We start from the raw sequence: 72,089 nt of genomic DNA, 5'->3' as shown, positions 1-72,089 counted from the left end.
AAAGACTACATAAAATTCATCAAGCATTGATTTGGTTAAATTGTGATCGATTTGAAAGTTTTGGGTTTATGGATTAAATTGAATAAAATGTAAAAAATTAGAGAAAAAGTGTAAAATATTGATTAAGGGTCAAATATGTGAATTTAAGTGCTTTAAGATATTTTAATTGATTAATTGAATGAAATTATTATATTTAGATCAAGAAATGGATCAATCAGTTGATAATCACGAGAAAGGAAAAATCGTTAAATAGTCGTCGTCGAGGTGTTGATAGCTACTGTGTTTTGGTAAGTTCGTATTATGTTATTATGTTTGATGATAGCTTAATTAATTATGTGATTAACTGAAGTAAGTTTGAAATGAAAAAGTATTGGATTGAAATGTAAAGTATTGCATGGTATACGGTTACGTTGATATAAGTTAGTATACTGAATGTATGTATCTAGGGTGTGTCGCCTCCCTCTCTCCTAGTTGGATTAGGGGATGTTTTCTATTAAATAAATTTTATTTGTGTAAGTCTTATTCAACCAAGATTCTCCTATCTCTCCCTATAAATAGATGACACTAGTAGAGCTATTAACATAAGTTTTACATTCAAGTTTCATATATTGTTATTCTGCAAGAAAGTAATGAGAATTTATTTTCTTAGAATAAATTCTATTTTCTGGGAATTACGATTTCTATCGGTTTCTATTGAGAGAATTACTTTCCTACTGAAAGTAATAAAATCATTTTTAGTTCTATGTTAGGTTTGTGTTTCTCGAGCTCACAACCGACGCAATTTGTGGTACAATGATAGCGGAAAAGGTTGTTTAGTTGAAAGTCGAGAATGATTCAAATTCGACTCATACAAAGAAGAGGTACTTTTCCATAAAATTTTATTACTATAAATATCATAAATCGGCTCGGTTTAAAAAAAATTCTAAACTTCCATTGTTACAATAAACCATTTCTTAATCAGATTTTTTCGACAGATTTCACAATTGTGTTGACCAAAAGGGAGTCAAAGTCAAAGTCAAAGTAGTAGTGGTGCTGATGAAGAGGAGGTGCATGTGCCAAGGGAGAGTTTCCACCTTTGCTTTTCTGCTAATGATATTTTATTAGTTTTTTGAAACTTTTATGACTCTTTTGGATTTTGGAGGACTGTACTTAATTTTGCTACTTTTGGTTTGATGGATATTGTTGATGATTTTGTGGATGATGTTTATTACTGTTGTTGCATATTTTTCTTTATTCATTAGCTTGCTTGATTATAACTATGGTTGATTGATTATTTATGTAAATTTCAAACTCGATATTAATGGTTGAATCTCTTAATTATTTTCTAAGTTTTTAATTTAAGGGAAAATACTATGGGGGAGCGATAATTCTTTGATGTTCAAGCTTCCTAAATTGAATGAGTTTTGTTCAACAAATTGGCAAAGGAGGAGATTGTTGAAAACTACAAAATGACTGAGATGTTCTTGAGAAAATGCCCACTTTGTTCACTACTACGACAAATAACAACTTTCCATATTTAGGGGATTGACAATTGATTGAACTATATCTTTGGCTAAGCTGAGATCACATATTATATCTAACCTATCAATGAAGATCATTTCACTTGGAGAAACATGTTTGGAGAATCGGATCAAGTATATCTAATCCCTAATATCAAAGAAGTTGGATCGGATTGGAATGTTGAAGTCTCAATTGCTAATACTCCATGTTTACCTTTATTGTTATTATTATTTGTATTTAGCTATTTTAGCTGCTTTATAGAAGGGATTGTGGTCATCTCCATTATGTTAGTGAGTTTCGAAAACTCTATATATTTGGGAGACTTGTATAGGTTGATGTACTAATTTTGAGAGCACTTAATCTGTTCAAGGGAGGAAGATTATATGTGTGAGTGTATTTGATTGTAAAACTTTTGTGCCGTGGTTCTACAATCTAAGTTCTCAAAGGGAGAATTTAGTAGTAAGAGTTTTAGTCTTCAAAGATATAAAAGTGAAGAGTTTTAGTCTTCAAAAATTTAGGTTCACAGGTTGTAAGTGTTTGAAAATAGTAAATACTTCTCACTAACCTAGGTTCCGCAAATATAAGAAAACTAAACTGCGTAAATAAATTTTAATTTTTTGATTGTATTTTTGTAGTGTTTGAAGAAGTACCAATTGTTGTAAGCACTTTTACGAATACTTAACTTGTTACTTAGCAACTGTTTATATAAATACGGTACATAACCTATTTAGTTTAGTGGCGTACTATTGTTGTTGTTTTAATTTTTTGATTTTTTTAACAATGCATGTTTAAGAGGACAAAATGTTTTGAATAAAAATATTTGAGAAAACTTATTTGCATTTAAAATATGCAAATCTATTAAAATATATTATGGATTAAGTGGGTTTCTTGACAGTAGATTTTCGTTTTCAATTAGGTCAATTAACTATAATTACCTCACGACCCGTTTGGAGAATGTAAAAGAAAGACAGACTTGTGGGGCCGACCATGTTTCATGAAAATATGTTACTTCATTATATGCGATTTCTAAGTTGAATGGATGATGATTTGATGTTTGCTGAATGCCTCTTTCCAAGACTCCTATAGCATGATTTAAACCTTCATTGCATTCTCATTTTCTCAACACTATTCAGTCATTTAGGCTTAAGGTAAGTAGTATTTCACATTTTTTTCTATCACCTTATTTTTAGGGGTAAAGTTAGAAAAATTTTTAGGGGGCCGAAATTAAATTATATATATTTACGATAGTAAAAATATAATTTCACTATTTTAACATTTATAGATTTATAATTTTTAAAGAATTAAATCAAATTTTTATCATTTTTTAGAGGACCAAAGTACAATTTTACTTTTACTAATTTAAATTTTTATAAATATTAAAAGGGCCTAAATGGAAACTTTTTTATTTTAAGGGGCTCGGGGCCTCTGCTAGCCCCCTAGCTACGCCCTTTACTTATTGCCATATCAATTCCTTGCTTATAGAAGATCCTATAGACTATCCAATTATACATATTCAGAAATGACTGCGAAGGATTCCTGTAACACTTCACGCCTGACCCGATCACCGGGTCTGAACTACAAGATGCTACATTCATTTTCCGGAGCAACTACCGTCAAATTCACATTAATTAAACTTTTGCACATGCAATTCATTGACAATCATATTCATTTCAGGTTAAACAAACAAATTCGAGCCTTAATCGAACTTACGAAAGCTCTTTTATCAACTCAAGTACTAAATAGGACCAAATTGTAAAGTTTTTAAAATGTATGAATAGACATCGCGACTTCATCTAGTGCTCATCATGATGTGGGCATTTCAGAATGTCACATTGTGATGACAAGCCATAGCTTGTCACAACGTCACTCACTGTAATGACAACGTTGCAACGTCCAAAAATCCGAGGATGCGACGTGACCCCTATATTTGGTAAAAAAGAACCATTTGGTACCTATTTCATACTATCCAACCAAACCTATCAATTTATGCACCAAGTAAAAAATTCAATACTCTCCAACCAAACCTATCAATTTATGCACCAAGTACAAAATTCATTGCTAAAAACATGCCAAACAAGCTCAACATCTATATTTAACATCTCCTTAAAACAATTACTATTTATGCATCAAGTAAACTTAACATTTCATGCCATGAATCAAAACACAAACCAAGTCATTCAATTACCAAAGTTTACTTATGCTAAGGATCCTTAAAACATACCAATTCACTTTCGTTTCAAACACTTTTATACACTTATGTACATCTAGGCTTATAAGCATTAACCATAATCAACAACTATCAAGATTTGGCCACATTTTCAAGCATGTTACCATTCCTACCTCATTTCATTCCAATTCATATGCCATATACATCTTAAACATGTAAATCAAGATAATCCATTTCAACTAGGCATCACCAGTGCCAGATTATCCATAATATACTCAATTACCATAAGCAATATAACATACCAAGCTTTTCAATTCACTGCAACTTATATACATTAAGATAACATCAAGAAATTTTACATATACATTTACAATCCTAGACTCAAAATGACCTAAAAGACACAGATTTGGTGATAGAATAGTGTGAGCTTTAGAACGATCAGACTTGATGTGTTCCGTAAGGCGATGACCTGTAACACTTTTCACTCAGTCCGGTCGTTGGACCCGAGTTATAGGATGCTACAACAGTTAACAAAGCATATTACATACAAATATGACTTTAAACATTCAATTAAACAATAAAACATTTCATAATTCAAGCAAAACATGATTTACAAACAAGTCTAAGTCTCAATCGAGCTTACGGAAGCTCTTAAACCAACTCGGGAACAAATAAGAATTTAATTGAAAACTTACAAAAAAGTAAGAAAATTTCATCAAACAAGGGTCACACGGCTGTGTGGCAAGCTGTAATCGTGTGGAAAATGAGTCACACGATTTTGTATCTAGGTCGTGTAACTCACTGAAGTCGTGTAGACCTAAATGCAAAAATTTATTAGAAAATCACATGGCCATGTAAAATTTCAGTGGCAAAAAAACTACGAAATTCACACAGGCATATGACCAGCTCGTGTGATATTCAGAAACCATGTGCTATATATATGCATTCTACAATTCAGTGGCACAGGATTGTGTCACTAACCCGTGTGTGACACACGGCCATGTGGCCAGACCATGTGGTACAAAAAGTGTCTTTGAATTATCAAATTTCATGCCAAACAACTACCAATTCAATTGGTGTACATTTGATCATTTGAACATGCATATAATCAATCTAAACACATCCTAATGCATCCATTTAAACAACTAAAATGCCATACAAGCTACTCATGAAAAGAATACTTTACTAGATATAATAACCTATGTTTTTATCAATCATTTAACAAAACCTACCAATAATCTTAACATTCCCAAAATTCAACTAGAGCATATAATGTGAGAATCTCGTAACCAACTAACAAATATGCCTCATTGGCACCATTTCACAAACAAAACATGACATGCTATTTCTCAATCTATACATTCAACTCCTATCACACATACCATAATATTATGCGAACATCTTACCATTTTCAATTTTCAAATAATCTCAATACCACATATATACATATATATACAATCAACATCCTTTAAAAACTCACAACAACATACCCTACGAAGTATACATAACAGCAAGAACTAGATGTTAATAATTTACTAAAGCATATAATCATAATTCCAAACATTTACCAACCATCTAAAATTCAAAATGATAACTCTAGGTACATGCCAAATTTACATAACCAAAAAGGAGTAAAAACTTTAAGGAGTCTAGGGTCTTGGTTAGATGTTGAAGTGAGATCTAAAACATAGTTATAAACCTAACCTATGCACAAAGAGTAAATTTCATGATGAGTAGATAATTCAATATATCTTTCTAAATCGAGATAGTATAGCAAAATCAACTTAATCCACATTCATTTAGATTAACATTAAAAATCATGCCATTGAGTTTCAGTATGAATTTGGTCATTGTTTCTTTTCTTTTTCACTTCAATATTCAATAACACAAATTTGTATTATGCTTCCACTGACATCTGAAATCGTAAGCCCATTTTGGTTCACTTCAAAATGTCATTTTGGATTGCCTGGAAATGATGACTTGCTATCCCGAATTTTTTGAAAACGATGTTTCCTTAATTCATTTACCTGGGTTACCCGAAAATGATGGTTTGCCATCCCGAATTGCTCAACAATAATGGTTTATCACCCCGAATTACCCAACAATGATGGTTTCTTAACTCATTTATGTCATCCTGGGTTGTTTGGTGATGATGACCTGCCATCCCGGATTGTCCGACAACAATGGCTTACTATAATTCTAGTCCATTGCTGCATTAACTACCTATGCCACTTACCGTATGGCCAATAATTAATACATATTCAAATATCTACTAGTATACTCAAAATGTTTTTGCACAACTTCATATCCAATTTCGCTCCAATAATTATAATTCTAATCACTTTGGTACTTATCTTAGTACTCAAGTTCAAAATTCCATATCTTTTCAATTTACCCCAAAAGTTCACTTTAGCAATGTACAAGGAATAATAACATGAAATTATGAAAACAAAATAGATAAGTGTTAATTTGTAGAAACACTTATGAAACTTGAACTACTCATCACTGATTTTCGCCTTCCCCGTTCCTTAATACATCAATGCACAACATTATTCTCTAACTCAATTCAAAATCAATTTTAAAGTCTTACATATTTTGGCATTTATTCAATTTAGTCCTAAAACCTAAGACTAATATATCTTTCAAATTAAAATTCAGATTTAAATTTTGATTTCCTTATAGTCCATTTAAGACCTCCTATTTCTCATTTCTATATCAAAATTCACACTTTATGCATTTTAGTCTCTATTGCACAAAACTACCAATTAACTTCAAAATTTAGTCATTTTTCATCACTAAGCTTAAAATCTATAAATTTAATACCTATAACTTTCAATTCTCAACTATTGAAACTTTCAAATTCAACAGTTTAACAAATGAATACATGGGTTAGCTAGATTAAGCTCCCACAATCTCAAAAAAATAAAATTTACAAGAAAAATGACTAAATTGAATTAATCAATTTGTTGCATAAAACTCAAAGTCACTAGGCTAAAAGCTTCTTTTTTTCTCCTATGGTGGTTCGAGTGTATAAAGAAGATGAGAAATTATGTTTCTCTTTTCTTCCACCACACTTTTAACATATGTTTTTCCATTTCACTTTTTATTATTTAATTCATATAATTAATTAAAATTTTATAACATAATGCTTCATAATTTATGAAGCAACTGTCCACCTTAAAAACTTAAATGGTATTATAACAGCCCGTTTTCAGTAAAATTAGAATAGTGATTTCGGGCCCACAAATTTGAAGCCAGAAAAATTTATTATTATTATTTTATGTTCTACTGTATGATAGAAATACAATATAAAAATTTCGTTAAGAAATTTTACATTTTACATACCTAATTTGATGAAAAGGACTAAATTGTATTAAGTGTAAAAGTTGAGTTCTAATAGCTATTTGTATTAAATAGCTATAGAATTTGAAATTGAAGATCCTTATATAGTAAATAGACCATTAAAATGCTTAGTGGATAAGTATGAATAGTCATTATTGGAAATTTCATGAAACATTAAGGTTAATTTTGGAAATTATTAGTTAAAATTATAATAAATAAAATAAAATAATTTATTATCATCATCTACCACCAAAAAAAAATAGAAAACCTAGCCATGGAAGCTTGAGATGTTAACAAGCTTGTTTTGCTATGTATTATTGTCCCATTTTTTGATAATTTTTATGTTACTGAGATCGTAGTACCTTAATCTAGCTACCTCGGGAAATAATTTGCAAAATCGATAAAGTATTAGGGTTTTTCTATTGATGAGTATGCTTGAATTTTTAAGCTTTATGATAAAAAAAATGAAAAGTTGTTGTTAGATAAACAAATTTTGTAAAGAGAATTTTGATGAAATTATCAATTAGAGATTAAATTGAAAAAAGATGATAAATTTATGGTAAAATTGTAAAATTGTGAATTATGTGGGCTACTATTAATATGTATAAAAATTGACTAGGCTTGAGTAAGGATTAAATTGCATGAAAGTCATTTTCTAAGTCTATGGACTAAATTGTAATAAATTAAAAGTATACTATTTTTCCAAAAATATGTGTTGGACTAAATTTAATATGAATTATATTGAATTGAGTTAAATTCATTTGTATAGATCCGGTTAGACCTAGTACGGAGTTAGATCGAGGCAAAAGAAAAATATCGGATAAGTCGCTTTCGTATCTACATAAAATCATTGAGGTAAGTTCATGTAATTAAATTGAGTATTTGTATATTTTAATTAAATAATATGTATGTGATTTGTATAATTTCCATGTATAAATGACGATCACATATTTGATGATTACTGAGTCCTGTTTCAACCTTAGAAATTCGTAGGATACAAATGACATGTCATTAGGGTTACTAATTTGGTTTGGTTCCTGCATGTGTTGCGGACACACCATTGCTCGAATGAGCTTCCCGTTATTCAGCTCGTATGAGCTTCCCGTTATTCAACTCGGAAGAGCTTACTATTTACAGCTCGTATGAGCATACATGAGTATGAATTGACAGATTACAGTTCAGTACATCTCGTGTGTACTACCCATGTATCGACGATATTTTAAATGGTTAGCTCGAATGAGCTTCCCGTTATTCAACTCGTATGAGCTTCCCGTTATTCAACTGGGAAGAGCTTACTATTTACAGCTCGTATGAGCATACATGAGTATGAATTGACAGATTACAGTTTAGTACATCTCGTGTGTACTACCCATGTATCAACAATATTTTAAATGGTTCAATGGGTACAGTTCTGTTACGAGATTATATGAGTTCGATATGAACTATTACTGATATTTACATGAAATACTGGAAATGTGATTACTTGATGAAGTCATCCATGTGTGTTGGATTTTATATGTGATTTTCATGGCTAATATGTTGGTGATCATGTGTTTATGCTTTTGGCCAAATTGGTTGAGATATGCTATGTTTGCTTACCTATTTTATGGAAATATGGTAAGTTAAATTCTATATTATACGAACTTACTAAGCTTAAATGCTTATTTTGTGTTATTTTCCATGTTTTATAGTAATTCAGAAGCTCATTTGGGTTGGAAGCTAGTCAGAGCTATTTCACACTATCCATCGGCTCTTTTGGTACTTTCAGTAAATTAATTCCGATTATAATGGCATGTATAAGATATTTTGGCCAATGTTGTTATATAAATGTTTTTTTTGAGATAAACCATTTGAATGGCTTGTTTTTGATATATTTTGATGTGTTTATATATGTGGCCTTAACATATTTAATACGTTTGATATGGTTAAATGATGGAAAACTTATAGATATATTGATTATTGGTTTGAAATAGTATATTTGGTACAATTATGCATATATGCATTTGGTTATCTAGGTAATTATGGATATTTGGTTGACATGTTATTAATTTGTCATTTGAGGCGCCTAAGGGCATATTGGTTGTATGTTGTGATAATACATGTTTAAGACTTGATTTTAACTTGATTTGAATGCCTTGTTATGGCTTGTTGATATGCAAATTGTTGTGTTTAGGTTGGTACCAAATTGGGTGAGAAATGTGGCTTGAAAATAGCCTATTTTTGTCCACACGGGCGTGTGTCTCAGCTGTGTGTGACACACTGCCAGGTGACATGGCCGTGTGTGACACACGGCCAAGTGACATGGCCGTGTGTCCTATGTATTTTTAAAATTGGTGCAAGTCAGTATGCTCAACACGACCTAGCACATAGGCATGTGACTTGGCTGTGTGACCCAAGTTAGAGAGTTACACGGGCACGGGCACGGACTGGGACACGGTCGTGTGTCCCTATTTCGAATGCCCACATGGCCTAAGACACAGGCCTATCCCCTGACTGTGTGAGTCACATAGCCTGGCCACATGGCCTTGTGTCCCCTGCATCTTTGAAAAATTTCAATGTTTTTCGAAACTTTTTTGAGTATCCGATTTAGTCCCAGCTTGTTTCTAATGCATCTTTTGGGCCTCGAAGGCTTATATAAGAGACAATATGTTTGTTTTTGGTTTGTAATACCCCGAAAATTTTTACAGTAAATTATTATCCGTGATATAGTAAAATAAGGAAATAAAGTGACAAAAAGGGAAATTTTGAGTTATGTCAATATTGGGAAGTATATTATGATATATTAATTCAAGAAAGGACTAAATTGAAAAAGTGAGAAATTTTTTGTTGCACAAGAGTAAATACTCAAAATTTGAGGGGTTAAAGTGTAAATATAAAAAAGTTGAAAGACCAATAGTGTAAATATTTTAAGGGTGGAATGATCTAGGAACTAAGAAAAATGGATGGATTAGGGCCAAATTGTATAGGTGAAGAACTATGAGGGACTAAATTATAATTTTACCAAATTAAATGATGACTCAAGGATGGAATTTTAAAAGATAAATAATGTAATAACCCGAATTTTACGGTTATCCGAAAAGTGTATTTTCGAGTTTCTGTTACTGAAAAACGGATCCGTAAATATTTATAAAAAATATTTAAAAATTTAATTGAGTGGTTAATTAGAGTTTAATTAAGTGAATTTAGCTTAATTAAGAATAATTAGATAAAATGATTAAATTGAATAAAGTGTGAAAGTTTAATTATAGATTAAAAGAAAATAAAAAGGACCAAAATGACAATTATGTCATTTAGTATAAGTGAGGCGGCATAAAAAGTAAAAATCCAAGATTTTACTTAGATTTTAATTATAATATATATATTTATTAGTACTAAATGATATTAAATTAATTTATTATAATTATATTATAAGATATTTATATGATAAATAAATTAGTATAAACACAAATGTATAGTAAATAAAATATACAAGTGTATGGATAAAAATACATACATTTGTAATATAAGTATTTAATTATTAATGGATATTTATTAATTATAAAAGATATTTATTAATTAAATAATTATATTATAAGATTTTATATGATAAATATATTAAATATTGACAAATGTATGGTTATAAATAGATACAAATGTACTAATAATATACACATGAATAAATAAATAATACTTATTATTTAAATATAAATACATGTGTGTATATATATAAAAGGAAATAAAGAAAGAAAAAGAATAGAAAATGAAGAAAAAGCAAACGAAACAGAGAGCAGGGGAAGGAAAGAAAGAAAAAGAGAAAAGAAAGAAGAAAAGGGAAAATTCAAGGTGTGAAGCTTGGAAGTTTAATAGGTAAGTCAATTAAGTCTTTTTCTTTTAATTTTGATGTTTTAGAAGTTTTGGAATAACGTTTTGATAAAGTCAAGTTGATATTTTGAAAGTTATTAGATTTCTAGATACTGTTTATCTTGAATGAAATGATTGAATTAGGGATTAAATTGATAGAATTTTCAAGTTAGAACTGAAATAAGGACTGAATTGTATGACTGTGAAATTTGAGACAAAATGAAAATTAACATTTTACACTAAAACAGTTTTGAACAGCAGCAGTAGTCTAACTTTGAAAATTCACCAAAAATTGTAGAAATAGAATTATAGGATGAATAAAATATGAAATTAAATATTATTGAGTCTAGTTTCTTATAAAAGAAACGGTGTAAACAATGAAATTATAAATCATGAGATATAATAAATTTTGTGAGATAAGATCAGAATAATTTCGGTTTCCCCTATTCTGACTTTAAAAAATCATCAAAAATTAGATAAAAATAATTATGGGCTTAAATTTATATGTTTAGAATCTTGAATGAGTCTATTTTTAATAGAAATAAACAGAAACATCATTAGAATTCTGTACGAGGAGATAATTAATTTTTAGTGAAGAAGGGTCACAACTGTTAGACAGCAGAACACGAGTAACTTTAAAGAATAAACTGTATTTATTGAATAAACCAAAAATTCTGAAAATTTTATGGTAAGAATATATATGAGTCTAGTTTCAGGGAAAATTAGCAGATCTTAATTTAGAGTTCTAGAGCTCCATATATAAATAATTTAGTGACTATGACACAAATGGACAACTTGAATATTCATAAAAGTAAATAATAAAAATTATAGATAATGGTACTTACAAGTGTGTTATATACATTAAGGATGTGGAATGGAGAGGAGGAGGAAAATATATATGAATATTCAGCTAGCATGGCTAATTTGCATGTTTTAGGCTTAAGGACTAAATTGAATAAAAGTAAAACTTCAGGGGGCAATTTTGTAAAAATGTCAAAAATGATCAAATTGAAGGAACGAATTGTTTTATTATCTAAATTAATAAATTGAGTGAAATTTTCAATTTATGATCGGGTGAAAATTGAGAAAATAGTAAATTACCAAAATGTCCCTAAATCTTGATATTTCTGCAATTTCGCTAGGTAAGTTCGTATAACTTGAATTATATTCTTAAATGCTTAAAATGTATGTTTTTGATATGAATATGATTTGAATCTTCATTGTATGAAAATTGATGAAACATTAACATATTTGATAAAAGGGGAAGAAATCTCGGTTGAATAAAAAGAAAATTCGATGGATCTCTGAAAATGAATTGACGGTAAAAAGGATCTAGCCTGGACGAGTGATCCTATCCTGATATAGCCCTCTCGAAGAATACGTGTAAATGGATTTAGCCCAGACGAGTAATCCAAATTAGGGTCTGAATTTAGCCTGGACTGGTAATTCAGATCCAAGCTCATTAGAGTAATTGTCGTTGCAGGGGATTTAGCCTGGACTGGTAATCCTGACAATACTCTATGAGTTTATATTACAGGGGATTTAGCCTGGACTGGTAATCCCGCTGTAAGGATGAGGTTCGCGGGAGTGTGCTCTTTGAAATGAAATGTGTAAGACCATGGTTGAAAGATACCATGGCAACGTGACATGAAATGAATAAGACCATGGCTGAAAGATACCATAGCAACATGATATGAAATGTGTAAGACCATGGTTGAAAGATACCATGGCAACATGACGGAAAATGAATAAGACCATGGTTGAAAGATACCATGGCAGCGTGACATGAAATGAATAAGACCATAGTTGAAAGATACCATGACAACATGACAGAAAATGAATAAGACCATAGTTGAAAGACACTATGGCATCATGTCAAAGATAAATAAGACCGTGGATGGGAGACGCTATGACATCTATTGAACAATTGATATTCAGGTAATATGTATCAGATGACGAATGGTTATATGCAATGGTTGTGTGAAATGTTTACAAGAACTGGTCATATGGAAATATATGTATAAAATAGTTGTATGAAATAATTATGAAGATAGATAAACGAAATAAGTATAAGTACATGAAATATAATTTATGTTAAGTTTGATATAAACTATTACCGAAATAAATATACATAAAATATATGGAAATGATGGAGCATGAAATATTGATATAATGAAATAAATGATATATACTTATGAAGAAACGGTAAGAGAATGATATGTTTCATGACATGTACATATATGATTATCTTTGATATGTTGATACAAGGAAATTATGTAAGTAAAGACAATTATTAAACTCAAGTGTGACATGTCGAGAAAATAAGTATATCAATGTTGAATTTATATGAAATATGTACTAGTGTACTAACAATGTTGTTGTTTGATGCCTATACAAGTGCCAAGCTATTGATTGAGTGATAATATATTTATTTATATGATGCATTGAATCGGTAAGTATTTAATTGAATTTTTTTAGTGATCTGCAAATTTTAGTAATGCTCTGAAACCCTATTTTGACGGCGGATACAAGTTAGGGTGTTACATGGTTGGTTTATGATATGAATATTATATGATGTGAAATGTTTGAAATTTCTGTCTATTTAATCTGTAAACTCTGGTAATACTCCATAAACTTGTTCTGACGACGGATTCGGGTTAGGGGTGTTATAGGTATAATTACCAATTTAGTCCTTAACCCATGATTTAAAAACTAATTCAACAAAAATTAGTCTATGAGTCTTAATTAAAAACTAATTCAACAAAAATTATCTATCCAAAATTTAATTCACTTGTATAATAATTCCATAAATAATAAATAATATTTATGAGCTTGATTTACGAAAATGGGGTCTCGAAATTGTAATTTCTGAAACGACTTTTTAGGTCGTTACATGACCTATAAGGGAAAAGGGAAAATGGAAAACAAACGGAGTAAGTGTATAGAATGTTTAGTAAGTTCGTAAACATTAAACAAAAGCTTATCTTAGTTTTCAATTAAGTTGTAACAATCCTCTTTTCAATGGTGTCAGAAATAGTGGTTTTAAGACCACAAATTTGACGAGTAAGATAGTATTAATTATTATTTAATTCATATGAGTCGATTATAGTTTTATATTGAGTTTTTATTAGATAAATTTTATCTAATTGAATAAATGGTTAACTATAGGTGATTTCCCTGAAAGTCAAGTGGTTTTGAAAAAAGAGGTATCGGGACCTCATTTCTATATATCGAGATTGTGAATATTTTTATTAATTATTTTAGGAGCAATTATCTTAGTATGTGAATGTTCAGTTTTTAAGTTTTAAATGTTTGATTGGTCAATTAAGGAAAAAAGGACTAAATCATAAAAGCTGTAAAAATTAATCGATATTAGTTACTATTTTTTAAAAGGCATAATTAACAATTATTTAAGGATCTATATGGAAATTATGCCATTTTTATCTTAGTGGGCGGTTGATGTATGTGATAAATGAATATTTATAATTATACATTAATTAAATTAAGTTAAACTAAATGAATTAAAAGATAAAAAGCATTAAAAAAGGAAGTTATCTTCTTCATTTCTTTTTCTCTACACCGAACAACCATGGTTGAGAGCTTCTTACTTTCGGCAAAACCATTTTTCTTGCATCGTAACGTTTTCAAAGCTCATTTTTAATAATTTTTATATTTTTGAGATTGTTGCAATTAGGTCCAGTTAACCTGTATTTCTATTAATGATTTTGGATTTTACCATTGATGAATATTTTTTATTTGTGATATTAAATAATGAATTTGAAGTGTTGGTTGTTGATTAGGATTATTTTGTATAGTGATTTTAGTTGATTTTAAATTTTAAAGACTAAATTGATAAAATAAAAAATTTAGCATGAAATTCTTGAGAAATTTCAATAATTATGGATTTTTTATGTATGAGAGAGAATTCAGTTATCTTGAATTTGATTTAATTGTGATAAATGTTAGAGTTTCGGGGTTAGGGACTAAATTGAACAAAATGCAAAACTTTAAGAAATTGTGAAAAATGTCAATTAAGAAATCATATGTATTAAATGGAATTTTATAATGTATTTGGGACTGATATTTGAAATAAAAATTATTGTATAGATCAAGGATCGGTAGATAATTGTAGAAAAGAGAAAATTACTGATGTTGCCATCTTCGCTGTTTAGCCCTGATAACTTCGTATGATTTAAATTAGAATAAATTATAATATTATATTGACTTGTGAGTTATTATTTGTTGAATATTCATATATATATTTATATAATGCCATAATCATAAAGTTAATTTAAGGTGAGAAATGTAATTGATTTGTAAAATATTATGTGATTATTTGTCTCAAGCTCAGATGAACATAGGATAGGACACAATTGGCATGCCAATAAGTTATATTGTGTGCTGTATGAGATTGACTTGTGATGAGATGATGATTCCTTATTTATTCCTGTCCACTGAATATATTGGAGTCCAGCATTTGTTGCGGACTATCGTGTTATATTTACAGTGTTTTTGGCGTGTTACTAGGGGCGAATGTAAAGCCTTTGGGCTTGGAACTTGGTGCCGAGGAGTGTTTCTGGAGGGATGTTAGCCTATAGGCTAGGCACTTGGTGCCAAGACGTGTTCTCAGTTGGATTGGCTCATTGGAGTGTTTTGGCATGTTATAGTGGATAACCGCGTATCCATATCTGTGATATCGTTCATCGGGCAGATTTTAAATGGTTAAATGACTTGTGTATTAAATTGTATAAATTTTTGCTTGATTTTCGATAGTATATCGTGAATTGATATTGATTGAATTCGTATTATTGAACGGATTATGCAACTTGTATATTTGAATAACTCACCATTGATTGATTGTGGTTGACATGACTAATGTTTGTTAAGATTGTTATTAAATGATTTATTATGTTTATTCGGTAAATTTTATTATTTTAACTTGTGAACTTATTAGGCTTATTAAAGCTTATTCATGTCATGTTCCTATTTCCTTGTAGATAACATTTTGCAGAATTGAGCAATTGGATCAACGCGAATATCACACTATCCAAATTCTTTTTTTGTACATTTTGAAAACGTTTAATTTTAGGATATGTGACATGTACTAGGAGTATCTCATAAATGTTTTAAATAATTACTACAAGTGGTATGTTTTATACTTGTGCAATGAATATATGCTTTTAGTTAATAATGTGCCTTTGATTTTGGTATATGTTTTAAATATGTTACTTGTAAACTTGATTTTGGTTATTTAGTATAAGTCTCAATAAAATTTTTGAAATATGGTATATTGGTTGCGAGTGGTTTGAATGGTAATGGTAGATTTCACATGAGATTTGCGAACTTTGAATGAAATCTAAATTGGTATGAAATGTGAAATTGATTTGAATATTGAATTGTGGTGTCAATGAGGGCGCATTGGTTAGGCACTTAGGTTGGATGAATTTGGCATGTTTTGGGTTTGTTTAAGTGTGGTTTGAATAGGTTTAATTGGTGGTTAATGAGTTGTTGATGTTCAAGTAAGCATGTTTTGGTAAACTTGCATTTGAAGGAAAAATTAGTGGTACACGGCCTGGGACACGAGCTGTCACACGGCCGTGTGCTTCACACGGTCTCTTGACATGGTCGTGTATTTCAAGTTAGTATGTCACACGGTCTGGGACACAGCCTGCGACATGGCCATGTGAGGGTATTTTGATTGTTACACGGTTTGGCACACGGCCGGTGACACGGCCATGTGAAATTATTTCGAAAGTTACATAATTTATTACACGGTTGGCCACATGGGATGTCCCTTTGCCGCACAGCCTGGCCACACAGCCGTTTGACCCTTGTTTTAAATTTGTTTTGAATTTTTCTAAAACTTTCTGTTATATTTCAAACTAGTCCCTGTTTGTTCCTAAGTTATTTTTTAAGGCCCTGTAAGCCTGATTTAAGGTCAATAATGGTATTCTTTCTATGAATGACATTTGAATTTCATTATTTGATATTTAATTTGATATTTGAATGATTAAATGTTAGTAATTGTTATGATCTATGTCGTAATACTCCGTAACCCCAATCTGGAGACGAAGATGGGTTAGGGGTGTTACATAACCACAATAAGCTACTAGCTTGACATAGATTGTGTAGACATGACAAATAAAAAAAACAACAAGGTGAGCTTTAACATGTAATCAAACCATATAAAATCTCAATCACTTATCGTACCAATTCATGTCATTTTGTACAATATTTTTTCAGTCTTATTCAATCAAGGGATAATGTAATCACATATATGTTCATGACATTAATCTAACACAATATTCAAATTGCATTCAACATTTCTATCCATGACATCAAGATCATTATATCTCATTTCCATTTCTCATTTCATATGAATTGGATCGCCCAATGAACTCTAGTAAACGGATTTAGATACACAGGCATCTCCATTACACTAGTTGCCTGTTCGAGCTAAATATATTTGCGTAAGGTTACCCATCTAAACTAAGCCTTTATAACACATTTGATTGCTTGTCCAAGCTAAACCTTCAAAACATCAGGTTACTCGTTCGAGCTAAACCTATGTCACATGTATCTTCGAGTCCGCTACAAATGTTGAATCTTGGTAACATCTGTAACCAATCCCGTACCAGTGTGCACAAAACCCTATTAACATGTCAACTGTATTCTAACCTTTACTAAGTTTAAATGAGCATTTATGACACAATTTAACATTTCTTTACAATTTAGTCTAAATCTATACTTTTGAACCAATTCACAACCAATCACATATAAATACAAACCAAGAACACAATCATCAATATAAATAAGTATCATATAAACTTATCTGGTCAAAATAGCAAACAAGTTGAACCTCCAAGGACTAATCGAAAATTTTAGCTTTTCCTCGACTATCTCTGGTTTGATCTAATTCTTAATCTATTAAATTATTTCATTCAATCCATCAATACCAAACATCTATACATTATATCATAATATGAATGAACCTACGGAACTTCATTTTTTGATACCATTAAAGTTTTACATTTTATTCAATTTAGTTCCTAAAATTGGAATAGTCATAACTTTCAATTTCGGGCTTCGGTTTGAAAATCGACCTCAATTATATTCATTATAGACCTTCTACTATCTATTATTATTTTACATCAATTTCACATTTTAATCATTTTAGTCATTATGTAAAAAACTAACAATAAAACGTTACAATTTAGTAATTTTTCATATCTAAGCTTAAAATCTATCAATTTAATATCAATTTCTTCAAGAAATCAACAATTAAAAATTTTAAAAAACTTTAACAGTTTTTCAAGTTGATACATGTGCTAGCTAAATCAAGCTCTCATTATCTAAAAAATATAAAAATTATAAGAAAAGGACTTGGAAATACCTTAAAATTGAGGATAAAAAGTTTAAAGCTTTGAAATCATTTTCTCCCTTTTTTGTTTTTTTAGGTTGGATGGCTGAAAAAAAGATGAACACCTCCACTCAAATTTTTTTATTTATACTTTAATTAAAATTTAACATTCTTTAATTAATTAAAATATGATTTACTTAATTTAATGAACATATTAATCTAACATAATGGAATTCTCATTCTCAAGCACTAATTTATGATATAAAATGGGTTAATTACCATTTTAAACCTTTAGCTAAATAACAGTCTATAGTGATTGAACTTTTATAATTTAGTCCCTGTATTCTAATTAAGCAATTAATAGATAAAATTGATAGACTAAACTTTCATATTTTATTTACTAACTCTGTAAATATTCATATTTAATACTTACAAACCCGATTTAGGGAAATGGCATTCCAAAACTACCTTTTTTGGCACCATTAAAAATCAGACTGTTATAATGCCCACCATGTATCAAATGTAGTCTAAACCATTTTCATGCTTCAAACTGAACATGTAACACCCCTAACCCATCTCTACCGTCGAATTAGAGTTACAAAGTATTATGACACTTATTGAATCAAATGACAACATAAAACCATTCAATTATTAATTTAAATATCAAATATTCAAAATCAATCTCATTTATAGCATATATACGGTTTCAGGCCTTATTTCGAGCTTATGGAACCTAAAAATCAATTTGGAAACAATTAGGGATTAATTTGAGATAAAACAGAAAATGTAGAAAATTTGCAAATAGGGGTCACACAGCTATGTGGCTAGGCCATGTGACAGGGTCTAGGTCGTGTGGCTTAGGAACATGGCCGTGTGGCCAAACCGTTCATGGTTCAAAAATAAGGTCACATGACTGTATGCCCGTCCGTGTGTGATTCGAAATAAGGTCACATGACTGTGTGTCTAGGTCATGTAACAATCTCTGACCGTGTGGGATAAAATCTGCACCAAAATTGAATAGGCCACATGGCCGTGTGTGGCACACAACCGTGTGACAACCTGTGTGCACCTAAAATGACTTCTAAAATGAGCCAAAACATTACCAATTTCTTAGATGCCAATCCAAACCAATATCAACCATTTTCATACCTTCAAAACACATTCAAACAAGCTTAAAACATACCAAAATCATTCAACCTATGTGCCTAACCAATATGCCCTTATTGATACCACAAATCAAATATAAAACTAAATTCATATTCAAGAATCACAAGTTCAACTAGTTTATAATCTTATCAAACATACCATTCCATCCATCAAGCTAATAACCTATCAAAGCAATTTCAACCATATCATTCTATGAACAAGTCCGTACCACGTTGATATCTCAAACACCTTTATAAACACATAACTCCTACTACATGACAAGATCAACACCACATTATTAACTATAAGCATACAAAACATCACAGAAATATAAAACATACCACTTGTAGAAAATACTTATAACATTCACAAGTTACTCCTATTACATGCCACATATCCCAAAATAAACATTTTCAAAATCTATTGAAAGATAGCTGGATAGTGTGATTTTCAAGTTGATCCAATCACTCGATTCATAAAACGATATCTACAAGGAAACAGAAAAACAACATGAGTAAGCTTTAATAAAGCTTAGTAAGTTCACAGGTCAAAACAATAAAACTTACCGTATAAACATAACATAACATTTAACAACTTTGTTAATAAACATTAATCCGGTCAACTATAATCATTCAACAGGTAAGTTATATATATAATTTAAACAATATAATCAACTATACAAGGTCATTCAATACCAAGTCACGTTATAATATCGAAAATCATGTAAACATTTATATAATTCATTAGCAAGACATTTAACCATTTAAAATCTACTCGACGAATGATATAAATAGATACAACTACTTGGTTATCCACCTAAGACATGTTAGAATGCTCAGCCAACCAATCCAACCAAGAACACTTATGGGCATCAAGTGCCTAGCCTGTAGGCTAACATCCCTCTAGAAACACGCCTGAACACTATGTGCCAAGCCTGTAGGCTTTACATCTGCCCCTAGAACACTCCAGAATCACTATTGATATAGCTCGGTAATCCGCAACAAATGCTGGACTTCGGTATATCCAGTGTATATAAAAGGTTAAGAATTATCATCTTATCACAAGTCAACCCCGTACAACGCACAAAACTTTCTAATTGTATCCTATCCTATACTCATCCAACTCAATACATAAAATCACGTAACACTTTACATTTCTCACCTTGAATTCATTTAAGACAACTTAATTATACATACATATTCAACAACACATAAATCATAAGTCGAAATAGTATTATAAATTATATTAAATTAAACCTTTTGAACTTACCACGGCCAAATTGCAGAAATAGCAAATCATGGACTAGTTAGCAATTTTCTCTTTTCCATGATTTATTACCGGTTCTTGATCTATACGATAATTTATTTCAATTATCAACCCTAAATACTTTAAAAAATTATTTAATATAGATGACTACTTATTGACATTTTACACAATTATCCTAAACTTTTACACTTATTTTCACAATTAACTCATGAACCCATATTGTTGAATTTTTAACCATCTCCCTACAGCCTTTAAATTTTGAATTTTTTTAAGAAAACCCTACCAAATTTCACATACTTCTAATTTAGTCCTTAAACTTAAAAACTATACAAAATCACTTTACAAAGTAGTCCTATTTTAACATCAAATTTTAAAATCAAGCATAAACATCAAGAAAGTTTCAAGAAAAAAAAATGACAAGTTTTTAGAACTTCGTCAATTTCACAAAATAGTCCCTGGGCTAGCTAGATTAAGTTACAATGATCACAAAAACATAAAATTTATGAAAAACCAACTATTAAAATACTTACATGCAATGGACAAACAAACTGAAAGCTCCAAGCTTCCCTTTCTATGGTTTCGGTCATAAAAGATAAAAGAAGAAGATGATGTTTTCTTTTTTCATGTTTTAAGTTTTATTTATTTTAACTTTAGTTCTATTGAAATTTCATTATAAAATTTACCATATACCGTCCACTATCACACTTTATGGTTTGATTGTCACAAAAATCCTCCCACTTTACTATTTAAACCATTTAGCTAATAATAATCACTACCGATTAACTTTTACAACTTTTATGATTTAGTTCTTTTTCTTTAATTAATCTATTAAACATCAAAATTTTTTGGACCAAATTTCAATATACCTATATAATAACTCTGTAAATACTTAATAAAAATTTTTACGAACTCGGTTTATGAATACGAGGTCCCAGTACCTCATTTTTCAAAAACCACTGACTTTTGGCATGTACCACTTGTACCTTGACTATCCAACTAAACTAGTAAAATCAATTAAATCATGTTTTGTTGTAACACTATTTTTAACTCATAAATATTAAATAAATAATATTTATTGACTTACTTGTTGGAATTATGGTCCCGAAACCACTGTTTCCAACACCACTGAAAAACGGGCTGCTATAGAACACATGATCACCTTCAAACAACTCTTGAAGTTTGCTCTGATATTAATTGAAAAAGCACACAATTTACTGGATGCCCTCATTTGATGTCCCAACAAAAGGTGGAACAAGACAATTCAACAAACAAATTATAAAAGGAGAGTAAGAAATAGAGGAATTAACACATGATATTTATTAGCACAGTTCAAATTCATCAATCCTACTCTGTAGAGTCTCGCCAAATGGATGATTTTATTCAACAATTGTCCAGATTACTTTTTGGCTAAAACTCAATCTACCTTTACAACAAGGGTAATTGCACCCCCAATAATAAACTAAATTATTACAATTATTCACCCCCAAACAACCTCATAATGCAACAAGGATTACTCTAATAAAATGCCTAGCACAAGAGTGCAAAAATATAAAGCAAAGAAAGCACAACACTCGATTGAAAAACACTCCAAAAGCACATAAGAGCAAGTCGATCAATAGCCTATTTATAAGTTGATACAAGAGCTCTTGAGCAGCATTTTGATAAGCTTAAAACTCCTAGTTAAAAGTTAAATTTATCTCTTGAATTATCTTTAATAATTATCCCATACGTTCCTTCATATGCAAGTCTCTCATTTTTTTTCAAATACACTTAAAAGATAAGAATAAGATAAGGATAATTTTTTATTTGAATCAATAACCATTCTCCCTTCTCTTCTTCAAAATAAAATCCATCGGCAAGATAAAAAATAATTGTAGCTTCAATCCAAAAATTATTTGTTGATAGAAAACTAACCAAGTTGAACAAAGTAAAAAATGCCAACAAATTCACTTCACTTTAACCATCTTAACTCATTATTCCAAGAGTTATCCTAACATATTGTCCCGAGTGTTGTCAGAACAATGAGTGAAACAAAGGTATCCCAAATAGTTAAAGTTCCAACAGTGATATCGTCGAAACAAGTGGCATGATGTTTCAATATTTGAAGATATTTCACCAAAGTAGGCTCTCTAATGTCATAGTTTACATTGAGTTGTTGAGCTACCAATTACGAATCAACAGAAGCTATAACATGCGTGTCTACAGTTTTAGCTAGCTATAAGCCAATGATCAATGCTTCATACTTAAAAACATTATTTGAAGCGGGGAAGGAGAATACAAGGCAATATTTTTCATTCTTGGCCTTAGGGATAGATGACTCGTATGCCTACTCTCGCTCTTATCTTCATGTATAATCCATCCACAAATAAGGTCCAGTATACGGATTTGTTGCATTGTGATAGATGATGTCATTATAAATTAAGGTTATCACGAGATATATGTTCTTAGCTATTTTATGTGTTGTGTGGTTGTTGGCATTATTTTTAGAAGTGCAATTTTTACTAGAGCTTATGCTTTGATTGCTTGTCTAAGCTGAAATTGTTGACCAAATTTACTAAATTCTACACTCTATTTTATCAGTCTTCTTGAGGAACTATCTTTTCTAAAATGTCTTTCAGCAGGGCATCCGATAAAATGATAATTGGGTGCACTTGGAAATATGCTCATTACTTGTGTGCTACCACCAACTAATGTGTAAACAAGTTTTTCCATCTTGGTGTAATTTAGTTCTCCTTGATGTAGTATATTAGGATTTATAAGTCATGAAATTGTTTAAGGGGAACTGTTACCAGTGGTTCATCTACGATGGAGAGGTATACGTAGAGTGGCTCTTGTAGGCTTAGCGTTGCAAGCAAGGGAGATGAGAAAATTCTTGATGTTTTCAAATTCTTTTTAGCACTGACTAGTCCATTTAAATTTTATAGCACCGCTTATGAGTTTAAAGAATGGTAAGAATTTTCCTGTAGAATTCGGTATGGATTTATTAAGGGCAACAACCCTCCCAATTAGTTAATGGGAGAGGTGTACAAAATTTGAGTGAAAATGACTAAATCAACTGAACCAATTGGTTTTAGTTTTAGTCAGATTGGTTGTATAGGTCGGTTTGGGAGGTTTAGTAAAACAGTTAAGTTGATTCATTTTTAATTTTAAAAAACTAAAATCAAATTAATTGAATTAAGAGAATTTAATATATATATATATATTTATATAAATCCAAATCCAATTCATTACATAAACTCAAATCCAAGGCCTAAAATTGAAAAATTAAAATCAATTAATAATTTATACATATTACTAAAAAATTAAACTTAAAAATACTAAACCTAATAGCATATTATCTTCAAATCTTAAATTTAATTTTAAAAAAAACATTATTCTTTTAAAATAACCATTTTATTAATTTTATGGAGTCAAAATCTTATTACCTTAAAAGCAATACAATATTATCAGCTCAATAATTTCACAATTAAAAAATAAAATATAATGTTGGTTTAAGTTGGTTTCCTGATCGAATCAACCAAAAATGTCTATTTGGTTTTGTCTAAACGAAAATCAATTCATTTTCCTGTTTTTAAAAAAGGGAAGTTGATTAAGTTAGTTATTGAATTTTTTAGACCGAATTAGTCGATTAATCACCCCTAGACATCAGTTCAGTATAGTGATGGCAATGAGGTGGTCTGATTTTTTCCCGCCTTCCCCGACTCAGTACTCTATCGTCATGTTCTGACCTCAACCCGACTTTGATTTAAAAAAAAATTAGCTCATTCGAATCTTGAACTCGAAAATTAATTGTATACCTGATCCAACCTGCTTGAGTTCAAACTTTTCTTGAGTTCAAACTTTTTCCTTTTTAAAAATGTGATTGATTAAATTAAAAAAAATTGGCATCACTCCCCATTAAATTTGATGTGTTTTTTTTGTTAAACATAGAATTTATTATGATCATGATTTGCAACAAAAATCATGCTTGAGATGACTAAATAAAAAATATATATTACATCACAAAAGGAAAATATAAGGCACAAAAATGAGAGGGAAACTTGGGAAAATTAAATAGAGAGAGGGAAGAAACTAGTGTGAAATGATAGTAAATGTGGTAAAATGAAGTTGATAGTGATAAGTTTTAAGAATTTTTAATTGAATTAGGGTAATTTTACGCTAAACTTGATCTAACTCCACCAAAAACTTGATTTCAAAAAAAGAAAATGAAAATGAAACACTAACATCTAACTCCACCAAAAACTTGATTTCAAAAAAAGAAAATGAAAATGAAACACTAATCTTATCGGGTCGGATCAACTCAAAACCCATTGATTTTAGGTTTTTTTTACCATCTCTAGTTTAACATAATTAACTCAGAAGCGTTTGAAAAATGTAAAAGGATGAACTTAAAATGTATGACTGTTGTTAGGATGGAATAGATTAGCTTGTATGGCAGGATATAATGAAAATAAGATTTTGTTTGAATGAAATAGAGTGATGATGATTTGGTGTTAGCACAAAGGCTCCTCTACGGAACGGGCTCAAAACTCATGAATTAAAGCTTGATAGCGTTCTCATTTTGTCACTCAATTCCCAGCTTGATGGAAGATGGTGTAGACTATCCAATTACACACATTTAGAAATGACCACAAAGGATGCCCACCATCTAACAAATGGAGTCCAAACCGTCGCACGCTTCTCTAAGTTTCCTTTTTATGCCATCTTTTGGGGTTTTCTTAGTACAAAAGACGGTAGGATTTAAATTGCGATCATAAATGTGTTTTTGTCATGTTTTTTAGTAATTGAATGCTGCCATGGGTGATAGTACCCTAGTCTTTTGGGCACATTGCTAGCAAGTAGGATTTGATTTGCCTTTTTCTTTACTATATGCAGCTTAATTATAAGGCATTGGAACACTAGTGGGCCATTGATTAACCACAAGTCCCATGAAAACCCCCACTTGGAACAAATATTATTGAAGTCTGGTTCTTGGGTGCCCCACAATCTTTTATTATACCGAACAAATTATAAGACAAAAATTTTCCTTACAAGTGTTGGCCGCATAAACTTTGGGGCAACTCTTATCACTTTGGATTACTTAGTTTTAAATCTTACCCTCTTTTTATATGCTTGTTTTTAACAAGTCTAAAACCCATTGAATTGATTCAACTTAAATTTATTAAAAATTAACTAATTTCAAGCTCTTCATCAAACTGAGTAAAAATATTTGTGTTAGAGCATAATAAAATTGGTCCAACCCTACTCTTTCCCAATTATAATATATATCTAAAATAACTATTAACTTGTTTGAAGGGTTAATTAATTAAGATTAGATCTAATATTTGCTAAGTAAAAAGGACATAATATATTATTCAATTTCCTTTAGGCACGAACATCAACCCACCCCATGTGGGTTCAATTCGTCTGCTTCCAAAGGAATAATTAAGAAAGGAATTACCAAGTTTGATAATTGTTATTTCAAATCCCACGTGGATTTCTCTAAAAATGCCACATGGTTTATCCTCTCCCATGCTTTTTAATTATCAATGGACTTTTTCCTAACTTTTTTTAAAATTGAAATTTTAATCCCTACTGTTTTTTCAATCAATAATTGGATTGTTTTCAAAATATTATGTGTTATTACTGTGTAATACTATATCAATTTGTTATGTCTATATATTATTCAGCAAAATTCTAGATAATGAATTTAACTATTGTTGCAGTATTATGTTAAAATTAAAAATTATATAGAAAATAGAATACATATATAATTTAATTTATGCATAGTGCGGGGATTAATAACACAATTCTAACATGAATATATATTTTCTTCGAATCTAAGTTCAATTTAGATTGTCCACAGCGTTGGAATCACAAAGCACGTAATCAAACAGCTAGTAAGCGACAACGTATCTAATTCCACATTATATGTTGACCGTATAAAATACAGTAAAATGTATTACCGTATTTTTGTACACATCTAGACTACATCTGCTTTTTTTTTTCTCCATTTCAGAAACAACCAAAGTAGAAAACATCAACTCAACCTCTCTCTCTCTTAATCCTGTCTTAGTTCAGCTTTTTTTCACCCCTATCTCTCACTACCTTCATTCACTTTCAGAGACTTCACCGAAAGAGAAATGGAGTTTTTCACAAACTAAAATTTCAAAGTATTGTTTTGTTTTCAACGTGAAGTTGGAAATTTGTTTCTCTTTATTTTATGTTATTTGGTTTTGGAATGTTGATGGAAGAGGTTTGAGTTTCGGAGTGAAGAAGGTGACAGTGGAAATGAGTTTACCGACGACATTTTCGGGAAGGAATCCGGCGGACGCGGATCTCAAGCCGACGAGGAAGCGGACGACACGGAACACGAGGTGGAAGAGAGTCGGTGCAGCGGTAGTTGGGAGGCGGAGCAGGCCGGAGACGCCGTTGTTGAAATGGAAGATGGAGGAAAGGGAGAGAGTGAGAGATAAAGGCGGTGGAGTTGAGAAGGAGCTCGAGGAGGAGGAGGATGGTGGTCGTGCACGACGGAGGAAAGGAACTTCAACTGTGTCAGCGAGGAAGCTTGCAGGTGGATTGTGGCGGTTGCAGTTGCCAGAGACGGTGACGCTGGGTGGGGGAGAGAGGAGGAGGGATCAGTTGGGGTTGAAGGTGAGATATTTTAACCTTTTCTGGCTCAAAGATCTGTAGTTTTATTTATTTTCGTTACAATGGGAATGATGTGATGAAAAAGTGTGATTGTTTGGATAATTTTCTGCTTAAGTTTGAAGCTTTAATACTGAAAATAATGCTCTTCTTTTATAATACAATCATTGTTAAAGTGTTATTTTCAATTTTTAAAAGTGTTTTAGATTTTGCCTGCATGCCAAGAAAATGAAGCTTTCTACTTTTGCTAGCCCAAGAAAATGTTCTTTATAATGATTGATATGATTTTGTATAATATAATGGACTTTTCATTTTTCTTAAAGTTCATCTTTATTAATACATCTCCGGGATATTGGTACTGAGGTAAGATGCAAGATCTTTTAAAAACATTAAAAAAAAGGACATTAATTTTTTTTTATATATTGATATTGCACATATGCTCATTTCCGACAATCACCTTTTTGATGCATTGATCATGTTTGAAGTTTCTTGTCATTGTAAGCTATGGTCTGGTTTTTATTGTTGTAATTCTGAGAGGCTTCTATGAGTAGTATTTTACAGGCTTTCTATGGATATTTATCTTTGAAAAAGGGTTATAAGATTTGTTGACAGTTACTATTTGCTTGATCCTCTATACATTTGATAATTTGTTTAAATTACATCTGAATGTTCTTCTGCTTGCTCTGCTTTTACTGATATACTTCTGTGTCCTGATTGATTTATTATTTGATTCATTATTAGGACCTTATGAGTTTAATTACCTTGTAATTTTCTGCAGGCTGGTAACCGTTTTATCGGTGTCCCGTTTCTTTATCATCACAAGGACAAATTCTATGGTTCAGAGCCAAAGAATCCGTTACAAAGCCCTAGTTCTGTCTCTCCTGCAAAGAACAGCTTCCCGCGTAAGGTATGCTTGCCTCCTTGAGCTTCATCATTCAATCTTGAACTTGTAATGATCTGATCAATATGTAAAACATTGATAGAGAACCAAACCATTGGTATCTCACTCGTGCGGCAAATGTGTCGTGCATTGCAGAACCTGCATTCTATAGTTTCTCTTAGTGGGATTTGTTAGGTTCCATTTTGATGATCTTGTAAAGAAAATAAAATGTTCTTGTTCTTTTCGGCATCTCAAATATTACCAACGCGAAAGCCTTGGTCCCAGATAAATGCAGAATTTATTTGTATGAAAATTAATTGATTTCTTACTCTTCTGATCTTAAGCTACTTTTCTCCTTTTTAAGGTCGGGCCTTTAATTCAATTTTCAAACTCTGCAATGGAGGGGGCAACGAAGTGGGATCCTGTCTGCTTCAGAACAACAGATGAGGTACAACAAATTTATAGTCGCATGAAGGGTATTGACCAGCAAGTAAGTGCAGTATCAATTGTTTCTGCCCTTGAAGCTGAGCTAGAGCAGGCTCGAGTTCGCATCAAAGAGCTTGAAACTGAGTGCTGGTCCTCAAAGAAGAAACTTGAGCACTTCTTGAGGAAAGTTAGTGAGGAAAGAGCTGCGTGGCGAAGCAGAGAGCATGAGAAAATACGTGCATTTGTCAATGATGTCAAAGCTGACTTGAATCGAGAAAAGAAAAACCGGCAGAGACTCGAGATTGTCAGTTCCAAATTGGTGAAAGAGCTGGCTGCTGCCAGTTTATCAGCAAAGCAATATATGCAGGACTATGAAAAGGAAAGAAAGGACAGAGAACTAATTGAAGAAGTATGCGATGAGCTTGCTAAGGAAATTGGAGAAGACAAGAGTGAAGTGGAAGCATTAAATAGAGATTCCATGAAGCTTCGAGACGAAGTTGACGGGGAAAGAAAGATGTTGCAGATGGCTGAGGTCTGGCGTGAAGAACGTGTACAGATGAAGCTCATTGATGCAAAAGTAGCACTTGAAGAAAGGTATTCACAGATGAACAAGCTTGTTGCAGATTTAGATACTTTTCTAAGGTCAAGGACCGGAACTCTGGATGTGAAAGACATGAGAGAAGCAGAATCACTTCGACAAGCTGCTGCTTCAGTTAATGTCCAAGAAATCAAGGAATTTGCATATGAGCCGGCAAACCCTGATGACATTTTTGCTGTTCTCGAAGATGTGGCGTTAGCTGAGGCCAATGAAAGGGAAACTGAACCATCTGTTGCATGTAGTCCAGCCAACCGTGCCTCTAAAGTTCATATGGCAAGTGCTGAAATGAATATGATGAAAAAAGACGGTAATCTGAGACATTCGAATCTGTATGGTGATCAGAAAGATGAGATTGAAGAAGATGAGAGTGGATGGGAAACTATCAGCCATATTGAGGGTCAAGGCCCAAGTTATTCACCGAAAGGGAGTGCTGCATCTGCAGATAAGTTTCATCGGCACAGCAATCTCTCTGGGAGTGGAACTGAATGGGAAGGAGATACCCCAGTGACAGAAATTAGCGAAGTTTGTTCCTTGCCTGCAAGACAGTTGAAGAAGGTGTCGCCCATTGTGAGGCTTTGGAGATCAGTCCCAAAACATGAAGAACATTTCAAGGTAATCTCAGTAGAAGGAACCAATGGAAGGCTTTCTGATGGAAGGAAGTGTAACGGCAGTATCAGGTCCCCAGATAAAGGGTCAGATAATGGTGGGTTCAGCCCCTTGGACTTGGTGGGACATTGGAGTTCACCTGACCCGGGTCATCCGCACATAATGAAGGGGATGAAAGGGTGCATTGAATGGCCTCGCGGCGTACAGAAGAAAAGTTTTAAGGCAAAACTTTTGGAGGCAAGAATGGAAAGTCAGAAGGTCCAATTGCGGCATGTCATTAAACAGAAGATTAAGTAGATGGTGATTTCAACTGCCAAGCTCATTCATCACGGTAGCCAAATACATCCATCAGACACTAGGCACCTTCTGCTTCCAGTTCAAAATTGGTTAAAAGTTGGAAGGAGCATGCTAAAACAGGCATCATGTATAAATTTATCAATTCTCGGGTTTTCCGGTTCTTGCTCCTTAGCTCATGCTACACTAAGAGTTTGGTTTTGTTCCTTATGATGATATCTTTGGATGATGCTGTTGATCAAACAGTTGGGCTTATATCTTTTCATCTGTAGCTGTGATTCTGCAGGGTAGCATAGTCGATTCTCTTTGTAATCGAGAAAGCAAGGTACGCCTTTTGTATTGTCATCTTAGATCTGAGGATATCAAGGGAAAAAGATTCATGGTAGACTGAAAATAATAACATTTTTTTGTAGCTAAGATTTTATGTAGTTCTCATACAGAACTCATGGAGTCAAGTTCCTCATTTTGCAATTTGAAAGCAATAAAAGTTTCTTCTTCCCACAGTAATGCATCCCACCACCTGTTTTCTTCTTTAATTGCCTTTCCGTTCTTCACACTGTTTTAACTCTGATTCTGCCAATTTCAATATAAGGGTGAGTTTGGATAGGCGGTGCGATTATCTGCGATTAGTATAAAAATAGCAGTGGCAGTGAGATTAGATACACTGTAGAGATACTGTAGCGTGAGACAAAAAATAAACTAAACGCACCGCATCGCACCATTGCCCCAAACCCACCCTAAATCTCCTTAAATACAGGAAAAGGCCAAGCTCTCTCATCAGCACATATATCCTTTTCACAATACAACAAATTTTGGATTATTATTAGCATTCAAGTCCCTTGAGTTCATCAACTATTGAAGGAAGTGATTGGAAAATGATCAGTCAAAGTTCATCTGATCGTTTTCGATGTTCAGTAACACATTTCTTGAACATAATGTATGATTCACTAATCTCCATGAACAGTGTGAATCAGATCATTCAAGTTTTTTTTCTAATGGAGCTCACATGTTATGATTGTACATTCAAAGATTAGATGTTTACAATGTGTACAGATGCTCTTTGCTTACTCTAGTTCTTGTTTGATGCAAGCCTTCTGAATCCTGCCGCAGAGTTTTCTATCTCCATAGCTCAAGATTATTCGAGTTTAGATGCATTCTTTTGCAGATGTTCAAGGAATTCGATCACCACATTATCAGTCCAGGGAGCTCCAAAGGGTGCGTCATCACCGGCAACCCAGCCTAAATGACCACCCTGGGGTGTTACTATCAGCATGCAGTTAGGGTTGTCCTTAAAACATCAGAAAGTACACTTCATTAGTTATGGAAGTCAATGGAGACATTAATAAGTGTGAATAGGTTACTCCGAATTTTCCAACATGTTTTTGGGATGTCAAGCATCTATGCTGAGTAAACATTTAGTATGGTAGAATGAGTCACAGGATGATCTAGACTTACCTTGATATCTGAGTAAGGAGTTGCCTCAATGGGCGCAATTGGATCATTTGCAGCCTGCAAAACACCATTAATGAATCAGGTATTTAAAGGATAATGGATGCTGAAAATCAATGTTTAAAACTTTTGAAACCAAAACCAAAACCAATCACGGTATGAACTGCCCACAAAGCTACCTGGATGCAAAGCAAAGGGATCCGGACATGTTGTACAACATGACAACTACATGAATTTGAGTAATATTCATCCACTGACTTGTAACCTAATGACACTGCAATGTATTACACATAGCAACTCTAGTCAGTTGTTAAATCTGTCATTAAACAGACATTGCTTTAACAGCAAGGAAAAAAAGGAAAGCAAAACTACTTTGATGCTAAGGTCATAGTTTCATATCAATGCTCATTGGATACATAATGATATCAAGTCCATATCATATTCGATACTCACTCGATCCCTAGTTCGAGTAAAACATGTTTGATGTAAGAAAAAACATACCTCGTGTTATTGCTTCATCATATTCCCGTACAGTACGAGGATTCAAACCCTCTTGGACATTATATTCATCATGCATTTCTTCGAAGAGGGAAGCATGTCTAGCATGGTAGAATCACTTCATGTTATATGGACTCAAAAAAGGATATCTTCAAATTTTAATGCAATTAACAGTAAGAGAAAATTCATGTATAATTACTTTTCAAAAGTTCTAGAAAGACCTCCCCTAAGTGCTCTGTCATAAATATTGTTGAAGCCCTTTCGGAGATTTTCATCTGCAATCACTAAGTTGAAAGGATTGCAGAGTGATACAGCACCAGAGAGAGAGCACCTATGGTGCTCCTGCATGCCAAAAATTTAAAAACTTATACATGAGGCGGGTTATGTTATTCAGACTTTTCATTTTGTGTCCGATATATGTTCGGACCTTATAAAAAACCCCTATTTCGCTTACCCTTCCCAAGTAATTGACAAGGATATTGCCTCCAAGAGACCAACCAACAGCATAAATACTTGCTATGGGGTACCTAGATGAAACATGATCTACTACATGACAAGTATCTGCTGTGAATGAAGCTGTTTGGAGCTGCAAATCAAGGATAAAATGACTATAAGTCCGCGACCGTAATTTAAATCTGTAAGAAAGAAATTTATAGTAGTATAGTACCTGAGGAGTAGTAACAGGACTATTTGCACAGCCCCTGCTATTGAACACTACAACCCTCCAGCCTTTGCTCTTAGCTTTCGCCAGCATATGCTTCACATATGAATCTTGACTCCCTCCAGTTAGCCCTGGCTGCAACATTCAATTTCAACAATCATTCAACTTTTCCCACCAACCAAACAAAAGGGTAGAAAATCAAACCCCTGAAATTGAATACTTTTCCCTCCTTTCATCAAATTAAACAAAAGGGTATTTAAAACAGATAATACACAAACCAGTAAAATGAGGATCGGAGAGTCGGAAGGCAAGCTGCGGTGGTCACCATAGACCCAATCCAAGGCTATGGTGCCATTGTCTTGGGTCCGGAGGCACTCACGGCGGTACTTAACTTCGGGGACAGTACGGAAGAAGGCAGCGAATATGGTCTCAAGATGGCGGTTCCAACCAATGATGGGGAAAGGCTTGTAATGAAGGTGAAGGGTGTTGAAAGCAGGGAGAAAGCGATCAGCTCCTCCACCAGTGATTTCGAGTGAAGGGTGGTGGTGGTCTGGCATCCCGGTAGTTGTAGTGACGGCTGCAGCACTGACACGGACGGGGGTTAGTGGCGGACGTTGGTGGCGTAGACGGGTGACTGATGGTGGTTTGGAGGTGACAGACAAGGGAGAAGTCGCCATATTGGAGTTAGCCTAGATTTTGCCCTGGACTTATGCATATACTAGATTTTAAAGTTGTGTGGCTGACAGGACGTGAACATAGATTTCGTATGATCTTTAGCAAAAGAAAAGACAGATTTTGTCTGAGATCATTACAATATTAGTCATGAAGAAAATTTTGACAACGTGATTGAGCTTGGGACCATTTTGTCACGTTTTTATTGCATGTACCCCATGGAAATGACACAACAGAGAGGGTCTCACTAACCCTGTTGTTGAATTCCAAAGTTTAAAATATAAGCATTCAACGTCCGAGCTGGTTTTTAGATTTTTAATATTTTATAAAATTTATAACATATACAAATAAATTTAATATATAGTAATATATAATAGTAACATTATGTTTATATATAAAATTTTAATAAATAAAGAAAACATTAAAATATTATATTAAAAATAATATTTGAGAATTTAAAATAGAATTGGACTAATTATTTACAAATATGAATAGATTCGAGCAAAAATTTAAGTTCATATTTTTAGGTCTAGCTAGGCTTGAATTACTATAAAAATGTATTAATATAATGTTTAAGACCAATCCAACCCTTAATACCTCTAGATTGTCGTTTTTTTAAAGCTAGTTTACTATCTTGTGTGATGCACGGGTTGCTCGTTAATTTTATAAAATTGTTATTATTTAATATTGGTTTATTAATTAAAATTGTTCATGAAACAATATTTGAGAAGATATAAATATTTTAAAAAAAAGCTTAAGTTTAAAATATAATATAATGTTAAACCGAAAATATTAAAATGTATGCAAACAAATTTAATAGCATATTTCAAAAAATATAATCAATAATCTTTGTTCCTTCAATATCGCAGTGTCTGGCTTAAAAGTAAATTTTAAAAATTATTGTTACAATGCTAATATAAAGAAGAATTCAACAAATTAATTATTTTATCATTTTATATTTTTTGTAATTCAATATTTTTATATAATTTATATAATTATATGTTATTTTTGTCTATGTACTTTTAAAGAATATAAAATTTAACTTTTTATATTTAAAAATAATTTTTTTCAATTTAAATATTTTAATTAAATTATTAACATTCTTTTTTTAAATTTATCAGCTATATTTTTGCTCAATCTTGTGTAGCATCATATTAGCCAATAAGTTGTTTGTTCTTTGTATTCTTCATAAAAAAAATCGTGTCTTAATAAATCAAAATACTAAAATGTTAATAATTGTGTATCAACTAAAAATTTCAAATAAAAAATTTAGAAGGATTTAACTTTTGAAGTGTTAAATATAATAACTAAACATCAATTTTTGACGAAATGTATAATTATGTTTGTCACGCCCCAAAATATATACGATTAATAATTAAAATTAAATAAGAAATGAGTCTTAGGCTTGATTGTTAAGTACTAGTTCCCCTTCCCAGAGGTCTTAGGTTGAGTCCCTCCTTTGCCATTTCATTTCTTTTAATTTTGGCTAAACTTTGAGATATTTACCATTACCACCCCTAGGGTTTATAAGCCCTAGGTATTTAACCTATTTTTTTCCTAATTAGATTCTACATCTTGCCCCTTTTCCAATCTTAATAGAATTTTTCCTCCATCTTCTTTTCTTTTCTTTTCTCTCATAATTTTTACCTTTGAACTATCGATTATTTTTCTTCCCTGTATTAAATGACCCCGATTCATTCAATTTCTAACGATGATTAGAATTTTCGTCGTTATCATCTGTTACCTTTTCCAAGGTCAGTAAGTGCATTTGTTTTGATAATTAGATTTCGTATTTTTGTTGTACAAAAATCCAACGTAATTTTTTTTCATTTGATTAATCAATTCTTTTTCGAATCTTGCCAATATTTGATAATCTTGCCCAAGTTTTGATACCAATCATTAATTTTGTGTATTTACTGTTGAAGAACCGAATCTAGGTGAATCAAATCAAAATTGATTGTAAGGAACACCAGTCGGACTTGTGGTGAAAGGTGTGTGTCTTTTCCAAGTGAATCAGTGGTGATTGTGTATAGGTTTAGGGCCACACGGTCTTCCCCACAGGTGTGTGGACCACACGATCGTGTGCCTCTCTAAATTGTAGGGTAGTTCGTCTTCCACATGACCTCAGCCTATTACACGGCCTGCCACACAACCGTGTCCTTCCTGTAGGTTAATTCATCATTTTCTACACGACCTCAGGCTATTACATGGCATGGCCACACGGTCGTATAACCCTTCTACACGGCTTGGCCACACGGATGTGTGATCATTGTTTTACAATTTTATCCAAAGATTTATGAATTGTTCAGTTTAGCCCTTATATAGTCCCTGAATTGTTTTTAGAGTTTTTATTTACTCAATTAAGTCTCTAATATTATGTATATTTTGGAATTTGTGATTTAATTACTAAATTGTTATCGTTATATTGTATGATATGTGAATGTTACATGACTACTGTCATCGTAACTCTTATAAACTGTTACTACTATTACTGTTTTTGCCCTACTAAATATATGTTAAGCATGTCTATTGTTTCTGCATTGTTCTGTTACAAGCATGTCATATTGCATTGCATGGGGGTGGGACGATATGAACGGAGGAAGTAGTGGTAGTTTAATAAATTTCAAACACTGGTGGTTCATCCACAACTTACTGGCAGTTTATCTGCAAACTTTTTATATGAAAATATTGATGGTTTACCCATAAATTTTTTACTGACAGTTTATCTGCAAATTAGTGGTGGTTTATCCACAATGCGGTGTGTAGGGATGGATGAGTTTTGGGAACTCTTATTATGGTGTGTAGAGGAGTTAGATAGGATCTCTTCTGATAAACTAAAATTACATTGCCATTCATAAGCATGTACATGCAAAACGGTGAATTCTGGAATATTATATTGATATGTTGATCTGAAAAACTGATACCCTGAATTGCTATACGATTGTGATTATTCTAAGAATTGTTATTTTATGTTTTGTCTACTATTTTGCACCAATTTTCTTGTGATTAGACTTACACTGAGCTCTCTAAACTCACCTTCCTTAATTTCCATCTTTACAAATAACCTACAAGGTTATGATGTGGACTCGACATTTGGAGGGCTTGTCTCGGAATATATTTTATAAAAGCATTTTAGATGTATTATTTATAATTTCTGTTATTTGATAATTGTACTGTTTATTTGAACTGTGACATGGGACTTAAATTTTGGGTTAATTTTGGCATGTATGACATTTATGTTGATTAGGTTGTTGAAATATGGATTTTGATTTAATTATGCATAAACTTTTGGTTTTAATTAAAAATATATCGAATATCATTTTTCCATTGTGATATTATGTAAAAGAGATTTTTGAAAAAAAAATTGGAAAATAACTTTTACAAAGTAAACATTAAGATCAACTTGTTTTTGGAATAATATTATATCTTTAGAAACACACTAAGTTTTTCTTCTAAGGTAAATAAATGTTTTAGAAAGATTGTTTTAAAAACTCCGATAGTTTTACTAGGTCATTCTGGTGGCCAATTTGATCTTCCAAATCTGATCATAACTTTTAGGCCGGGTTGGGGAGGTTACATTTGTAACGCCCTTAACCCGACTCGAATTATCGAGTCTGGATCTCAGATGTTACCACATATAAACATATAGCTAAAATTTAAACTATTGGTATACAAGTACTCATAAACATACTTATTATTTCTTTTGATGGTTTTTAAAATACAATTGTATATTATATAGTTACATCAAAATTCAAAAACAACACCTAACATTTTTAAAATGGACTCCAAATGGTTTGTTTAAGTATACACTATACACCATGGTGTCCTCTGTATGCATAATACCGCGACTAAAACTGCCATTTTGGCGCGCTCCTGGATTGGTCCCTCAATGAACTCATTCGTACATCAACACCTGAAACATGAACAAACACTTGTAAGTTCATACAAATTTAGTGAGTTTTTTTACACAAAATACCTTGGAGCTTTTCTGGTTGTATTCCTCATCTAAAAGAATTTTGGATTACACTTTAGTGTTTGGCTCATACTTTATACTATTGGATATATTCCTATACTCCAGCTTTAATTCTAAACGTATCAATTCTCACTTCACGTCTGGCTGATCCCCAAATCTTATTAGGTGATATTTATACATTCTTCTTCAAACAAACGTTGAATATCTTTCTTTATGTTGGATAATTCCATATATCAATCTCTAGAGGATAACTTAAATAACTGATCTTACATTTGAAAGGTACCAAATAACTCAAATTTTGTCTCTTCGTAGTGTAGATAACTCAGTCCAGCTAATGCTTATACCTTTCATATATGTAAATACGCCCATATCCTGAACAAGCCATTCCGTCGGATACCATATGATTTCTTTAGAACTACGGAGGCATACCCTTAATCACGATACACTCTTTAAACTTTATTCCATTTATTCCAAAGGTAAACAAGCCAAGTTAAATATAGACTTATCAGATTCTTATCACAAAATTTTCCATCGAAGAAATCCCAAGACTTTCCAAAATCTTACCGCATAGACGATTAACCAGATTCTATTACATATACTTCACCAATTACACCACATAGATATTAAAATTGCCTACAAAGACAAATATCGATTATGCTACTTAGGCTTAACAGATCATGCCCTACAAACTTTGCCAAATACGTCGTAAAGGCCAATCAGAATACACCACCAAGGCTAACGCAAAGGCTAATCAGAATATGCCACAAATACTAATCAGAATAGGCGACAAAGGTTAATTAGAATATGCCAGAAAGGCTAATCAAAATACACCACAAAGGCTAATCATAATACACCACAAAGGCTCTATTTTGATGCCACTAAAGCACCACATAAACTACTGTATTTGCAATATGGATTTGCCTAAACTCACCATCGCGTGAGGTTTGCCCATCATCGCTCTGAGACAAGCAAAAACCCTAGTAGATAAATACAGCTTATTCGTCCTTTCTAGAATGTGCCATGGCCATGGTCTTTCCTCAAAATTGTTGAACGAAAATTTGTGTTTACTATCTTGATGAAATTTAATGCATACCACCGTGGTGTCAACACTCACATCACCTAATCTCCCAATACTTCGTTAAATCTCTATTTCTCCCACATTTTTAATCGCACATAATACATCTAACATAAGTATTCATTCATGTAGGTTATACTTATTTACTTAAGCAAATCATACTTCTTTACAAGCTTTATACATGTCAACATGATCATGCATTCAATATATGTTTCATTTACATATATACAATTACTTCACAGATTCACATGCACCCATACTTACAACCCATCACACACTTAACCACACAGATATTATTCGAAGGTCACATATATACGTTTATCAGTTATTCAAGTATACATGCATTATTAGTAGAACTTCAACCATAAGAAGGACTTCCTAAAATGGCTTATAAGAGTCGTGACTAGACACTTACTTGTTACTCTAACACCCCTAACCTGTATCTGTCACCGGAATAGGGTTACGAGGCATTACCAATCAATCACAACATAAATCATTCATTTCTTATACATGATTCAATATCACATAAATATCAATCTAACATAATCATATTATCCCTTATAAGGTTCTACGAGACCTTAAAACATGCTTAATGAGGTTCAGGACTAAACTGATAACATTTGTAAACTTAGAGAAACTTATAAAATTTTTAAACATTCAGGAGTCATACGCCCTTGTGAACAGGTCGTGTGCCTCACACAGCCACCAGACAATCCATGTCACAGACCGTGTGAAAACAGGGCATACATACTGACTTACACCACACGGCCGAGGACACGTCCGTGTGTCATAGCCTTGAAAAATCTGGAGGGGTTATTGACTTGGGTCACATGGCCGGTCACACGCCCATGTGCCAACCCGTGTGTCACACATGGCCAGTAGACACGCCCGTGTGTTTAGGCTGTGTCAAACCTGTAAGGTATACTGCCTTAATATCGAAGGACTACCTTAGGGGACACACGGCTGTGTAGCATGGCCGTGTGTCGCACACGGTTGAGACACACGCCCGTGTCTCTACCCATGTGGACAAAAATAAGTTATTTGCAAAGCCAATTTGCCACTGTATTTTCACAAGCATGCACAAGTATAATTTGCATCAATAATTCAACCCAATTGGCAGCCACTTCATAACAATTCATACACATATCATACCATTTAGAAACCATTCTCTTAACTACTCAAATACATGGCCAAAACATACCAAATCAATAAGTCAAAATCATCAAATTTGCATAACTTCTAAATGCATTTCTTCATCATTTCAATTACTAATTCTTGTCACAAAATATACCATTTCATCATCTCAAAATCAAGCCACAACATGTTATCTTCCAAACATTAATACACCAATTATCAACTAGCTACACAATCAAACATATAACCTTCACAAAATATGCCAAAACATAAGGCCATATATATACACCATATATATCACTTATCAAACACATAATTAAAGCCAACTTAAATAGCCATATACACCACCATTTACAAGCCAAATCTCGTGGCTAAAGTCATAACTCAAAACATATCAAGATGACACTTACTGATATGTGATATTCGTGACAGGTTTTAAATATTTATAATGAATCTTTCTTGAAACTTAACTATTATCACGACAAAGGCAAGTGTACCTATCGAACAGTAGTATAGCTTTAGCAAGACTGGATTATCGAACCCAAAGGAACTAAAAGTACTAGTAATGAATGCCTTTTTGTTATCTAGCCTAAGAATAATGAGGTTTGTTTTAACTAACTAATTAACTAAACTAAGAATTCACACAAAATAGAATTGGGGAATTACTTGTGGAAAACTCAATTGATTGAGACAATAGCTAAGGAAAAATCCACCTAGACTTCACTTGTTATTTGACTCTGAATCGAACGATGTATTCATTTGACTTGATCCGTAGAAATCCCTAAGTTATATTATTATCTCTCTCGAGACTAACAACGTCTAACCCTAAGTTGAATAATTGAAATCTCTTTCCAATTAACTCCCTAGGGTTGCATTAACTCGATCTATGGATCCCCTTATTAGTTTTCACCCTAATCCGGCAAAATCTTGTCACCCTATCTCTAAGCGCGCAACCAACTCCGCTTAATTATGACAAATGTACTCTTAGACAGGGTTTATTCCTCCTCTGAATAAGAGCTTAACTTGAATCAATATCCTGGAATATCAAAACAAGAATTAAGAACAAGTCAAATATTTATCATACAATTCAGATAATAATAACAAGATCTTTCTTAGGTTTCATTCCCCTTAAGTATTTAGGGGTTTTAGTACATAACTAAAAAGGTAAACATCTCAGAAGAATAATGAATGCAAAACATAAAGAAAAACCCAAAACTTCTGAAGGGAAATTGAGGGGAGATCTTCAGTCTTGATGATGAATCTAGCTTCTGAGATGGATCAATCGACTTTCTTTGAGCAGTTTCCTGCTTCCCTCTCTGTGTGTCCCCTTTTCCTCCTCCTTTAGGGTGTATTTATAGGCTTTGGAATGCCTAAGAACCCTCAAAATTGGCCTTTTCTAAATTGGACTCAACTTGGGCTCGATAGGGACACGCCCATGTGTGATTACTTCAGGCTATGGTCAAGCCTATTAAAGAGGCTGTGTTGATTTCTTACGTTGGCCCATTTTCTCCGTTTTTGGCCCTTTTCTCGTTCCTTTCACTCTCCTAGGCTCACCTAAGTATAAAACATGAAATTAAGGCATTAGGAGCATCGAATTCACTAATTTTAAGTAAAAATCATCCATAAAATGTGCTAAGCATGGGATAGAAATATGTATAAATTACGGTTTATCAAATACCCCCACACTTAAGCATTTGCTTGTCTTCAAGCAAAATCCTCAACTCATAATCAAAATAAATTCTTCTCAACTTATAATTTCTATCGATAATATCTCAAAATAATCCATAGATAATCATACATTAAAAATTCAACTGAAAGAACATCAAAGTTTCAAACATTCCAAGTTGAGCATTTTATCATGAAAACATAGGTGTCTCCCCTCATTTAAGTAATTACCTTTGATTCAAAATGTCACAGAGTTTCACATCCTTACTAAAGATTCACTCAAATCACTCGAGGTGTTTAAGGACAATAAATGAAGCACTCAATAGTCAATAATGAAAAGTCATTACTATAGGCTTGCATGAAAATCAAATCTCCACCACTATAAATTGAGATGAAACATCAATCAAAAGGTCTTTAGAGGGTTGTAACATGGCTTTGGTTAAGGGTGTGGTCACAAGCTAAAAGGAAGGGTTAGAATCGAGATTGACTTGAAAAATTGCCTAACTAGAAAAATATCTAGTCAGCAATTACGTACAATAGAGCTTTTTCTCAGAATATAGAATTTAACTTCTTTAACTCAGAAGATCACTACTACTAATATGTATACTTTTTTTTTAGGAACAAGTCATATTCCAAAATAGAATAAAACATAGCTAAGCAACTATTCCAACTCAAATCTCGACAAAAATAGGGATCAAATTAATTTTAGGGGATTTCAACAATAATGACTTATGGGTTAATATTGAGGGTACATCAAGGAATGGGTTGTTAGGCTCAAGGGGGTTCACTAAGGGTTAATTGTGAAGGTAGGCTTTTATGGAGTGAGTGAGTTAAACCTAAATGCCTTTCTCATTTTGACATATCAAATTAGATGGTATGGTCTTGACATGCATAATCAAACAAATTCTAGAATAACAATTCAATACTGACGCACTCATAATGAAAGTGAACATGAAAGAAATAATAGATACTCTAAAGGCTCAAGATCTCACAAAAATTATGGCTTTTTTGATGTTTAAACTTGTGAATTCCAACTCAAGATAATACCTAAACTTAGGGAAACAACCTAAAAGTTTTTAATTCTTCAAAAATCAACTTATCATGCTTGATTCCCTAATATCTTAAAGTTTAAACAATAAATGCATAAATGCCTACGTTTTAATTCAAGATATATCAATAAAAGTCATAAATTAATCAAAATTTATCCTAAACATGATATGAGAGCTTTTCAAGAGAACAAGGCAATCATTCAGGGATTTTTCTGATAGTGAAATGAATACCCCCCACACTTAAGATGTACATTGCCTCAACGTACAAAGATAGATCTATAGAAGAGAATATAAATATAAGATAGGGAGAGAAGTGAAACTTTCTGAGTGATGAATGAATTTTCTTGAACTGGAGGTTTGGAGAATAATCGGCTTGGGGGTAGAGGAGGATACTCCGGTGGTGGTAAAGGTTCATTAGTCCATAAGTCCTACGCCAAAAGAATATTATATCTGGTGGTAGCTATGGTCATGGTCGAGCAGGACATGGCAGTCGTGGAGAACCTTTCCTAGTAGGGTTTCAAGGTCCTAAGTAATGGTGAGCTTTGTAGCTCTTTATAACTGTGATAAAATCATGAACTTTTTAGGGGATATTAGGAAGAATAATTACTCATAAAGAATTAACCGAGATTTGTTTATAAAACCTAAAATAGTAACAAAAAGGAAATAACATTTAAAAGTTAAAGGTGAAATTAAAAACATAAAATAAATATAAATATAAAAATAAATATAAAATAAAATTAAACATCATCATCGCCAGATGCTTCGCGAAGTGGTGGTGACGATGAGATGTGGAAGTGCTGACAAATTTACTATAGAGTAGCATCAATGTTATCAAATTGTTGAAAACACTACTGCTCGAATCGAGTGAGGCGCTCAGTGATGTCAGCATATGAAGCCGCCGCATGAACTGGACGATGGGAGCATGGTGGCTGAGACGTTGGGTCCTCGTGCTGTGGAGGGACATCATCAGTAATATCTTTGGGGGCCTCCTCCTCGGTAGATTGGGCGAGACGATATTGAGGAGGGTAGATTCCTTGGCGTTTTTCGATCATCCTCATGCTTAGCATGCTCGAGATGCCTTGTGGAGATATCTGGCCAATAAGGGTCAAGGATGATTCTTGTGCCGCGGTGTCGAGGAGCCCGAAATGTCGCGCCAGTCGAGTCACATAAGGGCCAATGGAGATGACCCCCTTCCAATATCGCTCCGTTTGGTAGCGAATGGCAAGGGCGATAAAGTAGGTGAGGTCGAAGACATGTCTGTACGACATACACCATAAGTAGTAGACGTCGTGTGTGGTGACGATGCCGGTGCTCTCTCTCCGCCTTGTCACGGTGTGAGATAAAATGGAATGTAAGTACCTCAAGGATGGAGGGAGAGCTGAGGCCTTGGAGCGACTGGGGTCGTAGGTGGCCGAACGTGGTACTAGTACATCCCATCACCGTGACGGAAAACGATATATGTGGCGGTTGAGAGCATATAAGTTATTCTCCTCCTTGAACTCCTCCGTATATAAGCCCAGTGTAGTACCGAATTTTGGGAGCTTAGCTGGCGGACTAATTCGCCTAGGCGAAATTGGATCGTGCCGGGGTCATCGTAGTTTGTCATTACGGTTTGAAGATCAAACGTTGAGAATAGTTCCATCTTGAGCTCAAGATTTGTTGGCTCGATGATCCCAAAGAAAAGCTTCCAATGGTCGGTGGTTAGAAGGGCCCGAATTGCATCAGCAACTGAACTTGTTCTACTGCAGCCTGGTCGATACAGCGGCCTGCAATTAAAGGTTGAGTCTGGAGTATTTGGAAAAGTTCTTCTTAGGGCCCAATGGGGAACTGCAAGAAAGGGTGACGAATTTTCGTGGTAGGACCCGAGGAAGATGACGCTCCCTTCCTTTTCTTTGAAGTAGGGATGGCGGCCTTTTTACTACGTAAAGACTACATTGTATGCCTGCAATAAAAAAAAGATAATAGTAGGTAAACGAATTTGAGAAGGAAAAAACCATGAATTTGAACTAACAATTTCAGCCAAAACTACTAATACTAACCAAACTCAACCAAAATAATCATTTTGATAGCATAATTTCATGACATTAGTATGGTAATTGCATGAGAATGAGAATAGTAATGGAATGGGTATGACAATAGAATGAGGCTTTCCTAACAACTCAATTCAACATGAAGTGTATGATAAATAACCTAAGAATGCAAATTAAATGATAGAATAATAAGCAAAATGAAAATAGTATGAGAAAAATGAAGATTATTTGGATAATAAGCATTAGAAATAAGTAAAATAGAAGTGAAAAGAGTAAACAAATGATAGAAAGAGGAGAATGAGCGTAAAAAATAGGGTTGGAAGCGGTGCACGGGTGTACGAGGGAGGCCGTGTGGACTTGCAGCGGCTAGGGTTAGGGATTTTGGGTTAGGGAGATGATAAATAGTGAAGGGTATTTATAGATTCTGGGACATACGACCAGGGAACATGCCCGTGTTCCCAAATTTTTTCCCGTGTAATTCGCAAATTTTAAATTTGGGTGCATCTGACAATTTCCCCATGCCTGTGTACCTTGGGCGTGTTGGTTCATACGGCCGTGTCGCACGGCTGTGTCTGTCTCTGTTCGCTTCTCCCATGCCCGTGTATGAAGGTCCACGCCGGTGTTATTTTGGCAAGTTCACCCACGGTTGCTTGGCACGAGCGTGTCACACGCCCGTTTTTTTTTGGCAGATTCACCCATAGTCATGTCGCACGGCCGTGGCGATTTATCGTAGATTGTGTTGGGGAAATCTTTTCCCTGTTTTCACACGGCCTAAGGCACGCCCATGTTCTTGGTTGTGTCTGTGTGGTAAACCTGTATTCAAGAGCTTTGTTAGTAAGTGAGGTGTTAAACACTAAAATTTAAAGAAGTTAATACAGTTAGTACTCGGGTTACCTCCCGAGAAGCGCTTATTTATAGTCTAAGCTCGACTTACCTCTCCATTGAATGGCCATGGTGGTTCGAGGAGTTTATACTCCTCATTCCTGCTGTGAATCTCATCAAAATAAGGTTTTAAGCGGGTATTATTTACCTTAAAAGTGTTGAACTTGGGATGATTTACCTTGACTGTACCGAATGAGAAAATGCTAAGTACCATAAGAGGGATTTCTTCATTCAGTTTGGCAGTGATAATGTAAGGATCTGCAGCGTCTAAGAAAACTCAATCTCTAACCTTAAGTTGATTTGGAAACGTATTGAGCTTATTCTGGCGTAGTTTTAGTTTATCATGTTTCTCGGTTTATGTGTCCGCCATTCATCTAGCTCCTCGATTTGTAGCCTTCGTTCTTCACGAATAAGTTCTCTACTATTGCTTGAAAATGGCTCATGTACTTCCTTCAAACTCATTTCCTGCAAAATAGGTTGCACCATATTGTCAGTTTTAGTAGAATGGTTTAGACAATCACCTTCAATTTTCAATGTGTTGTCGGAATTGCGAGCTTGAAGGGTGATTGTTTCGTCTCCCACACGAAGTGTGAGCTCACCTGTGCCAACATCAATAATCGTTCTAGTGGTTGCTAAAAAGGGCCTTTCTAAAATCAAAGGAGTGTTGCTATCCTTTTCTATGTCTAGAACAACAAAGTCAACGGGAAATATAAATATATCGATTTTAACTAGCACATCTTCAATAATACCCCTAGGAAACCTTATAGTTTTATCTACTAATTGAAAGCTCATCCTAGTCTATTTGGTTTTCCCAAGACCTAATTGTTTGAACATTTTGTAAGGCATGGCGTTAATACTGGCCCCTAAATCAACTAATGAATTATTAACATCTAAACTACCAATTAAGTAAGGAATTGTAAAACTCCCTGGATCTTTCAATTTGTTGGGTAGTTTATTCTGTAGAATAGCTGAGGAAACTTCGTTTAGCTCCACATGCGACCTTTCATCTAACTTTTGTTTATTTGCTAGAAGCTCCTTTAAAATTTTGACTGCGTTTGGCATCTGCGAAAGTGCTTCAATAAACGGTAGGTTAATATGTAGTTTCTTTAAAAGTTTAAGGAATTTACCAAATTTTTTGTCTGAGCGGTCTTTCCTTGTCGCATTGGGTATGGCACACGAGGTTTGTATTCTGTACTTACCGGTTTCTGCTCATTGTGGTCTACCTCACCTTTACCGTTGCTTATCTCAGTTTCTTGTCTTGGTTCTAGTTCAGGTGTGACTAACCCTTCCTCATCTTGACTAGTAATCGTGTTGAGTTGCTCCCTTGGGTTAGATTCTGTGTTGCTTGGCAAGCTACCTTGTGGTCATTCAGAAATCAACTTGGCAAGCTGTCCAATTAGAGTTTCGAGCCATTGGATTGATGCTTGTTAATTATTAAGTACTGTCTCGGTATTCTAAAAATGAGTTTCTAACACCAATATAAACTTTGAGAGCATCTCTTTAAAGTTCAACTTCTTTTCCTGTTGGTAGGGTGGTTGTTGGTAGCCTAGAGGTGGTATTTGATTTGCTTGGCCTCCTCATAAGAAATTTGGGTGGTTCCTCCAACCTGCATTGTAAGTGTTACTATATGGATTATTTTGAGACCGAAGATTATTAGCCATGTAATTTAACTGCTTGTTATCCATGTTGTGCCATAAGGTTGGTATTCTGAATTGTTTGATCCACCTCTACTTGCTTCGCACTGTATTACTGGGTGAACCTGTGAAGAACTAAGAAAACTATCAATTTTCTTATTCAAGAGTTCTACCTGATTAGAGAGCATAGTGACCGAATCGATGTTATAAACACTATCTATTTTCGTTGGCTTTGTCTTCATGACTTGCCACTAATAGTTATTTAGTGACATCTCCTCTGTAAACTTATAAGCATCTTCAGATGTTTTATTATTGATGGTTCCGCCAGCAGCTGCGTCAACTATTTGTCGAGTCGAAGGATTCAGGCCATTATGAAAGTTTTGAACCTATAGCCAGAATGGTAACCCATGGTAAGAGTATCTTCGCAAAAGGTCTTTGTATCTCTCTCATGCATCGTAGAGTGTTTCTAAATCCATCGGCACAAAAGAAGAGATATCATTACGTAATATTTAAGTAAAAAATTTTCGGTCATTTATTCCCAAGTAGTAATTGACCCTTGTGGTAACGAGTTCAACCACTGTTTAGCTTTGTTCCTTAATGAAAAGGGAAACAACCGAAGACGTATGGCATCATCAGAAACGCCATTGATTTTAAATGTGTCACATAGTTCCAAAAAGTTTGCTAAGTGAGCGTTGGGATCTTCGTCCTGAAAACTATCAAACTAACAAATTGCTGTATCATTTGAATTGTGTTAGGTTTCAATTCAAAAGTATTTGCAACTACAGCAGGTCTAACTATGCTCGATTCGGTTCCTGTTAAAAAAGGTTTAGCATAATCATACATAGTGCGCGGAGCAGGATTTTGATTAACAGAAATCGCAGGAGGTAGCGAATTTTCTTGGTTTTTAGCCATCTCCTTGGTTGTGGTTTGAATATCGTCCTTTTACTCGTTCTCTGTGTATCTTAAGCTTCGCCTTATTTCTCTCTGTTTTCTGCGAACTATACGATCGATCTCATTGTCAAAAAGTAATGTCCTGACTGGTTTCTTCTAGTCATAAACTATAAGAACCTGTCAGAAAAAGGGAAAAGAAAGAATTAGTAATAAAAATTAGAATAAAATTTAAATTGCAGTAAAAATAAATGGCTAAGGTAATAAAAATCGAATGTTCCTAGTATCTTTGTTCCCCGACAACGATGCCAACAACTTGATACGTGATATTCGTGACAGGTTTTAAATATTTATAATGAATCTTTCTTGAAACTTAACTATTATCACGACAAAGGCAAGTGTACCTATCGAACAGTAGTATAGCTTTAGCAAGACTGGATTGTCGAACCCAAAGGAACTAAAAGTACTAGTAATGACTGCCTTTTTGTTATCTAGCCTAAGAATAATGAAGTTTGTTTTAACTAACTAATTAACTAAACTAATAATTCACACAAAATAGAATTGGGGAATTACTTATGGAAAACTCGATTGATTGAGACAATAGCTAAGGAAAAATCCACCTAGACTTCACTTGTTATTTGACTCTGAATCGAACGATGTATTCATTTTGACTTGATCCGTAGAAATCCCTCAGTTATATTATTATCTTTCTCGAGACTAACAACGTCTAACCCTAAGTTGAATAATTGAAATCTCTTTCCAATTAACTCCCTAGGGTTGCATTAACTCGATCTATGGATCCCCTTATTAGTTTTCACCCTAATCCGGCAAAATCTTGTCACCCTATCTCTAAGCGCGCAACCAACTCCGCTTAATTATGACAAATGTACTCTTAGACAGGGTTTCTTCCTCCTCTGAATGAGAGCTTAACTTTAATCAATATCCTGGAATATCAAAACAAGAATTAAGAACACATAATTAAGAATAAGTCAAATATTTATCATACAATTCAGATAATAATAACAAGATCTGTCTTAGGTTTTATTCCCCTTAGGTATTTAAGGGTTTTAGTTCATAAGTAAAAAGGTAAACATCTTAGAAGAATAACGAATACAAAACATAAAGAAAAACCCAAAACTCCTGAAGGGAAATTAAGGGGAGATATTTAGTCTTGATGATGAATTCGACTTCTGAGATGGATCAATCGATTTTCCTTGAGCAGTTCCCTGCTTCCCTCTCTATGTGTCCTCTTTTCCTCATCCTTTAGGGTGTATTTATAGGCTTTGGAATGCTTAAGAACCCTCAAAATTAGCCTTTTCCGAATTGGACTCAACTTGGGCTCAACAGGGACACGCCCGTGTGACACTCTCGTGTGCGATTACTTTAGGCCGTGGTCAAGCCTGTTAAAGAGGCATGGGCGTGTGGTTCACCCGTGTGAGTCATTCTCCGATTCTTCCAAATAGACACGGTCGTATGGTCTTCCCGTGTGAGGAGGTCCAGCCCGTGTTGATTTCGTACGTTGGCCCATTTTCTCTGGTTTTGGCCCGTTTCTCGTTCCTTTCACTCTCCTATGCTCACCTAAGTATAAAACATGAAATTAAGGCATTAGGAGCATCGAATTCACCAATTTTAAGAAAAGTCATCCATAAAATGTGCTAAGCATGGGATAGAAATATGTATAAATTATGGTTTAGCACTTACAAAGCTTCAAAAGTACCAACAAGTTGATCGATAGTGTGATGACATTTCCAAACAATCCTCGAGTCCGAGCTAGCTTCGATTATCTATAAAAACATGGAAAGAACATACAAAGTAAGTTTTAAAAACTTAGTAAGCCATATACAAATAAATTATCACATGAATCAACATCATTTCCATCAATAGGCAACTATGAGTAAACATTTAAAACATCACAAACCTTTCTCATTGTACACATATTCAATATCATAATTGAATTCATGAAATACTTCCCTTTTATTACTTGTATGAATCTCGTACATATCTGAGCCATTTAACTCATTTACATATTCTTTCTCGATTTAACTTTTCCCGTTGAACCATTCGGAATCGTTAAGGATACTCAGAAATCTCATAAAGCTTGTACAATGCCATATCCCAGATATGGCCTTACATGTTACCATATATCGATGCCACTGTCCTAGACAGGGTCTTACACGAAATCGAATAACGACGCCAATGTCCCAGACATGGTCTTACATGTAATCACAATACAATGCCAATCTCCCAGACATGGTCTAACATGTAATCACATCTCAACAACCTAATGTCATGACATTCGTATCCTATACTATTCCTAAGGTTCGTACGAGACTTTTGGATATCGTAACTTTATCGATTCTTGCTCGTATTTTCTCGTTAAACACTCATAGCAATTCAATTATAATGAAACATATATAATTCAATTCAAAGACATTTGTTTGCATATGAACTTACCTCGTATTGAAAATAAATGGACTGGATCGACTATTCGATAACTTTCGATTTTCCCCGATCTAAATTCGATTTCTTTCTTTCAGGATCTATATGAATTCAAAATTAACTTATTTATTCATAAATTCTTTCAATTTTATCCAAAACACACAATTTTGGGCATTTTACATATTAACCCCTATAATTTCACATTTTTTCAATTTAGTCTCTATTTCATAAAAACACAAAATTCATGAAATTCAATTTAACCCATGCTAGATCAAATTTCATAAGAACCTCTAGTAGCCAAAAAATTTCATTTATTCATACTTTTGTCCCCACATTTTTTATGTTTTCACAATTTAATCCCTAATATGTATTTTTACTCAAAATCTCTTTACAAAACATATATATCCATCACTAAACTTTCATAATTCATCATCAAACATCAAAAAAACATGATTTCATCAATGGAAACTTTCAAAAATTAAGTAATTTTTCAAATTAGTCCCTGGGCTAGCAAGTAATCGATGCAACGATCACAAAAACATAGAAATTATTAAAAACCGAGTCAAAATCGTACCTTAATCAAGCTTCTAAATGCCGAAACCTCAAGCCCTAAAATGGTGTTATTTTTCTTCTCAAATTTGGCAAAGATGATGATAATGAAGCTAATTTTTATGTTTTGTTTTATTAATAATACATTAATACATAATTTACCAATTTGACCTTGGTTTAAAACATTAATAAAGATCAAATACATGCCCATTTATGACCATTCCCACTGTCAATGGTCTATTCAAAACATACGGACTACACATTTAATAAACCATAGCAATTAAACACTTAAACAATTAGAATGTAACTTTTGCATTTTACGCGATTTAGTCCTTTTGTCAAATTAAGCATCCAATCGATAAAATTAAATCACGAAACTTTCACACTTACATGATATCAAGCTATAAACACATAAAATAATATTAAAAGAACTTTTCAACCTTATATTTTTGGCTCTGAAACTACTGTTCTAATTTAGCTAAAATCGGGCTGTTACAACTCACCTTACAACAGTTTAAAGTCCCAAACTGGAACGTCCCTTACAAACTATTAGCAACAATAGGAGATGGAAATATCCACCAATTAACTCAAGAACCTTAGCTTCCAACTAAATAAAGAAGAATATAATATTTAAGTTTTAGAAGAAAAACCAAAGAGTAAAGTTGAAGGAAGGAAAATCATCCCAATTTTTTCTTATCATAAATAAATATACTTATCTTATCTCAGTGAACCTTGAAAAGTGTCCATTGCATCTAGAATTTGTCCTTTAATTTGACCTACAAGTTTCGGGAGAAATATAAATGAATGTACTATATATGTGTTATTTGACCAGCCAACTCAGTTGGTTCTCAATCAGATCTCGTTACCAAACTTGCTTGAAATAGTGCTTGAACAAATTAAGTGTACTACACCTTTGGAGGTAACATACACGAGAATTTTTTTTCTCTTGTCTATTTCTTTCTTTAATTGAAGAATACTACTAGAACTAAATCTCGATATACTCCCACGGGCAGATACTCTATACGCTCAAAGCATTTGTTCACCATAAGCTTATAAATTTGATAGACTGTTTAATAGAGTACACCCAAACAAAAAAAAATTGCCTCTATACACTCTCTACTCAAATCCGTCAAATTTAGGGTGTTACAAAATTTTGTGGTACTAGAGTCAGGTTTGTAAAACTCAAGCTGTGGATTGTTAATGAGTCTAAATGCATGTCATAAAAAGAGATCTTTTGGGAAAAACCATACCAAAAACTTTTGAAAAATAATTTTCTTCAAAGAAATTAAATCCGAGACTCTAATGTCAATCCTAATTTAGTTATTGTTACTTCTAAAACTTTAGATAAATTGTAAACATTCAAGAAAAATAGTTAATGTTTGAACTTTTTATATGAAAACTGTAGATATACTCTAAACCTTAGACTTTAAAAAAATTATTATGAACACCCAAGGCAGACGTGGTAAGGGTAGGCCACGTAGGGTTGCACCTATTGAGCTGCCCACTATTCAAGGTGAAGCCCAGTTTCTGAGGCAGATTACGTAGAGGATACATATGCCATTAGTGACAAAGGTTATAAGAATAGAGATGATGCAGTGTCACAAGGGATGTTGAGGTTCTATAGAGGGTTGCTAGAGCCCAAACTAGATCTGGAAACCATGGATGTGTTACCAAGAGGCTCCGATTGAATGGGACTAAATTATTTAGGGTGTTGCTAGAAGGACCCCTACTATGACTAAATACTAGATGGGAACAATTGAGAGAATTCTACAGGATTTGGATTATATTTCAAAACAAAAATTAAAGGTTACCGTGTCATTGTTAAAGGATGAGGCTTATTGTTGGTGACAGTCTATGTTGAGAGTTAAACTGGCAGAATGATTAACTTGGGGATACTTTCAAGAGGCCTTTCAAAAGAAGTACGTGGGCACCAGGTACATAGAGGTCCATAGACTTGAGTTTATCGAGTTAAAATAGGGAGATAGGATTGTGGCAAAATATGAGGCTAAATTTCTAAGGCCCAGCCGTTATGCTTAGACTATGGTTTCCACTGTGCAAGATAAGTACATGAGGTTCAAGGATGGATTGCGTTATGACCTTAAAATTCAGGTCGCTCCACACCAGGAAAGGGTGTTTGAGACCCTGGTGGAGAAAACAAAAATTGTGGAGGATATTAAACATGTAGAACATGAAAAATGAGAGAAGAGTAAGGTATCGATTAAGAGAGATTCTGGTTCCATTGGTTCCAATACTTGTCCCATAAAACGAGCCAAAGAGGGTAGATCGCTGTAAGGGGTTGCTGTATGTAATTCATGAGGTATGACTTCCAACTGTGCATATTATAATAAGCGCCACCTGGGAGAGTGTTGGAGAAAATTGGGTGCTTACTTGAAATATTGTTCAGTCGAGCATAGGTTTAAGGATTGTCCTCGTCGGGTTGAGCTGAAGCAAGCTTCAACTAAGAATTAGGCCCGACATTAGAGAATGGGTCAGTTACCTTCAAGAGACCAAGGTTAGAATAGGGTTGTAAATAATGTCACAACTGGTAATCAGAGTGCGAACCGAATAAGGCTAAAAGGCTGCCCTTTTTTATGTTAGAAGTCGTGAGGATAGAGACACATTTGATGTCATAGTAGGTACATTAACCATCCATTCTGTTCCATATGACTAATAAATTAGGTATTGGGGTAGAGAAAAATACTAGCAATGTTATTGTAGTTAGCTATTTAAAACAATCTGTTGTTGTAAATAAGATCTATAAAAGATGTCCGTTAGAGGTTCAGAGTGTAATGTTTCCAGTCGATCTTATGAAATTACCTTTAGGTAAGTTTGATTTAATTTTGGGAATGGAATGGAATGGTTAGGAGAATAACAAGTTAGTTTGGACTATACCTCTAAGAGAGTAACCTTGAGAACGACTGAGGGTAGTGAGATCGTAATGGTTGGTGAACAACAAAATTATTTATCTAATGTGATCTCCACCATAGTAGTCGGAAAGTAGGTTCAGAAAAGGTGTGAAGCCTGTTTAGCTTATATATCAGATATAAGTACTAGTAGTGCTACGATATACAATATTTGAATAGTTAAGGAGTTTCTAGATGTTTTTCTTAAGAAACTGCCAAGGTTACCTCTAGATCGTGAGATTGAATTTAGGATTAAGTTGATGCTAGGAACTGCTCTAGTATCCATTGCTCTCTACCGCATGGCACCTAAAGAGTTAAAAGAATTAAAAGTCCAACTTTAAGAGCTTTTGGATCGCGGGTTTGTTAAGAAGAAAGACAACTCCCTAAGGTTGTGTATTGACTATCGACAACTAAATAAATTGACCGTTAAGAATAAGTATCATTTGTAGGTTCAATGACTGATTTAATCAGTTCTGAGGTGCAATAGTGTTCTCTAAAATAGATTTAAGGTCTGGATACTATTAATTAAAGATGAAGGAGATGGATGTGCGTAAGACTACATTTAGGGCTCGATAGGATCATTAAGAGTTCCTTGTGATGCATTGTGGATTGACCAATACTCTTGTCATTTTTATGGTCTTTTATGAACCGAGTGTTCAAACCATACCTTGATTAGTTCATCGTCATGCTAATCGATGACATCTTAGTTTATTCCAAATTTAAAATTGAACATAACGAGCATCTTAGGGTATTTTAACAAATCCTCCGAAAAAGGAAACTTTATGTGAAACTAAGTGAATGTGAATTCTGGCTTAAAGAAGTAATGTTCTAGGTCATGTTGTATCCGTTGAGGGTATCCGAGTAGATCTGAAAAAGATAGAGGCTATTCTGGAATAGAAACAACCCAAAAAATTTTTCTGAAATATGAAGTTTTCTTGGTTTAGTAGAGTATTATATGAGATTTTTCGAAGGATTCTCTTTGATTGTTTCTCCTCTAACCAAGTTGTTAAGGAATAATTCTACATTTAAATAGATGGATGATCAGTAACCTAGCTTTGAAAAGTTAAAGTCGGGAAAGGAGTATGTGGTGTATAGGGATGCACCTTACACTGGCATTGGATGTGTATTGATGTAAGATGGAAAATTAGTTGCCTATGCTTCAAGGCAGTTGAAATCGCATGAGTGTAGCTATTCGACTCATGATTTGGAGTTAGCAGCTTGGTGTTTGTGTTAAAAATTTAGAGGCATTACTTATATAGTGAGAAGTGTTACATTTACACGGATCATAAGAGTCTTACGTATCTTCTCATCCAAAAAGAGTTGAACTTGAGGCAACGGAGGTGGATTGAACTATTTGAGGAATATAATTGTGTGATCAAATATCACCCCAGAAAAGCTAATGTTATGGTAGTTATCTTAAGTAAGAAATAAATGATTGATTTAAAAGTGATGTTTGCTAGGTTAAGTCTGGTGGATGATAGGGGCTTACTAGAACAATTGCGAGTAAAGCCTACATTGGTCAATGAAATTATAGATAAACAACTATTAGATGTGTCCTTATTGCCACGAATTAAATAGGTCGAGAACCTTAAGACTGAGGATTTTGGGTTCAATGCTGATAGTATTCTATGCTTTCGAGGGAGGTATTGTGTGCCAAATGATAAGGATCTAAGACAGTCCATTCTTCGAGAAGCATATAGTGGACCTTATGCTATACATCCTGAAAGATGTATCAGGATTTAAGGGAACTATACTGGTGGCCTGGATTGAAGTGAGAAGTGATAGATTTTGTAGCTAAGTGTCTGACGTGTCAATAGGTGAAAATAGAACACCAATTTCCTTCTAACTTGTTACAGTCGATTAAGATACTCAAGTGGAGATGAGAATAAGTGACCATAGAATTTTTTAGTGGGTTACACTTAACAACCATTAAGAAAGAATCAATTTGGGTGATAGTAGACTACTTAACTAAATCAACTCATTTATTACTTGTTTGTACATATTACTCATTGTAAAAGCTAGCTAAGTTAAACATTTTAGAGATTGTGAGACTACATAGGGTACCAGTATCGATTATTTCAGATCGAGGTCCTTGTTTTACATCTTGATTTTGGAGAAAGCTACATGAGGCACTGGGAACTCGCTTGGACTTTAGTACAGCCTTCAATTTACAAACTGATGGATAGGCTGAGCGGTTTATAAAAATATTGGAAGATATGTTAAGGGGTTGTATTATTAACTTTCGAGGTAGTTGGGAAGAACACTTGTCTCTTGCTGAATTTGTCTATAATAATAGCTTTAATTCAAGTATACATATGGAACCATATGAAGCATTGTATAGTCGTAAGTATCGAACACTACTATGTTGGACTTAGCTGGGGGAAAGGAAAGTTTTGGGTCCTTAATTAGTACAAGAGTCTGAGGGGAAAATTAGAAAGATTAAAGATAGATTAAAAATGGCTTCAAATAGATATAAGTCATATGCGGACATTGAGTAAAGTGTCAGAGATCAAGTTTTCCTGAAAGTATCTTCATAGAAGAAAGAGTTGAGGTTTGGTCGAAAGGGCAAACTGAGTCCTAGCTTCATCAGACCTTACAAAATTCTTAAAACAGTTGGTTTAGTGGCGTATTAATTAGAAATACCTCCTGAATTGAACCGTATTCATGAAGTATTCCATGTCTCTATGTTGAGATGATACCTATCTGATCCTTACCATATTGTTCCAATCGAAGAGATTGATGTAAGATTTAATTAGTCCTTTAAGGAGGAACATTCTTTCAAAGTCACCAGCTATCACACCAAAACCATTCTTAAAACTCTTATCCCCTCTATCTATAAACCTTACCGTTGGCTACTTATACACCTGTCCAAAACTGAAACCATTCTTAACATATTTTCTAACTTTGACGCCAAAAGTCCCTTCGACTAACAGCATTCCAAAAAGTGAACAGTCTGATATAATGGATATGATGTAACATATGCATTGGTAGCAACAGGCTTATTAGAGATATTTCATGCCCTTAAGCTTAGTTAATTGTCTGTACTTAGGTGAGTTTAATTGCATTTTAGGATATTGTATTAGTATTTTTAGAGCATTTCATTAAAGAGCTTGAATTGTACTTAAGTGTTATTACATGTTGCTTTTAATTGCCTATGGGGAAGACTTGCTTGGTGGTAGATTCGCAAGTGTAGAGCGTATGAAAAGGAGTAAATGATTGAATGTTTGTCGTGACAAATTTTGGATAGTTTTCCAATACAAATGCTATAACAATGCCTTGAAGATGCCTAGTCAGCACTCAATGCGTACTGTTCTCAGCCCCAGGTGTATTTGTACTAGATAAATCCACTTGAAAATGAGAGAAAGAATTATGGGTTAATGGACCTACCCCATAAGGTCAAACTTATAAAAGCTAAAGAGGGAACCTTAGAAAGAGAGAAGAGCGGTTTTTTATTGAAAGAGATAGGAGCAACTTTTGACAAAAAAAAGGGAGTAGGACCAAGGAGGAAGGCAGCTGAAGAAGGAGAAAATGAATACGTCATCTTTGGCAGCTGCAAGATATTGCGCTGTAGGTGTTGTGTAACGATCCGAACTTTAAGGTTATTAGAAAAGTGTATTTTCGAGTCACCGTTTCTGAAAAATGGATTAGAAAATATTTATTAAAAAAAGTAAAAATATTTATGAAGTTAAGTGAGTGATTAATTAAAGTTTAATTAAGTAAATTTAGCTTAATTAAGGATAATTGGATAAAAGATTAAATTGAATATAATGTGAAATTTTAGTTTTAAAGTAATAGAAAATAAAAGGATCAAAATGGCAATTAAGCCATACCCATGAAATGAGGCGGTGAATGGAAGAAAAATCAAGATTTTTCTTGAATTATGTATATTATTAAATTATTAAATATATATGTATATATATAAAAAAAGAAGAAAAACAAGTGTATAAAAATGATTGGTACAAGTGTTAAATAAATATTTGTTATTAAATAGATTTTTATTATAGTTATTATTGTCATTATATATATATAAAAGAAACAAAAGAATAAAAAGAGGAAAGAAACAGAATAGCAGGGGACGAAACAGAGAAGGGAGAAAGGAAGAAAAGAAAAAGGGAAAAATAAGGTTTTAAAGGTTCCAAGTCAATTTAGCCCATTTTCTTATGATTTTTGAGTTTTTGGAATCCTAGAGATAAATACTACTTGTTTTAAGTAGAAATTTTGAAAGTCATTAGATTTCTAAGTATGGTTCATGTTGAATAAAATGATGGAATTGGGGGTTTATTTGATAGAAATTTTGATTGGAATTGAATAAAGGATTGAATCGTAAACTAAGCTATAAGTTTTGAGTTTTAGGGATTAAATGGAAATAAATTCGAAATTATGAAAATATGCTGGAAATTTAATAGTTAAGTATGAGTTTGGACAAAATTTGAATAGAAATGAAGTATGAATTGAGATAGAAAAATTAAGTGAATCTAGTTAAGATTAAATTGAAATTAAAGTAGAAATTGAATAAAAATTGTATTAATTAGATATAAATTAGTAGTGAATTAACCAATATGAATTATTTTAATTCCCGTAGCTAATGTTGTCTCGGGAAACCTCGGCTAAGCAAGGAAAAAATGGCAAAGACAAAGGGAGTTAGCTCGAGAAAATACGGTTTGTATTTCTATAATCCGAACCTAGTTATTAATTGTTATATTTTTTTTATTTAATTCATTTAATAAATGTTGAAGTGAGAATTATTGTGTTTATAATGGAAATGGATTAATTTGGTATGTGATGAATTTATATTGATTGAATTAAATTGAATTATATTATATATATAAGTGTGTGTGTGAATGAGATATTATGCAATTATGATAATTGAATTTTGGATAAATATTATGATAAATAATTAAGATGGGAAATATTTGTATTGTGTCTTTGTAATTGAAATGAATTGATTTAGTGTGTGATAAATTTATATTGAATTGATTTATGAATATCTATTTTATTGAATTTATATTGATTGAAATTATTTTGATTGAATTTATATTGATTGAATTATATAATATATATGATTTATGTAGAAATTTGAATATTGAATGAATGTTATAATGAAAAATATATTGATTGGAAATATGAGGAAATTGGTATAAATATATGAGATTGTGATATTTGAATATTTGATATTGAAAAATGAATTGAATTGTATTGAATTATGAATTAATGTGAATAATTGAAATATATTGTTGAATTGAATGAAATTGTATGAATTGTGAAAATGGGTAAATATATGTAATTATCTGAATGAGATATTGATGAAAGAATTATTAAATTGAGAAAGTGAATGAAATACCCTATTAACTAGTCGGGCTAAGTCGGATATAATTGGCATGCCATAGGATCTGAAAGTGTACGGGATTTGCCGGCCTTATTGATCAGGCACTTTATGTGTCGTATCAGGCACCTCGTGTGTCGTTTTAGACACTTTATGTGTCGTATACTGATCAGGTACTATGTACCGTTTTAGGCACAATGTGCCGTACTGGTGTGTTGGGTTGGAATCCGTGTATCCGTCAAAGTCCGGATTTGTTAATAGGGTGAATATATAAAATGAGAAATTTAAAATAAATTGATTGATTATATTATTGAAATATTGAAAGAAACGAAAAAGTTGAATAGTGGATTGAAATTGAGATTGAAAATGAAAGGCATGAACTTAATGTTCATGTAGTGATTGAAATTGTTACATGTAATATGTGATGGAAACTGACGAATAGATAAAAATTGTATCGCTATTATTAATTAATGAAAGTTTAAGAATAAATTGATATTTGTGAAATTATGTAGTTACATGTTTGGTAATTAAAATTCTTTATTGCTATTATAATTTGAATTATGGTAATACCACTGAGTACGGAATACTCAGCGTGCGGTTGTTTCCGTGCGCAGGTTAATAGGGGTCTAGTACCCCGGTCCAACATCTGAACGATCCCGACTCCAGCAAATTTTGGGTGATGTTTTCTTTCTTAATTGAAAGTGGCATGTACTAAGTGTTGTATAAGTTATATAGATATACTTGTAATGTTGGTTATAAGAATGGTATACCATATTTTGTTATTAGTTTGATAAAATGGTAAATATTATATTATATAATTTGGTATTAAGTTGGAATGAAAAATGAATGAAGTTATTAGTTAATTTGGATTAATATTATGAATGTTTAGTTATTAAATGACTATGTTAATGAATTGGTTATGATTTAGATATATTTAGGTTTAAATTGTTTTTGATTGTGCCATTGGTTTTGGATTAGTTTGGTTTTTGGTTTGAATTTGAAGGGGGTTTTATGTAAAAATTAAGAAGAAATGCTGTCGAAATTTTTGTAAAAATAAAAAAATAAAAAATCTCTGAATACTCGAACAAGTCCCGTTCCATTCCACTTTAATACTTGTGTTGGGCTTCGAAAGTCCATTATAGGGACATAATTCTTCAATTATACTATGAATGTTATAATAGTTGTAAAATATCCATAAGTTGTCTGATATATCCGGTAATGCCTCGTGGCCCTGTTCCGGCGACGGTTTGGGGTTAAGGGGTGTTACATGTTGAGAGTTGGATAGATGAAAGCTATCATCCCAAATTTTCTCCTTTCATTCTTATCGCATTTATTTTAGAACTTATTTATTAAAAATGGTGTTGGTTATTGTATTAAACTTGAATTTGATTTACCCAGCTACGAGCTAAATCTCTTAAGCTCGGGATTACTTTGCTGAACCTCTTAATTTCTATTAATGTTTATAGTTTAAGTTGGAATTGTTATGCTATTTTATTCAATGGTATTTCATACTTTATACAGGTTGTGTATTGGCGAATGTGCAGCAGATTATTAAAGATAACTTAATTCTAATAGGGTTATGTTAATTAGATAGATATTGGATAATATGAGTGAATGATAAATTATTTATTCGTAGCAAACTCTAGATATAGAGCTTTGCCTCATATGAAAGAAGGTAGAAAATATTAGTGGTAACTGAACTCCAGTCTATAGACATATAATGCTTTAGGTGGAGGTAACCCAAGGTTTTGCTCTCGAAAGAAGCAGACCGCTGTAGAAACCTATCAAGTAGTAGAATGCTCAAGACTTTACTGTAGCATTATTAGTTAGAGAAGGTAGATGCATCTGTAATCCCAGTCGTCCTAATCAACATTGCAGTTCCTTAATCTTCTATTCTGTAGTTGCTTTGTCGTGACATTCTTGTTTCGTTTACTTGTTTTGTTTTCCACATTTTATACGTCACCATTCTCTCTTTTTGCCACTACAGTCTCACTATTATTCTGCTTTAGCATTAATCAAACTTAACTCTAATAACTCGACCAAATTATACCTATCCAATCCCTGTGCAGACGATATCACTCATCACTTTATTACTTGTCCGACATGTATACTTGCACAATTTGCACATCATATTCACAAACGATAAGTTTTTGATGCCATTGTCAGGGATTAGCTATTGGTGAAATTTGGTTTTGTTATTTTTATTTTATTTCATTAGTTTTAGCTAACTTGATTGTGTTTAATTTCTATGTGTTTGCCATCAGTGTATGAGAAGAGGCATTCCTGTAGAAGAAGAGTATTCTTTTGACCTAGAGATCAAAAGAACTTCGTTAAGAAGGAGAAAAAAATTACATAATATGGCTAGGGAAGGAAATAATCCTGGTTTGAATAATCCATTGAATCCAAATGGTTGGGATGTTAATCTTCCTATTTGTCGTGTGACAAATGACCGAGGCAGACCAATTCGAGAGTATGTTGTTCTAGTTTTGGATGACTTGAATCCAGGGATAGTCAGATCTCACATACAAGCTCAGCATTTTGAGTTGAAACCGATAATGTTTCAGATGCTGCAAAAAGTTGGACAGTTCGGGGGGTTGCCCACTAAAGCTCCAATACTACATTTAAGATTTTTTCTAGAAGTCTGGGATTTGTTTCGATAACAAGGTGTTCCTAAAGACACTTTGTGGCTTAAATTATTCTCATACTCTTTGAGATATCGTACAAGAGCATGGCTTAATGTCTTACCGTCAGTAATAGTGCCATCATAGAATGACCTGTGCCAGAGGTTTTTGCTACGGTATAATCCACCAAAAAGAAATACCAAGCTTAGAAATGACATAACATATTTTTCGCAATCAGAGGATGAAACGTTTTACGAAGTTTGGGAAAGATTTAAAAAATTACTTAAAAAATGTCCTATGCATGGTTTCCAGCATTGGACTCTAATGAATATATTTTATGTTGGGTTGAATGCACATACAAGGATTGTAGTTGATGCGTCTACCAATGGTACTTTTTTGGATAAATCCTATAATGAAACATACGAGATTTTGGAACGGATTGCCAACAATGATTATCAATATCCTATAACGCAAGTTGGGATTGGCAGGAGAGCTATTGGCACCATGAAGCTTGATGCAATCACTTCATAGATAGCTCAGGTACCATCTTTAGCTAATATGATCAAGACAATGAAAAGGCCAACTGCAATCCCGGAGATGAAATCAGCCAAGCTATCTTATGTTTGTTATGGTGAAGACTATGTGTTTGATGAATGCCCATCAAACCCAGCATCTGTATACTACATGGGTAATTTCAACCAGAATAACAATCCCTATTCTAACACCTACAATCTAGGGTGGAAGCAACATCTAAACATTGGTTAGAATAATCAAGGTATGGGGAATTCAAACAATGTTGTTAGACAGAATGCTAAGAGGCACTGCCTAGTTATCATCAAACCATGTCGTGGAAAAATGTCCAACAAGGTCAGGCATCAGCTTCATCATCATTATCTATCGATTCTTTGTTGAAAGAATATATGGTCAAGAATGATGTCATGATACAGGGTCAGGCTGCATTCCTACGAGCTCTTGAGAATTAAGTGGGGCAGATAGCAAATGCTTTAAATTCGAGACCACAAGGAGCTTTGCCAAGGGATACAGAGGATTTGAGATCACAAGAGACGGAACATTGTAAGGAAATCAGTCTCAGAAGTGGGACCCAACTGAATGAAATTGTTAAAGATACAACTACAGAAGAGGACAAATCAGGTCTCAACCATGGAAAGAATTCAAAACAACCTGAACAACACACTACAACTGAAAAGGCTAAATAGAAGACTATTGCAGCAGAATTAGATCATATTGCTAATAAAAATGCCACAGTAAAACAATATCAGCAACCTGAAAGACGACCACCTCTACTTTTTCCTCAGCAATTCCACAATTGTGAACAAGATATCCAGTTCAAAAGATTACTGAATGTCCTAAAACAACTCTACAAAGAAGCGAAGATTGAGAGAATTTGAAATTGTTGCTCTCACTGAGGGGTGCACGATGATGTTGAAGAATAAATTACATCCAAAGTTGAAGGACATAGGGAGTTTTACTATCTCATGTTCAATTGGAAATGATTATGTTGGTAAGGCATTATGTGATTTAGGAGTGAGCATCAATTTAATGCATATGTCTGTCTTTAGAAAGCTGGGAATCGAAAAAGCAAGACCTACTATGGTCACATTGCAGCTAGTAAATCGATCCTATGCGCATCCGTAAGGTAAAATTGAAAATATGCTAGTAAGTGCATATCAGTTTATTTTTCCTGTCGATTTCATTATTTTAGAATGTGAAGCTAACAAAGATGTGTTGATTATTCTTGGAAGACATTTTCTTACTACTGGCAGAACTTTGGTTGATGTGAAAAAAGGTAAACTGACCATGAGGATGAATGATCAATAGATCACCTTCAATGTATTTGATGCCCTGAAATGTGCTTATGAGAACGAAGAGTGCCACACCATTGGTTTGATAGAAATAATAGTGTAGGAAGAGTATGCAAAATTTTGCCACAACAATTCTGATAGTGATACAAATTCACTTGAGCTAAATGAAACAGAGAGTTTTGAAGAATTCAGTGAGTCTATAGAGGCAAAATAGATTGTGGATAGACCAGGGAAAAAGTTTGAGTCCTTGGATTTATCAACTCACATTTTCAATCCTCCTAAACCATCTATAGAGGAACCCCCTACACCAGAGTTGAAGCCTTTGCTGCTGCATTTGAAATATGCTTACTTGAGAGACAACAACACATTGTCAGCAGTTATTTCTGTGGAGTTGACACCCAATCAAAAGGTTAAGTTGTTGGAAGTTCTCCGGTGATCCAAGAAGGCATAAGGATGGACAATTGCTGAAATCAAGGGAATTAACCCTACTCTATACATGCATAAAATTTTATTGGATAATTGTCATAGCAATTCTATTAAATAGTAAAGAAGGTTGAATCTAATCATGAAGGAAATTGTTAAGAAATATATTATCAAGTGGCTTAATGCCGGTATTATCTACCCTATCTTTGTCAGTTCTTGGGTGAGTCCTGTACAATGTGTGCCCAAGAAAAAAAGTGTCACAGTGGTCAGCAATGATAACAATGAGCCCATACCAACTCGCACTATCAAGGGATGGAAATTGTACATGGATTATCGCAAGTTCAACAAGGCAACTAGGAATGACCACTTTCACTTACCGTTTATTGATCAAATTTTGGATAGATTAGTTAGGAAGGCATTCTCCTGTTTCTTGGACGAATATTCAGGGTATAATTAAATTAATTTAGCTCCTAGTGACCAAGAGGAGACAACTTTCACTTGTCCATATGGTACTTTTGCATTTAGATGAATGTCGTTCGGGTTACGTAATGCCCCGAAAATATTTCAGCGTTGTATGATGGCAATATTCTATTACATGGTGGAAAAAATTCTTGAAGTCTTTATGGATGATTTCTCTGTCTTTGGCAATAACTTTGAGGGAAGTTTGAAAAATTCAGAACTTGTTCTTTACCGCTGTGAAGAAACAAATCTTGTTTTGAATTAGGAAAAATCTCATTTCACGGTCTGTGAAGGCATTGTTCTGGGGCATATAGTATCGTAGCAAGGGATTAAAGTTGACAAGGCAAAACTTGAGGTAATAGAAAAATTAACACCACTTACTAGTGTCAAGGGTATTCAGAGTTTCTTAGGCCATGCGTGTTTTTATAAAAGATTCATTAAGGATTTCTCGAAGATATCTAAACCTTTATGCGCATTCCCGCAGCAAAATAGACCTTTTAATTTTGATGAACCTTGTTTGATAATTTTTGAGGAATTGAAGAAACAATAGGTAGCAGCACCAATTGTAATAGCTCTGGAGTGGACACTACCTTTCAAACTCATGTGTGACGACAATGATTATGTTGTGGGAGAAATGTTGGGGCAAAGGAAAGATAAGGTACTTCATGTAATCTATTATGCAAGTAGGACCCTGACAGATGCGTAGCTTAACTACACCACTACTGAAAAAGAGTTATTGGTTGTGGTATTCGCTTTTGATAAATTCTAATCTTACTTAGTTGGTACCAAAGTCACAGTCTACACAGACCACTCTGCTATTAAGTATTTGGTGACCAAGAAAGATGTAAAACTAAGATTGATTCGGTGGATACTTTTACTACATGAGTTTGATTTAGAAATTCGAGATAGAAAAGGGACTGAAAACCAAATGGCTGATCACCTGCTAAGATTAGAGGCTAGAAATGAATATGGCAATATCAAACTTATTAAGGAAGACTTCCGAGACGAGCAACTGTTAATTGTTATGGCATTAACTTGGTATGCCAATATAGTGAACTTTTTAGTAAGTGGTTTGATGCCATCTTATTTTAATAGCCAACGAAGACAGAAATTTCTTTATGATGCCAGACATTATTATTAGGATGAACCCTTCCTATTCAAGCATCATGCTAATAATATAATTAGGAAGTGTACCCCTGATGACAAAATACACAACATCGTGTAACATTTTTATTCAGCTCCTTACGGAGAACATTTTGGAGGAATAAGAACTATTGCGAAGGTACTCCAATCCAGTTTCTATTAGCCAAATCTATTCAAGGGTGCCCATGAATTTTATAAGCCATGCGATCGTTGTCAAAGGCAGATAATCTATCTAGAAGACATGAAATGCCGCTACAAAATATCCTGGAGATTGAGTTGTTTGATGTCTAAGGAACAAAATTTATATGTCCATTTCCACCTTCATTGGGCAACCTATACATACTCATGGCAGTGGACTATGTCTTTAAGTGGATCGAAGTTATTGCTCTCCCTACTAATGATTGGGATAAACTCTTCCTATTCAAGCATCATACTAATCAGATAATTAGGAAGTGTGTCCCTGATGACAAAATACACAACATCTTGCAACATTTCCATCCAGCTCCTTACGGATGACACTTTAGAGGAATAAGAATTATTGCCAAGGTACTCCAATCTGGTTTTTATTGGCCAAATTTGTTCAATGATGCCCATGAATTTTATAAGTCATGCGATCATTGTTAGACGTCACGCAATTTATCTAGGAGACACGAAATGCTGCTACAAAATATGATTCATACATGGATTGTGAAGATGATTAAGGGTAAAATAGTAACAGTTAAATAAGATATTTATAGGTGTGATCATTTGGGTCTAAGAGTAAAGATGATAGGCTAAAGGACTAGCTAGCAATTTGACTATTTTTAAATAAAAATAATTAGATTTTTTAGTGGAATTGTGTAAAAAAGATGAGAAAATGATGAAAGAGTTATCATCTTCTCCTATAAGTAACTGCTTCCCCCATTTATCTTAACCAAACCCTTTTCTTTTATTCTATTTAGGTTTCTTTCCACCATTTTTAGCCATTCGAAGCTCATCTTCTTCCATTTCTTTGTTGTTTTCTTGTTAAAAACCATAGATAAAGCTAGTAATAATCTTGATTTCATTAGAAGAGTTTCCATAGCTATATAGAGGAAAGAGAAAGTTAGGGATTTAGTGGTGATATCAAGTAATAAGGTAAGAAATGATGAAAACTTTCGTTACATACTTGTTTACTTCAAAAAATTAGTGTAGATATGTTATTTGATTAGAGTTTAACATGTGAATATTATATATTTGATATGTTATTAAAGAAAAAAAGATAAGAAGATAAGGGACCAAATTGAATGAAAAGGAAAAGAAGTGATCAAGGAGTAGAAGAGAAGAAAAACTCATCATGCAAATTTTGGTTGTAAGTACTTCAAGTAGTTAATTTTGTTTAAGTTATGTTAATTAGATAATTATGCTAATTAAGTAGTTTAATTACTATATTAATGACGCTATGAGAAGTATTTAGTAGAGGTAAATAATGTAAATATTATAAATTGTTGTAACACCCAAAACTCGGCCTAAACATTATGGCCGGATCTGGAAATGTTACGTAATATAGTTATAAATTTGAGTTTCGCTCTTTGAAAAACACTGTGAAGCTTTTTTATTTAAAATCTCGTTTTAATTGAAAACGTTTGTCATACTTAATAGTTAAAACCATTAATTGATTCAGTTTTCTAAATAAATCGAATAAGTTGCCGCGAAAGTTCCTAAGACATTATATTTTGGAAAACTGAGTTTGTTTTCTTAAAAATAGTTTATTGCAGAAACATAGCCGTTTTTCGAAAAATCATTTTATCAAATGTCATGCCAAAACCCAAAATAAAAGTCCAAATCCAAAAAATAATCCTAAAAGTCCAAAGAGTCTAAAATTTACAAAACTCTCAAACCAAAATTTTAAAATAAGTTTAATTTAAGTAAAATAAAGTTTAAGGAGGAATGAACACAACCGAGCTCCCGTCGCACTGACCCACCTAAGTCTGAGGTTTTCCTGAAATTATTAGATAAATAGAGAGTGAGTTTTTATAACTCAGTGTGTAACTTGTAAGGAAACAGAGTTTCAAATTTAATCACATGGCAAAACAGATATAGACATACATCTTATACAGAATCAGAATCATTTCAGAGTAGTACAGATCTGGAGATATATAATCCGACCTCCATCCACTACACACCAGCTCCAACCATCCCAACACACCATGTGGGGTATAAAACACCCACCTAGCCCTACACACCACTTAGTGTCCTTACAACACTTTTCAGAATAATTGCAGCGATGCTGCTAGTATAATGGCAAGATATCGCCTCACACAGAACATTTCCTCCACATAATTTATGTCCCACCCCATAATCAGATGCAAACAGAGTTAACATATACCAGAACTTACATCACATACATGCTCGTATAACATACATAGGCATGCTCTATACATAACAAATCTTCCATATTATACACGTAATTTCATCAAGTTCATACTAACAAATTAATAGATTTCGTGGTCTATAGCATATATAATCACATATCGACTCCACGGGAGGCTCACAGTCAATCGAGACGACATATACGGCTCTAGGGAAAGTTCTTGAATTTTAGGCCCACATGGCCCAAAATAGTTTGCCCGTGTGCCCACACGGCCCAAATTGCCTTAACCGTGTGGCCCACATGGCTTGGTACATGGCCCACACACGCTCCTGTGGCCCACACGGCCAAAATGGCCTAGACCGTGTGTCACACATGTTGTCACTCGGCCGTGTGGCGTCGACAGGTCTCAATTTCAACTTTCGTTGTTCGCTGTTTTTCGAGTTTCTAATTACACATTTGGCATTTCTTGACACCAATTCCAACATGAGCAATCCAAAATCCTTAAAAAGACAGCAACCCACGTGCATTTAATTCACTAGGGATTAGTTGAATGTTCCACACACCTCTTGCTCAAATCTAACGACACCACGCAGTGCTCGTACGAATGATGGATAGAAAAAATTCTCAAACAAGTGGTAAAGCAACTGAAACCCAAATGAAAGAACAAACGAAAAACAAAAGCAAGGAAACAAAGGGGAGAAAGAAAGCGGCGTGAAAATAGAAAATAAAGGAAACAATTGTGAAAAATAGGAGCAGTTATTTGGGAAAATAAAATAAAAAAAGAAAAGAGAGGAAGGAAAGAAAGAAAATAACACAAAAAAAACAAAAGAAATTAGATGTGCACAAAGGGAGAACGTGAGAGCGTGAAACATAATAGGGGAATAATGAGAGATTTTCTTGGGATTTAATTCCCTGAAGATAAAAAATAAAATAAAACAAAACCAATCTATCCGTACACAACTCCCAATCAAAAAAAACCCCAAGTCCACCCTAACTCTTCTCATGCGTTGCACACGTAAGAATAAAAAAAATACACCTTAATGCTTGGACAAGGATTCGAACTCTAGAACCCAAACGCACCTCTAAATCACTTAACCACTGAAACAGATACTTATTTATGAAAAAATTCATAAAAATAGAATTGAATAAATCAGGCCGTTACAATTGTAGTTTTGGTGTACCATTATATGATGAATTATGGTAATAGTGAAAAAGGGACTAAATCAAAAGAAAATAAAATATGTTATGATATTGTGAACATGTGGAAAGTGGGTTTAGATGAAGTAACTTAAAAATATAGTGTTGTATGTGATAAAAGTGAAGAAAATTTACAAGTTTTAGTGCTATTATTATGATAATGACTAAATCGTGAAAAGTAGAAAGTTGTATTATTTTCTGTCAAGCGAATGAATGTAAAGGTTTAATAACAAGAAAAGCCCATGTAGACAAGTCCTGAACTATTAGGATATTGATGTGCCATTAAGGAAAACTAGTGCCCTTATCGTATTATTCCCCACTTCAATACTTATCGTTGTAAAAATTTGTAGTTCGATGCTTATCGATATTATTTTTCACTTCGGTGCTTATCTGTAATACCCCTAACCCTATGCGTTACCGGAACAGGGTTACGGGATATTTTTAGAGTTTACAGAATATTTACACATAATTATTGTCATTTATTATTTATAATCAAGACTAATCATGTTGTCCCTTAAATGGACCCTCGAGACCCAATTTAAGTATTATAAGTAAGTCGGGACTAAATCGGGAACTTAAAAATTTTTTCTTAAAATTTAAAAAAAATTTTCCTAGGTACAAGGGTCACACGCCTGTGTGGCCAAGGGACACGCCCGTGTGGTCCCATGACATACTCATGTTTCAGGTCATGTCTTAGCCCATGTAAATCCCTGACTTGGGTCACACGGCCAATCCACATGCCCGTGTGCTAGGTCGTGCGGCAAATTTATTTTCCCAAAATTAGTGCATTTTTCATACGGTAAAGTCACACACCCGTGTGCTAGGCCGTGTGCCTCACATTGCTGAGACACACGTCCGTGTCTCTGACCGTGTGCTCAATTTTGAGCATTCTGTTTCTAAATTTTAAGATGCAGGGGATACATGGCCAGGCTGCATATCCATGTGCATGGCCGTGTGTCACACATGGCTAAGACACACACTCATGTTTCTACCCGTGTGGACGAAAATAGGTCATTTAAAAGTCATTTTTCTCACCTTTTTCACAATCAACTTGCATACAACACTCTCATTTACCAATATAACCCAATCAAGTAACCAATACAAACCAAAAATCAAGTTTTAGACCTAATATATCATCACACAACTCATTTGCATAAACTTATCACATTAACTCCATTCATTGATTACTATAGGCTATTACTAAGCAAATGCATACAAACAGACATATATGTATTTGTACCACTCTCAACCATATTACAAGTTTACTTCTTTTAAATTTAACCCTATACATGCCATATAAACCTTAAGTTGTATAACAAAATCTATCGAAGTTATTTAGATAGTGTGGATCGATGTGTTGATTTGATCCTCTGAACTTCTTGAAAATCTACAAAGAACATTGAACAACTAAAGTAAGCTTAATAAAGCTTAGTAAGTTCGATGGCTTTAAACACAAATCTTACCGAACATACTAAAACAATGCATTTAAATAAATTATTCATTATTTCCTACCAACCACAATTTCAATTGATGAATTCACTTATTTCATCTCAAAATCAACAATATCACTGAATCTTTAACCTTTAGTATCAAATATCACTTACCGAATTACCAACCTTTGTCAAACTGATGAACGTCTTATGGATATGAGCACATCATAAACGAGAGCCCGAAGGCTAAACAAAAGCACATAAGTGCTAACGGAAACCCGTAAGGGTTGAACAAAAGCTCATAAGAGCTGAACAAAAACCTAGTAGGGTTAAACTGAAACTCGTAAAAGTTGAACTAAAACCTATTAGGATTAACTGGAACTCATGAATTAACTGAAGCTCATGTGAGCTAAACGAAAAACAATTATGAGTGTTCAAAACAAATGCTAAACCTTGGTTTACTTTGGTAATTTTGCTGTCAATTCCCCTTTTACACTGAATGATTGTACTCAATCCTGCGTTCCATTCACTTCGAACACTTGATTCAATTTCGCAAATTTAATGATAATTTTATTTTCAAAAAATGATACAAATAAATACAAAATACTATTTATCAATCAACATATAACATTAAAAGTTAACCATTCGAACTTACCTGGACTAGTTTGTAAAATTTGTTGTAGCTCAGGAACTATTCGGATAATTTCTTTTTTCCTCGATTTTCTTTGGACTCTTGATCTATAATATAAAATTATTCATTCATTAGCACATATATTTCAACCTCATTCCACTGCACAATTTATACCCTTTAATTTTTAAAATTACACTTTTACCCTAAATTTTACAGTTTTTACATTTTAGTCCCTAATCAATTAACCTATTAATTGAATTAATTTTTTCTCAATTAATTACATCATTTCAAACTACTATAAAATCTTTGAAAATCATAATTTTAGCACCAAGCCCTAATTCTTAACTTTTTCACAACTAGGTCCTAAAATCAATTTCTATCAAAATCACTTAATAAAATCATCATATAATAAAATTAGATCTTCAAATCCATGTTAATTCATCATAAACTTCCAGAACTTATCCATGGGTACTTTCAAAATCACTCATAAAATACAAAACTAATGAATTCAATAGTTGGACCTAGTTGTAAAAGTCTCAAAAACATAAAATTATATGAAATAATAAAAAATTAAACTTACATGAAGTAAAAATATGAAAACCCAGCTTCTTGGAGACCTCCTATGGTGTTTTTGGCTGAGAATTAGGAAGAAATGTCTAGATTTTTCAATTTGGTCACTTGTTTTATTTTTAACCAAATTACCATTTTACCCTTAGTTCACACCAATTCTGTCCATTTCTTCTTCCCACATGCCGTCCAGCCATTGCCCATATGTCTAATTACCTATTTGATCCTCCCTAATTATCACTTATACTATTTAACCTTTAATTAGCAAGTTTTGCACCTTTTTCAATCTAATCCTTTTTATTTAATTAACTATCAAAACGTTAAAATTTTATAACAAAAGTTTAATAATAACTCATTAATGATCTGTAAATATTTAAAAAAAATATTTATATCTCGATTTATAAAATCGAGATATCATTTCCTCATTTTTAACCCAATTTACCTAATAAATTCTTTTAAATCACAAAATTCACTAATTCAAAAATATTTCTAAAATCACACTTGACTCATAAATATTAATTTATTAAATTTTCAAACTTAGTCATCGGATTTAGTGACCTCAAATCACTGTTTCCAACACCATTGAA

General features: G+C 33.3%; 2 protein-coding genes and 1 non-coding gene across 5 annotated transcripts; 1 reads left to right on the top strand and 2 right to left on the bottom strand.

Annotated features, from left to right (window-relative positions):
• Window positions 1–26,586: 26,586 nt before the first annotated feature.
• LOC121212489 (uncharacterized) lies at window positions 26,587–30,555 on the top strand. Its single transcript, XM_041085312.1, has 3 exons — window positions 26,587–27,254; window positions 28,027–28,155; window positions 28,493–30,555. The coding sequence occupies exons 1-3, from the start codon at window positions 26,892–26,894 to the stop codon at window positions 30,053–30,055; spliced, it is 2,055 nt and encodes a 684-aa protein (XP_040941246.1). The 5' UTR covers window positions 26,587–26,891; the 3' UTR covers window positions 30,056–30,555.
• Window positions 30,436–33,581, bottom strand: LOC107920071 (embryogenesis-associated protein EMB8). Of its 3 annotated transcripts, none has more exons than XR_005907729.1 (9): window positions 32,939–33,457; window positions 32,667–32,795; window positions 32,454–32,585; window positions 32,199–32,341; window positions 32,003–32,100; window positions 31,681–31,775; window positions 31,508–31,561; window positions 31,121–31,340; window positions 30,436–30,672 (listed from the first exon to the last, which is right to left on the bottom strand). XR_005907729.1 is itself a non-coding variant. In XM_016849588.2 (8 exons), the coding sequence occupies exons 1-8, from the start codon at window positions 33,335–33,337 to the stop codon at window positions 31,188–31,190; spliced, it is 1,203 nt and encodes a 400-aa protein (XP_016705077.2). In that variant the 5' UTR covers window positions 33,338–33,581; the 3' UTR covers window positions 30,845–31,187. The 3 variants fall into 3 exon arrangements, 1 of the variants encoding a protein (XP_016705077.2); XR_005907730.1 differs by having other exon boundaries at window positions 30,436–30,625; XM_016849588.2 differs by lacking the exon at window positions 30,436–30,672 and having other exon boundaries at window positions 30,845–31,340; window positions 32,939–33,581.
• Window positions 33,582–61,698: 28,117 nt separating this feature from the next.
• LOC121213237 (small nucleolar RNA R71) lies at window positions 61,699–61,805 on the bottom strand. Its single transcript, XR_005908616.1, has one exon. It is a non-coding gene; the product is annotated as a small nucleolar RNA R71 (small nucleolar RNA).
• Window positions 61,806–72,089: the final 10,284 nt, after the last annotated feature.

This window comes from Gossypium hirsutum, chromosome A13, assembly GCF_007990345.1.
Source record: "Gossypium hirsutum isolate 1008001.06 chromosome A13, Gossypium_hirsutum_v2.1, whole genome shotgun sequence".
Lineage (NCBI taxonomy): Eukaryota > Viridiplantae > Streptophyta > Magnoliopsida > Malvales > Malvaceae > Gossypium > Gossypium hirsutum.
This window is presented reverse-complemented; position numbering and strand designations above follow the sequence as displayed.

Excerpts from the sequence above, each read along its gene's own strand:
- LOC121212489 (XM_041085312.1), top strand. The coding sequence starts at position 26,892 with ATGAGTTTACCGACGACATTTTCGGGAAGGAATCCGGCGGACGCGGAT. Across the intron at positions 27,255-28,026 it reads GGGATCAGTTGGGGTTGAAG|GCTGGTAACCGTTTTATCGG; the intron begins GTGAGATATTTT and ends AATTTTCTGCAG. Across the intron at positions 28,156-28,492 it reads AGAACAGCTTCCCGCGTAAG|GTCGGGCCTTTAATTCAATT; the intron begins GTATGCTTGCCT and ends CTCCTTTTTAAG.
- LOC107920071 (XM_016849588.2), bottom strand. The coding sequence starts at position 33,337 with ATGGCGACTTCTCCCTTGTCTGTCACCTCCAAACCACCATCAGTCACC. Across the intron at positions 32,101-32,198 it reads CTTTCTAGAACTTTTGAAAA|ACATGCTTCCCTCTTCGAAG; the intron begins GTAATTATACAT and ends CTACCATGCTAG. Across the intron at positions 31,776-32,002 it reads TGATGAAGCAATAACACGAG|TGTCATTAGGTTACAAGTCA; the intron begins GTATGTTTTTTC and ends AATACATTGCAG.